Genomic DNA, 72,089 nt, shown 5'->3' with positions numbered 1-72,089 from the left:
ATTAAATAGAATGGTGAGAAGCTAGTTAGAGGGTTCCTTATCCACACATGAACATATGCATACAACTCAATCTCCAATTACTCTTTCAACAAATCATGAATGACAATGCCCCAAATTAACTAGATTGCACCAATTAATTCTCAGATTTCCCTAGATTCATTGAATTGAATGGAATACGCATTACAACCAAATTATTCTTATCAAGGACCCTAACTATGGAATACGCATGATAGAGACACATATCAAAGATCATTAAGTTCAATGGACATCATAAGCATTGACGAGGCATTCATAACTATGGGATACACATGTTACTCTTGCCTAGGATTTACTTAACACAATCGTGACTAGCGACTTTCACTACTTATGAATACAAGTTAATAACGATTAGGTGAAATTCCCTTATATCCTAGCATCAAGTTTAGGCATGCAAATTAAGTGTCGACCCTCAACCCACATACATAAACAAGTTATCAATCAAATAGATAAGTAAATAACATTCACAATTTCTGAAATCATAATTGGAAGAAATCAAATCATATAAAACATATGTCCATGGCTTCAAATTCACCTCTAACTATAAAGAAATTAGTTCCACATGTCTAACATAATTGAACAACAATTTAAATTAAACATGAAAACAGAAACAAAGGAAGAAAGAACTCCAAACACTCCACTAATGGCAGATTGCATGTGCAAGGTGTCTTCCTCCTTGGGACTGCACGGCACTCCTTCTTCCTCCTCCTTTGGTGGCTGCACAAGGTGAATGAATGGTGGTGGGAAGGCACGGCTGTGGTGGATGGATGGTTATGGAAGAGGGTAGAAGGGTTAAAAGGACTAGGGAGGCACGGCAAGGACTTAGTACTAGGGAGAATGGGATTGGTGGTTGCGGCAAGGGTTTAGAATGATTTTCTGGAGTGAATGGATGATATGGGAGGCGGTAGGTTCGGCCAAAGGGTTTAAAGGAGTATATATAGGCACTTCAAACCCTAGCAATCAGATTAGGGTTAGAGATGGGCCTTCTAGAATGCCTTGCAAGGCAAGGAAATCAGGTATTTTGGGGCCCTAGGTGCGGCAGAGATTAGGGAAATCAGATTTGGAAATGGGCTAGGGTTTAGGTGCGGCATTAAGTGAGGATCCAAGATGAATTGGGCTAGGAGGGTGCGGCCTTGTCCAAGAGGTAGGGATGGGTCGTCTAGAAGCCCAAAGCCAAGAATAGAAACTCTCGAAAATGGAAACCTCCAAGAATAGAAACTTCCAACTTTAGAAACTTTAGTTGCCAATTCCGACTTCTTTGTTCTTCACTTTCATTTCTTCATTTCTTACGCTCCCTTGACCTTCAAACTCGTCCATTCCTTGTGCTCCAAGCATGTACTTTTCAATCCAAGCTCACTTTTGCTCTAAAAACTCCAATTTGCCAACTTTTATGTATTATGCCCTTTGAACCTGAAAACGCATGAAAGTAGCTCAAAAGACTACTTTAACTAAGAAAACATAACGAAAATGCATAAGAACTAGCTAACTAAGGTGCATAAATATGCTCCTATCACTTAACTAAGCCTGCCCAAAACCATGGGACTGCTAATCCCATCTCCCATGTTGCAAATCTTATGAACGCTACAAGCCTGCAAGCATGCTTTTGGCCAACTCCGTTTGCCAACCTATGCCAATATCTGAAACCTAACCCCATCCACTGCCTAAATCTCAACACCAAAATTCGAAGAAAAAAAAAGGAAAATGATAACAACAACAGTCCCAATAGAAAAATTATCCCTTATCCTGAAAATTCCCAGAATTTTTTTCCCTTTTCTCAGAAAAATCCAGAGAGAAATGGACAGAGAAAGGAATAATGTAGCTTTGAGGAAGGATTTGCAGGAAAAATGATTTTAAAGATATTTTGCAGGAAAAAAATGGAGAAAATGAGTAAATGGGAATGAAACTAATGAGGAACTCTTTCTTTTTCCCTATCTTCATCATCCTCATTCCACCCCTTTGCCCAGATGCATCCTTAACCTTTTCTTTCCCAACTACCCTCTCACTTGTTTCAGATGCATAGACCCCACACCTACCCCTTTCATTATGATCACTTCTCTTTCTCGTCTTTTCTTTTCCAACAGCCCTCCCGCTTGCCCAGATCCATAAACCTTCACGACGTATCCTATCACCCTCATTCAATTATCGTTTTCACCAATAAGTTCTGCAGGCAACCAAGAGAACAAGGTCCATTGGCCTGAGCCCCGAGCATGAGTTATCCAATGAAAATTGGTGGGATTGGAGAAGACGGATTTAGGGTCTGCCTACTGGTGGTGAAGTTGTTGATTATTTTATAATAAGCAAAATTATAGAAGGGCAATTTAGGAAGAAAAGTTGTATTCCGGATGGCCTCCATTATTCGGAACTCAAATGCTAGCCTAATCTAAAGAATCCCACTTCGCCAATTTTAGGAATCCAATTCCAGAATTGGTGCGGGTCCCACACAGAACCTGATTCCTGCCCAACTAGTAAACACATGAATCCATCGAAGAGCGTGCAATTCCATTACCGTCCCCTCCATTCCTCTTTAGTAAACACGCCACAAGAGTCATGCTTGCATACTGCGGGGCCGAGACAGACCATTAGGCAGAAGTCGAGAAAAGTATCAAGCCCTCACCGCTTAAATTTCACCGAGGAGCTTATTGAGAGCAAGCATGTAATGTTTGCCCCCCATTTTCTTAACATCGGCTTGCATAGCCGTATGTTGAAGAAAATAATTTATTCATTATATATATATATATATTAGCAAACGAAAGGGACAGTGGCCTAATAATAATCAGGACGAGGCCAACGATGCTTTATTCCAAGTCGAAATCTTGTGATATCAAAATTCTCTATTTGATTTCGCTTTAGGCCAAACCAAGAATCATTTCCAAATACATTTGACTTGGTGAAATATTTTTCATCGGCTGCCGAATGTGTAGAACAATTACTATGCCCCCCAGGCATAATAATTTCGTCAATTTCGGCTTTTAACTTGAATAACTTAGCCGAATGGGATATCTCTATATCGGCTTTATCGCCAATAATCATATTGATCGGTGTGGTTTTTTTGGCTAGGCCCATGCCTCGGCCTTGTTCGTCATTAGAGCACTCTTCTGATGAATCATTTTCTAAATCGACTTTTGGCTCATAAACTTGAACTCTTTCTTCTAGGCCTACCACATTTTCAGTTTCAACCGAGACAACATGTGGCCTAGGTGTTTCTTCGGCCGCCTCGACAATCTTCTTAGGCTGAATGTTGGTTGTGGCTGGAGCGAAAAATTGCCCCCCAGCCTCTAACCTTTTTTCAAGAATTCTACAGTATTTCTCAAGGAGTTTTGTTTGCTTCTCGACACTTTCCTTTAATAGGCACCAAATCTCACCTTCACTGAGATCTTGATATATCATGTGAACTTCGTAGTTTTAGCACTGGGTCCCACCGGACGTGCCAAAATGTTGACCCTAAAAACTACCAAGCCTACGTGGCGCGTAGGCCGAGTAATTAATAAGCTAACTACGTCATTCGGTTGTATGCAGGTGTGCCAACTCGTCGGCCAAGCTCGGCCGAGGAGTAAAATATGTTGATGTTGCCTTGGGTATGCTGCTAACTTCTGAATCTCGCGACTGTGGCCGAGGAAGGAACACGTCTCGGCCTTTGGGTTCTAGAGCCTGAAGACAAGGCTGCTAGTTTTACAAAGTTCAATATCAAATTCCGCTTTCAATGTGCCGAATGTAATAACTTGTAACACCTCACTTCGTCGAAAAGGCTAATGAGATGACCTTTGCCAATAAGGATCCGAAAATCCTTCTCGACCGAGACTTGGATAGATAACCAGTCGGCCTCGACACAGTATTGTTTATCCAAACTGAAGGTGCTCCGCGGTCGGCTGATTCTACGGCAACAGTGTTTTTTATCCAAACTGAAGATGTTCGCCGGTTGCCTTCACAATGCTGTTTATCCAAACTGAAGTTGTGTTGGCGAAAAAGAAAATAAAAAATCCCAAGATGTTTGAGAGGTTTCACGTAGAGCGAGGGTTTGCGCAGGGCAGTTTGTATGTTGAGTTGGAGGTCTTCTTCTGCTGCCACTGCCTCTGTATTTATAGGAGCAAATGTTGTGTGGCGCGGCCTGATAATTTTGTAAAGTCCAACTGCAAATCTAATTTGTGAAACTGAACTTGATTCGCGTCAGAAAGCAAGGCATATTCTTCACATTGATCATTGGGATTCGTCTTTTGACTTGTCGAACCCGTTAGCTAGATAAGCAACAACCTGTTGATAACCTCAACGGTGCTGGAAACAAGGCATGCAAGTTTATCCCTCAGCCATGTATTTCAATTAGGATTCGGCAATAAAAGAGGCATTGTCTCTAGTAATTTGAATGCAAGTTTGACTCTTGATCTTTCCCCATAAACTGTCTAGGTACAATCATGCATTATCAAAGAAATCACATCTCCCATCCCTCCATGTTTTTACACGTTGACTCACCAACTTAATGTAATCACCATATTCCAAGAAACATCATGTGCAACAACCCCATCCATGAATTCCAAGTCAATTTGACTTGTACCACCCACTTTTGTATCAAAAATAGGACACGTAGGAGATTGCATGCATCTGGGAATTGATATGATGAGCTCATTCGAACTGAAGACGGACCAGATCAACTTTTCCAAAATAACCGACTAGATATATTAAATATTAGGTTTAAATATCCCAGTTAATATTAAGAGATAATATTATGATCACAACACTATTTCTCAATAATAACTAAAATTCATTTCAACCACTTTATCATCCAACGGTCTAATATCTGCTTATTTAACGGTTTCGATTGCTCGGGCTGAAAGTGTAATTTTGGGTCCAAACATTGCCCCCCAGTTTCCTTAAGTTTCGGCTCGTAAGCTGAATGGTTAAGGAAATTAATTGTTCGTAACCTACAAAATCTCGTCAAATCGCCGAAAAAGAAACTTTGTTCCTCGGCAATAACATGTATGTTCTGCTAACGCTGCGGCCTTCCTTGACGGCCACAACTCTAGACCAGGATCGGCAACTTTGCCAGAAGGTCGAGAAAATTTGGGTCAAGGGTAAAGCAGGCTTAGGCCGAGAAAAACTACACCGAGGTCGAGAAGAATTTTCCTGGCAGCTCTACATGCATACATATATATATATATATACACTGAGCCGAGGTCGAGAAGCTCAGAACGAAGGCAAGTAGAAACAGAGTGAACCCTATTGAGCTCGACAAACAGCCGAGACTATTCCACCAAATGGGTTATGATAATATCACCATATTTCAGTCATATCTCTACTTACCTGCCCCAAGAAAGGATGCAGCAACAATGGAAATCATGGTGCTGGATGACCACTAAAAAGTGGCCTACCATTTAGGATCTATACACACACGGCATCAGGCCACCATTTAGGAAATATATATATATATATATTTAATGATGATTCACACCACATCATCTCACAATGTCCCCCAGTTTCAAAAGTTATGCCAATAGAGTTTGTTGCATAACTTGGAAAGTGTATCTCGACTAGTTAGCCGAGCTCGGCCTAAAAAAACTTGTCATCCCAGTGGTATTATGACATAATTTGGAAGCAAATCATGATTCCTCACGCCATAACATGTCCATAGGCTAAAGCCTACTTTTTCTCTTGTCTAGATATAATCACCACATCACATCAGAATATGACCATTTCACCTTTATCCTGTAGAAGCTGCACAAAGCATCTTTTAGTATTGCACCAAGAGTCATGCTTGCATACTGCGGGGCCGAGACAAGCCATTAGGCCGAAATCGAGAAAAGTATCAAGCCCTCACCGCTTAAATTTCACCGAGGAGCTTATTGAGAGCAAGCATGTAATGTTTGCCCCCCGTTTTCTTTACATCAGCTTACATAGCCGTATGTTTAAGAAAATAATTTATTCATTATATATATATATATATATATATATATATTTTTTTTTTAGTAAACGAAAGGGAAAGTGGCCGAATAATAATCAGGAGGAGGCCAACGATGCTTTATTCCAAGTCGAGATCTTGTAATATCAAAATTCTCAATTTGATTTCGCTTTAGGCCGAACAAAGTATCATTTCCAAATACTTTTGACTTGTGAAATATTTTTCATCGGCTGCCGAATGTGTAGAACAATTACTATGCCCCCTAGGCATAATAATTTCTTCAATTTCGGCTTTTAACTTGAATAACTTAGCCGAATGGGATATCTCTATATCGGCTTTATCACCAATAATCATATCGATTGGCGTGATTTTTTCGGCTAGGCCCATGCCTCGGCCTTGTTCGTCATTAGAGCACTCTTCTGGCGAATCATTTTTAAAATTGACTTTTGGCTCATAAACTTGAACTCTTTCTTCTAGGCCTACCACATTTTCAGTCTCAACCGAGACAACATGTGGCCTAGGTGTTTCTTCGGCCTCCTCGACAATCTTCTTAGGCCGAATTTTGGTTGTGGTCGAAGCAAAAAATTGCCCCCCAGCCTCTAACCTTTTTTCAAGAATTCTACAATATATTTCTGAAGGAGTTTTGTTTGCTTATCGACACCTTCCTTTAATAGGTACCAAATCTCACCCTCACTGAGATCTTGATATATCATGTGAATTTCATAGTTTTAGCACTGGTTCGCACTGGGCGTGCCAAAATGTTGACCCTAAAAACTACCAAGCCTACGTGGCGCGCATGCCGAGTAATTAATGAGCTAACTATGTCATTCGGTTGTATACGGGCGTGCCAACTCGTTGGTTGAGCTCAGCCGAGGAGTAAAATATGTTGATGTTGCGTTGGTGCACTGCTAACTTCTGAATCTCACGACTATGGTCGAGGAAGGAACACATCTCGGATTTTGGGTTCTAGAGCCTGAAGACAAGGTTGCTAGTTCTGCAAAGTTCAATATCAAATTCGGCTTTCAATGTGCCGAATGTAATAACTTGTAAAACCTCACTTTGTTGAAAAGGCTAATGAGATGACCTCTACCAATAAGGATCCGAAAATCCTTCTCGACCGAGACTTGGATAGATAACCAATCGGCCTCAACGCAGTGCTGTTTATCCAAACTGAAGGTGCTCTGCGGTCGGCTGATTCTACGGCAACAATGTTGTTCATCCAAACTGAATATGTTCATCGGTGGCCTTCACAATGCTGTTTATCCAAATTGAAGATGTGTTGGCGAAAAAGAAAATAAAAAATCTCAAGATGTTTAAGAGGTTTCGCGTAGAGCGAGGGTTTGCACAGGGTAGTTTGTGTGTTAAGTTAAAGGTCCTATTCTGTTGCCACTGCCTCTGTATTTATATGAGGAAATGTTGTGTGGCGTGGCCAGATAATTTCGTAGAGTCCAATTGCAAATGTAATTTGTGAAACTAAACTTGATTCGCGTAAGAAACAAAGGCATATTCTTCAAATTGATCCGTGGGATTCGTCCTTAGACTTTTCAAACCCGTCAGCTAGATAAGCAACAACAGGTCTGATGACCTCAACAGTGCTGGAAACAAGGCATGCAAGTTTATCCCTCAGCAGGACTCGGCAATAAAATGGGCATTGTCTCTAGTAATTTGAATACAAGTTTGACTCTTGATCTTTCCCCATAAAATGTCATGGTACAATCATGCATTATCAAAGAAATCACATCTTCCATCCCTCCACGTTTTTACATGTTGACTCGCCAACTTAATGTAATCACCATATTCCAAGAAACATCACGTGCACCAACCCCATCCATGAATTCCAAGTCAATTTGACTTGTACCACCCACTTTTGTATCAAAAATAGGACACGTAGGAGATTGCATGCAGCTAGGAATTGATATGACAAGCTCATTCGAACTTGCATGCACCTGGGAATTGATATGATGAGCTCACTCGAACTGAAGACGGACCAGATCAACTTTTCCAAAATAATCGACTAGATATATTAAATATTAGGTTTAAATATCTCAGTTAATATTAAGAGATAATATTATGATCACAATACTATTTCTCAATAATAACTAAAATTCATTTCAACCATTTTATCATCCAACGGTCTAATATCCACTTATTCAACGGTCTCGATTGCTCGGGCTGAAAGTGTAATTTTGGGTCCAAATAGATTCTTAGTTTAATATGTTTTTTATGTAAATTATTTCTTTCCTTATTGATAAAACTGTAACACCTTATACACCCCTTCTTGACAGATGAATAGAACACACAATTATTCCAAAAGAGCATTCTCTTCTTATTGGTGAGAAAAAGCTATGATAAGAAAGGATATGAGGACTTGGGGTTAAAGATTTGTAATGCTATGTTGCTTGATATATAAGGATATGTTGTAAAATCAACAGTGGGTGCAGTGAAATAAATGAAACAGGACACAAAATTTACAAGGATCCTCTACAGTCAGTGTGACTGAAGTATGTCCTCGGGGCAGCAGTGGTGCTTTCATTATAATTTGGAATAATAGGAGTACAAAGATAACTCTCTCTATTATCTCCCTTCATCTACCTCTTTTTTCTCTCTTCCACTCTTTTTCTTTTCTCTCTTCCTCTTTCTTTCTTTTCCTTCCTCTCTCCCGTGAACCCTCACTTCTTCACATCTCATTCATTTTATAAACAAAGAGAATACTATCTACTTTACAAATTTTCCACAAATGAATGTGAAAATAATGTGAATAAATAGTAACAAATTATTCATGTGGGCCATCCACATATTATTCACAACACTCTTCCTTGGATGGCCACAAGTCTTCGATTGAATCTTTAAAATCTTGATCTGTTTTGAATGCTCCCCCTGATGAGTATCTCCCCCTGATTTGAAATCATTTAGGCTGATCACTGATCATTCTGCTTTAGTCTTTTAGCGGGGAGAGTTGTCGAAAGAGGTGCTTTACTTGTTGTTAGCTTTCCACAAGCTTTTTTTTTAACTGAGCTGTAGGACTTTCTGCTAGACTTGCATCAAAGATCTGAATTTACTCCTTTTATCTGGATCAGATTTGATTCAAGGGTGGTGGACACTTGATCTTGAATCAGACTTATGATTTCTTCAAGGACTTTCGAGGCTTGATCTTGAATGAAATTAGACCATGAGGAGCTTCACGTAGTAAGTGATCTTCAGTTTTATCGGGGATGAATTAACATGTGTTTGTTGTGCTTGTCTCCACATGCTTTAATGTATCATTTTCACTTGCCTTACTTGCTCCCCTTACTTAAGTAGTATTTTCCCTGGTTTTCCCCCATGTATGTGTGGCATATTCTCTTGCAGTATTTGCCCTCTGATATAGGAGTGGAATGTAACCCTTGCATTTGGATGGTTCAACACTTTTTGGTGACTGGAGACCCAACTCCAACAACAGTTGAAGATGACTACTCGAGAGCTAGGTAAGCAATCAGGAAAAGTTCCAGGCAGTCGGTTCCTTACTGGGATTTTGAGTGGAGGCTCTGACATGTTACTTTCTTTATCCTTGTTTTTGCAGGTAAGAACAAGGACAAAGGAAAGGACAGGGAGATTGCATGATATGAGATACTCTTGCTCTCGTCCCTAACGATATGAGATAATCTTGCTCTGGTGTGACTTGTTTGAACAGGTATTCTCGGAGAGGAAGAAAACTGAGTATTTCAAGATGCTTTGTTGAAGATGCATTCTCGGAGATGAGGAAGAGTTAGGTATTCTTGCAGAGTTGCAGGTCTGCCTTGTTATGGAGAACAGAGGTCGACATAAATAGATATTTCCCAATAGCAAGTAGGGGTGCTTTGTCTTTACTCTTGTCAGCAACTGTGGTGTAATTAGAACAGTAAGATTTACACGTTTTCAACTTTGTTAGAGATCTTTGACAAAGTTGCACGCGATATCCAAAAAAGATGAGATTGAGTCTGAAAAATGCCAACAAACTTTATTCAGGAAAATCTGGCTTTTGAAATTCAGAGAGTGGTGCCTCTTCGATCTCTGAACAAGTGGCTATATTGCCTCTTCTTTTCTAAAGACATCAATTGTGTTCAAGAGTATGTTCAGAAAGTTGCTGCCTGTAGAAATTTCCCCCATCTTGCACTTCTGAAATTTTATTTGACCTCTTTTTTCCTTCATCATTTTTGAAAATGACTTGCCCATCTAACATTTGCTTAGATTTGAGTCTTAGGAGTGATACAGACGAGCAGCGTCAGGATAACATATGGCGCCCATCATTTTTATCTTCTAATGGTCTTCTTACGGTTGGGTACTCTGTGATGAAGAATAACATAACCGCTACTGTGGTAGCTAGGAATCTTTTCACTCCAAAGGATAACATAATCGTTTCAAAATGGTCTGATGATTTGGCAGTTCAAGACTCATTGGCTCTCAGTGTTCAATGTGTGGGCTCTATTTCCAATATGGGCCAATGCCTACTTGCTCAAACTCGCCAAGTTGAATCATTGATGGCTGAGGTGGCAAGTCTTAAATAAGAGATCAGAGAGCTCAAGCATGAGAATAGAGTGTTACATGTGCTTGCAAATAATTACTCGACGAGTATGAAAAGAAAGCTCGACCAACTGCATGAATCCGAAAGTCAGATTCAAAGTGATCACCAGAGGTTCGTTGCTAGATTCCGAAAGCAACTGATGCCTCATTTCAGTACATTGTGGCAGTGCAATAGGCACATAGATAACATAACCAAAAACTCGTAAAAGTATAATACTTGGCTGGTTCCCAAACACGAGTTGTACTGAGAAGTATTGATGGTTGGTAATAGGTCTCAACCGAACTAATAATGCATCATGTAAAGTTTATATGTCCCCATGTAGAAAACTGGCAATTTCGTTTTCATGAGCAGAGCGCGGATAATCAATTTCATTCACTTAATAAAGGCTACCATTTTGAGTATGGACATAAGGAACTTCTGGTCCTTATTTAATAGTCTGTAAACTGAGACTCTTATGGCTTTTATTACAATTAAGTTGAGGCACTGTGGCACTTCAAACTTACGATATTCATCAAGGAATTTCATGTCTTGATCTTCAAGATCAAGGGACTTCAAGCTTGATCCTTCTGCATGATGGAACTTCAGGTCCAATCATTTTTATATGATGAAGATCAAGAAACTTCAGGTTATGATCTGATCAATGAACTTTAGGTCCTATATATACTCATTGTAACAAAAGATAAGTGCAATAAATAAATTAAAGCAATACGCGGTAATTCCAGCCATAATGAATAAATTGCATTTAAGTAATAAAGCTTGTGGCAAGGGCATTAATTCAGCACCATCAAAACTTAAAGCAATAGGCGGTAAAACCGTTCATGGTAAATAAATTGCTTTAAAGTAAATAAAACTTGTGACAAGGGCTTTGATTCAGCACCATTCACATAAATATCAAAGCTTTAAAGCAAAGGGTAATAATTCTACTCACTGTAAATAAATTGCTTTAAATAAATAGAACTTGTGACATGGGCTTTAAACCAACACCATGCACATAAATATGCCAAAACATAAAGTGCAATGATTAAGTCCTCATCTTTTGATTTTTCTTTTTCTTGGTCTGCCACTTCTTTTGTTTGATTCCTTTTATTTTTATTTTTATTTCACAGTTCTGAAGTCATTTGGGTTAGTTAGGAAATAATAGTAATAATAGGTTCCAATTGGTGTTCATCCTCCGGTGAGTTTCGAAAAAATCGAAACGGTTCCCATAAGTTTTGGAGTCAAGAGTGTCTGCAACTTATGAGAAGATCAAACCGTTAGATTTAGTTCAAATTTTAGTATGATATGGATAAGAGGATACCAAACAACTTTCGTAAAGAAACAATTTCGATTCCAGCTACAGAAATGGAGTTGTGGTACTCATAAGGTGGCTGTCCAGTTTTCTGCGGAAATTGGAAACTGGTTTGGTATTTCAAACATTTGCGACCATCGCACCGTTAAAGTTTTCTGAAATTTTGTTATGTTGTAGATACTGAGCGGACGAACAACTTTCAAGAAGAAAGTATTTCAATTCGATGTCTGCAAGTTGGAGTTCCGAGGTTTACATGGCTATCAGATTCTCTACGAATTTTGACTCAGTACTCTTTTGCTTCTACAAATGATGATATACAGTCATGCAACAACATATATATATTTGCTTCAGCAAAATCAGTAGTACAAAGATTTTAAGATGAAATGAAAAGATTTTCTTATCTGTGAGATTCCAGGCGACAAAGGTGAACAGGATTTATGGCGTTATGCTTTCCACTGACATGAAAGCTTCTCGTGCTGATAACGTGTTGTAAAATCGACAGTGGGTGCAGTGGAATAAATGAAACAAGACACAAAATTTACGAGGTTCCTCTACAGTCAGTGAGACTGGAGTACGTCCGCGGGGCAGCAGTGGTGCTTTCATTATAATTTGGAATAATAGGAGTACAAAGATAACTTTCTCTATTATCTCATTTCCTCTTCCTCTTTTTTCTCTCTTCCTCTCTTTTTCTTTTCTCTCTTCCTCTTTCTTTCTTTTCCTTCCTCTCTCCCGTGAACCCTCACTTCTTCACCTCTCATTCACTTTATAAACAAAAAGAATACTATTCACTTTACAAATTTTCCACAAATGAATAGTGAAAATAATGTGAATAAATAGTAACAAATTATTTATGTAGGCCATTCACATATTATTCACAACAGGATGGAATTATACAGATGGAATAGTTAAGAGGGCGCATGCTTCTGTTCTCTACTGAAAAGAAAAAAGAAATATCATGTTTTGGCCCGAGATTATATCACCATGTTTTTGTCACATGGGGTGATAACTTTGTTCCTTGTTGGATTGATAAATTCGAAAAACCGGATCTTAAAGGAGATTTTCTGCTAGCTGGAAAATACCAACAGTTTGATTCACCCTATTAGAGCTAGTACCTGTATCCTCTAGGTTATGAGTTGTATTCAGCAGGTGGTACAAAGGAAATGCATTAAATTCTGCAACCATAATTTGTCATTTCTGGTAGGCCATGCTATAGTTGCGAAGCAGTATGAAACACGTGCCAAGTCTTATATCATTCGTTGGGAGACAAAGGCATGTGATTTCTCATGAAATATGTCCTAAACAATTTCAGGTTATATATGTGGGGATTCATACTGGTAGCCTAATGTTTAGTTTGTTTTCTTGGGAATTTAGGTGTTAATTACACTCAGGTATAGAACTTATCGTTTCAAACCCGACTTAAGAAATGGGTCCTGTATGCTCAAGGTACCGAGGAAGAAAGGAACTACGCTAACATTATGGACCCCTTGTTAATTTACCGGCCTTAAACTGGTATTCAAGCTCCAAATGACAGATGGGTGGGGGAATGAGCAAGGACGGAGCCAGAAAGTGAGGGCAACCGAAAACAACTAAGAAAATCTTATCATAGTATGGTTATATGCAATATTGTACTAAGGATGGGTTCAAATGATGATATATCACAGTTCCAATGTTACAAAAATTTCAATATAGTAGTAGAAAGTAGCAAAGTGATGAGAAAAATATAAGTACATGACAGGCAGGAGAGGGTTTTTTTGGTTTGAATGACAGAACAAGAGCACCATTGCTCATATAATATTTGATATGGAGTATAAATAGAATGAATGTACGTTGAATATTAGATAGATATATTTTCTTCAAAGATAACCCGTGTATATTATATAATTGTAGTCTGCAACTAAGCAAACGAAGTACTTAAGTGGGGGCATCTGCCCCTAGTGAGCCTTCATTGGCTCTGTCCATGGGGGTGATGTGCCTTATATGTACATGCCCACCTCCTATAGCATGAGGCCTTTTGGGAACTCACTAGCTTCGAGTTCCATTGGAACTCCGAAGTCAAGCGAGTTCAGGCGAGAGCATTCCCAGGATGGGTGACCCATTGGGAAGTTCTCGTTTGAGTTCCCAGAAAAAAAAATATGTGAGGGAATGGTAAGCTCATAGCAGACTCGAGTCTGGGATGTGACAAGCTAGGTCTTTCATGAGGTTGTAATGTAGGGCTTAGACTATGGGCTATGAAAGAAAGAATAGGAAATACTAGAGCTTGGGACATACCAAATTGTGTTTGTTATGAAATAAGCAGGCTCTTCACTTGAATTGGTCTTTGTTATTTGTTCTTGGCATCCAGGACCCATGCATGATAATGGGAAGATTTGGGAATTGCATCTTCTTTGATTTTTTTTCTGTAACTTTTATTATTTTTATTTGCAATTCCAGCACATGTTACTTCGGTACACGCCACGTTCTTGATCTAAAGCTCAATCTATATGTGTCTTCATCACTTTAGTATTCCCTAAACTATAAGGTATGGCTATAATGGGGTAAAATGGGTAGAGTTTGGTGTGGGTGATGAAAGAACTAGGCTAAAAGTGTTTGGCTGCAATAAGGGTGAATGGAGCACACAAAGGGATGGGAATTAGGCCTTTTAGTGGTTAAAACATGCATAGCCTAACATCATCTCAATGAGTTCATTCATAGGTGATAATAAACACATGGTATCTGCAACATAGGATTATTCTTAGCATTCAATCAAAGAGAAATAATGAGATCATTTAAAGTGAGTCTGAAAGAAAAAGATAGGAATAAAAACACTTTAAACCCTCTCACAGAAGCAAATAGGCTCAAAATAGCTCGCTAGGGTAGTCTCCACTATTCTTCTTCCAGAATTGGCGCATGTTACTTTTACCATCATAATTCCAAGAGTAACAACTTTGCAAAAGAAAATAAGATACGAAACTTTTTCATGACAACACTGTAGTTTTGTTTATAAACATAGCCCTCGTATACATTCACATTATTAAGCGAAAGTAAACTTAACCAAAACTAAAAACAAACGAAAATTTTCAATCCCACACCCCCAAACCTAGACTAAACATTGTCCTCAATGCTTAAAAATGAATGGAATGCATGCAGTGTAAATAGGCAGAGCGTGTGGTATGAAAATAAAATAAAACTAAAAGACACAAATAAAAGGAAAGAACACAAACCCAGCTAGGTTGCCTTCTAGCAAGCACTTTATTTAACATCTAGGCAAGATGCGGTGGGTATGATGGATGAATGCCTAGGGTGGCAGGAAGTCAAGGTACCTCCGAACCTTGGTCGGAAGAAGTAGTTTCTTTTGAGGGACTTTGAATACGGTGCATTGAATTTCCACAAGGACTTGATTGTGATGGCATTTTTGTCTCTCCTTGTGAATAAAATTCAAGACCATATCATCTTCCTTTGTTTGAGATGGCAGCAAGGTCTCATTATCGAACTTCAATTCTTTTCCCTCTTGAAATGGTAGGAAATCATCTTCCAAAGACTCCAAATATGGCACCTGAAAAGATGTAAAACAACATGGAGAATCCGACATAGATTTTGAGGAACATTCAATTAAATTAAAGGATAGAGGAAAAGCTTCAAACACTATGTCCGGCACAGTTTCACCAAGCATATCTATGGGTGACTCATCATGTTATTGTTTGACAAATCTCCCTGGAAAAGGAATTTGTTGAACATATGGCTTGGGAGGAATGAAAGGCACTTCATCTTCGTAAAGCTCAGGAACCTCATGAAAATATGCACAACAAGTTTCCTTTGGTTGTTCCTCCTTCTCTTCTTGATCATCACCACCAGATTGATGTTCATTTAACACTTGGACAATCTGCCCCAATTGAATTTCCAACTTGGTAAGTGCAATGGAGTGTTCTTGAATCATGCTACTCGTTGATTGTTGAAATTGTAAAGTGCTTTGAGCAAGTGGCTTCAAAGTGTCCACCAAAGTAGTGTCAAAGGATTCCTGCTGTGATGGAGGTGCAAATGCTTGATTTAGAGCTTCTATGTTATTCCAAGAGCCATGATCAGAGTTCCTCCAAGCAGGGCTATATGTGTTTGACAATGGTTGCAGTGGCTCTTGGTTAGAGAAACACATGTGGTGTGAGCACTCTCAGACAAACGTAGGAAACTCATCTCTCCTTGGGCAGAATTGAAAAGGATGGCTAGTTTTAGCACATAACGGACATTCGCCGTACATCTCTCCATACCACCTAAAATGTAAATTAAAGATCTAAACTAAGAAAAGAAAAACATATAGGGTTTATAAAGCAAGCAATTATAGGGGATTGAAATCAATCCCGACAACGACGCCAAAATTTTGTTGTGTTCCTTTTAAGTGCAAATATAAGGATAGTATAATAGCACAAGTATGGGTGTCAAACCACAACGGTTGATTAGAACTCTACAAATTACTAGCTTTATGAGAATCCTAACTAAGCAATGAAAATGAAAACTGAATTTAGATTTTTGTTTTGAAAGCTAAAGTAACTTTAAATGCAAGACAAGATAAAGATGAATGATAGATTGATTCAGAAACGATGGGAACAGAACTAGGGATACCGATTTCAACATTACAAGTCAATTCCATGAAAATTAAGTCAAAATGCGTTCAACTCTCCAATCTGCAACTAAGGTTCGTTTAACTTGTTTATGATCATCCATTTGATGTGTGGTTGTGACCAAGTACCCCTAATCTGCAACCTAGTTGTGATGTTCAACTTAGATTAGCAAGTAAGAATTCATCAAGAACAAGAAAACTTCAAAGAACCAAATAAATCACACGGTAGGATGTATGCATATTGGTTTCTTCATTCATTTACATGTCCACCAAGATTAAGATTAACAAACAAATTAAACTATAAAACCACTGAATGAAACAAGAACACAAATTGGTAGTTTGAATACTTTAACTTAGTAACATAGAGTAGTATAGCCTTATTATGCCTGAGATTTGTTGTATGAAGAATGCTAGGGTTACTTGCATTTGGACCATTCTTGCCTCATTATGCGTGAGATTATTCGTATGTAGAAGGCTAGGGTTACTCAACATGTACAGCTGTAATTGTCTACTATTTGTCTAGATCTTGTTGAGAATGAATCTCACATTATGAAATGAGAGACATTGCATGGGCATATACATAAGTTGGCTACCCCCCATATTATTAATTGGGAACCCTAACTTTTTAATGGTATCAGAGTAGGTTGCCTTACGTATGAAACCTAACGGCCACATGTATTCCATGTTACCTCGCTTGTGTTGTTCATGTGTTTGGTTTAAAAATTCGCCACACATGAGAGAGCTTGTTGAAAATGAATTCTACATTGAAGAGAGGAGGGACCTTAGACCTTATATGTGCTTATAAGTAATGTTGTACCCCTAGTATTTGGGCCTCATAACCTAGCCTATTATGTATGTAGGAGGTGAAGGTAACCCTTATTCTATAAAAAGGATCCTGCACCCGCACTAGAAATGGAGACATATAGTAAAAGGAACCACAAAGGGCAGCACACAGAGAGCTACCTTGCTTGTCCATTGTAACCCACACATTTACACAGTGAAACAGAATCGACACCAATGTGGATATAGCCCAACTTGGGTGAACCACGATATATCTTTGTGTTCTTGTGCGTTTGTATGATTCATGGTCGGATTTATGTTTGTCCAAGATCGACCCGATTTTGTGCATTAACAAGTAAGTTGGTTTTCTATTTAAATTTTCAATTCATTTTACTGTAGAATCCCAACTTTATTTTGATCTATGTCACTAAATATGTAATTGTATGTCTTATGTGTGTTCATATAAAATAATTTGTAGAAATAATATTGAACATAAAAACAGTTTGTTGCTCTTGCTATGCCTTAGGTTTTAAGAATCAGTCAACCAAGAAAGCCCGATGAACTTGTAATAATTGCGAGCAAATCAAAGATCGGATCGATTAAGAGGAATCCAAACTAAGAAATCGTGAATTGTTTTATATGAAAAATGATTATACGTAACTGTAATAGGTGACACTATCCATAATAGTCAAACATATTAACAGTAAGGTGTGAAATGCAGAAAGCTTAAAAGGAAAAGGAAGAATAATTGCAGAGGAATTAGAGAGAAAGTGACTAACTGAGAATTATATTTACTTGAATTGATTGTTTTATAGAGAGATAGAAGTTGCCTATTTATACAACTATATTTGCTTCTTTGATACGCTACTAACTAACTAACTTCCTTATATTTCTGCAATCTCCAGATACTAACTACCTTGCTGATGTGGCACCTAACTGCCTTGCTGATGTGTAAGCTAAGATGTATATATCAGTCAACATCCCCCCTCAATCTCAACTGGGTCTCCTAGTTTGAGATTGAAAGAATGCTTAAGGAATGATGGACTATACAGCCCCTTAGTTAAAAATATCAGCAGTTTGATCTTCAGTTGACAAATATTGAACTTGGAGATCGCCTTTTTGAACTTTCTCCCTTACAAAATGATAATCTGTGTCTAAGTGCTTAATCCTGGAGTGAAATACTGGATTTGAACTTAGAGCAATGGCAGATTTGTTGTCACAATAGATTACAGGAGAAGAATGCAATACTACAGCCATATCTTTCAACACACTTCTGATCCATGCGATATCAGTGATGCGAAAATTAACTAGCACTCAAATTAAACCCTCTTTTTGTCAAATTGTAGTAAAGATGTAAGTAGGGATCGTTCTAGACCGGGAATTAGGAGGGATTGCTAAACACTTGGAAACTGACTTAAAAACTCTAAAACAAGGTTTAAAACACTAAACTAGACTCAAAGAATGCAAAACTAAACTTTAAAACACTTAAACAAACCTAAAACTCAAAACAGCAACCTAATGACTCAAAACTGCCTAAAAATCACTTTTTGGGCAGTTTTGAGAACCTAACAAGAACTTGGACGAAATTGAGTGAAAACTTGAATCAAAACACTTAGAAACACAAATCAAAACACTTTCTAACTAATCTAAGACTTCAAAATAAAGGGGGATTTGTTTTGGACGAAAATTGAAAACAAAACAGAGACTTAAAACTAAACAGATTGTAAAACGTTTTTGGATGAAAAGGATGGATAAAAGGCTAGTTAGGAGGTTCTTCTCCACACATGTCACACTTGCACACAAAACGATTTTCAGTTGTTCTTCCAATAAATTATAAATACTCAATGCCCCAAATTAACCGTGAATTGCACTAATTAACCCTCAGTTTTTCCATAAGTTATCAAGTTGGATGATTGCATACGACAACCCAAAACATTCCCTACAAGTTCCCTACATGAATTGCATAATAGAGATACAAGCAAGAATCATTAAGTTCTATGAAAAACATAAGCATTGACGAAGCATTCGTTACTATGAATTGCATGAAACTTATGCTAAGAATTCATTCAACGCGATCGTTTTCAAGCGACCTTCACTACTTGTGATTATAAGATTGTAACTATTAGGTGAAACTCTCTCATAATCTAGCATCATATTCATGCATGAAAACTAAGCGTGCACTCTCAATCAACATACACAATTAAGTTATCAATCAAGTAGATGAACGAATTGAATTCACAACTTATGAAATAACAACTGAATGAAATCGAATCAAATTGCAAGCATGTACATGGTTTCGAATTAACCCCCAACTAAGGGGGTTTAGTTCCTCATACTCACAACATAATGTTTATTGAATTGAAACATCGAAGACATAAGAAAGATTACACCTAAAACGCCCAAGAATTCCACTTTGAATTTCTGCACGTCAAGCTCCTCTTCTTCTTCTCCTTGCTGCGGCAGAGATGGTTAAGGGGACTTTTGGATGTGATTTTGGTTTAGGAAGGGAATTAGGATGGTATGGTGGTGCGGCAAGAGGTGTGGATGGTGTATGGAGATGGAGAATGGTGGCTGGAGTAGAGGGATGGCTGGGGCAAGGTGTATGGGTGTGGCTGGAATGGATGAAGGCTGCGGCAAGGTATGGGAATAGGGTTTAGACGATTTCTGATTTGTAGAGTGGGAGATCTTCGGCCAAAGGAGTAAAACACATATATATAGGTACCTAAAACCCTAATGAAATCAGATTGAAACAATGGGCTAGGGTTAAGGTTTGTAAAATAGGGCTTCTAGGATGGAAAGGTGCGGCATGGGCTTAGGGTAAATAATCAGATTTTTTTTTGCATGTGAACAAGGCCTAGGTACGACTGATTAAGTGGCTAGGGTTAGGGTTTAGGTGCGACATAGGTCCAAGAAGTAAGGATGGGTCATCCAAAAGCCCAAAGCCGAGAATAGAAACTCACGAAAATGGAAACCTCCAAGAATAGAAACTTCCAACTTTAGAAACTTTAGTTGCCAATTCCGATTTAGGAAAGATCAACCCAAAATGGAAACTTTTAGGCTTAGCTTTCCTACTTCAAGTAGGAAACCTCAAATCTTCAACTCTTCAATTCCATCCCAACCTTGTGTTCCAAGCATGTCCTTTTCAATCCAAGCTCATATTTTGCTCCAAAAGCTCCAACTTGCATCATTTCATGTAATATGTCCTTTAAACCTGAAAACACATGAAAGTAGCTTAAAAGACTACTTTAACAAAGAAAACATAACGAAAATGCATAAGAACTAGCTAACTAAGGCGCATAAATATGCTCATATTAATCAGCAGTTGTATGAGCTAAGGCCTTATATTCAGCCCAAGGAGAACTTCTGGACACAGAGTCCTATTTCTTTGAATGCCAAGAAACTGGATTGCAACCAATATATACAACATATCCAGTGACAGACCTTCTTGTATTCAAATCTGCAGCCCAATCTGCATCACTAAATGCGTGAATCCTCACTTCTGTATTACCTAAGAATGTGCTACCATGTTGCATAGTTCCTTTTAAAAACCTTAATATCCTTTTAATTGCCCTAAAATGAACTTCAGTTGGTTTAGCCATAAACTGACAGACAATATTGACTGTATATGCAATATCTAGCCTTGTGAATGTGAGGTATTGCAATGAACCAACAATACTTCTATATAAAATGGGATCTGATAATGGCTTTCCTTCAGTAAGGAGTAAAGGATTATGAGGTTTGCATGGTGTTAATGCTGATTTACAAGAGTCCATACCAGCTTTGTGGAGAAGATCTTTGACATACTTAGACTGATTAACACAGATATCTCCATTAGACTTGTAATTGATCTGCAAGCAAAAAAACTATGTCAATTTGCCCATATCTTTGAGTTCGAACACCTCAGACAATTCTGTTATTATCATTTGAACTGTACTGGAATTGGAACCTGTAATGATAATATCATCTACATAGAGAAGTAGTATGACAATATCATTCTCACACTATTTGACAAATAAACTAGAGTCTGATGTTGAAGGTTTAAACCCCATTGCAAGTAAATAGCTTGTGAACTTAAAGTTCCAAGCTCTTAGAGTTTGTTTGAGTCCAAAGAGAGATTTTAACAGTTTGCAGACATGTGTTGGCTTAGTTATATCCATAAATCCCTAAGGTTGTTTCATGTATATATTTTCTTGCAATTCACCATGTAGAAATGCATTTTTGATATCAAGTTGTCTCAAATCCCAATGATTAATGGCAGCCAATGCAAGTACAATTCGAACTGTGGTATGTCTTACCACTGGACTAAAGGTTTCAAAATAACCCACACCTTGCTCCTGGGAAAAACCTTGTGCCACCAGCCTTGCTTTGTACCTTGAGACTGTGCCATCGGGATTCTTTTTTATTTTATATACCCATTGGCTGCCAATAATAGACCTATCACCAGGTGGTGGTACTAATTCCCAATTTCCTTGAGCCCTAAAAGAGTCATACTTTTCTTGCATTGCATTTTGCCACTGTGGCATTGTAGCAACTTTTCAGAATGTTGATGGTTCATCAGCATCACTGTTAACCACCAAAAAAAAAAAAACCTCCACCAAAGTATGTATCATCAGCTAATTGAAGTGACTGAAGTTCAGGCAATGTAGGTAAATATCCCTTATAACTTCTCTGTGGTATTGTACCACTCTTCAACCTAGTGACCATTAGATGAACAGAAACATTACTAGATTCACCAAGATGAGATGATATGGGAGATGAAAAGGGTAGAATTACCTCAAGTTGTGTATCATTATGGACAGGCAACATTTGTGATACATCATGAGATCTAGGAGTGATGGGATGAGGATCTTGAGTTGATGAAGCACCTTGTGACAATGATAAATGATCTGAAGTAGATGCTGAATCCAATGAGTTCAATCGACCCACATAATGAGAATGATTGTCAGATAAAGACAATGACATATCATGTGTAGCCTCACCATGATTATCTCTTTGAATACCTGAAGTTTCTGCAACATTCTGAATAGGAACCTGAATCACAATAGGTCTCTGAGTTGTAGATGAAAACTGTGAATCTTCAATGAACTTGGTGTTAACCAGAACTCTATATGGAAACACTGATTCATCATGAATGACATGCCTTGATAGAATCATTTTTCTTTTTTCAATATTGTAACATATAACTCCCTTATACCCCAGAGCATAACTAAGAAAAACACACTGGACAAATCTTGCTTGTTGCTTATTTGCATTATAGGGCTTGAGACATGGATAAACAGTTGTCCCAAACACTTTCAAATTATGAATATCAAGGATCTTACCAAACAACATCTGATATGGAGACTGCATTTGTAACACTTTACTTGGCATTCTATTAATAAAAAAAGTTGCATATGAACAACCATGAAACCAGAAAGATGGATCCAAGTTTGCTTTAGACATTAAAGTTAATGCAGTTTCTATCAAATGTCTGTGTTTCCTCTCAGAGATGCCATTCTGTTGAGGAGTATATGGACATGATATTCTATGAACAATCCCTTTTAATTCCAAAAAATTGACAAACACTTTACTCATATACTCTCCTCCTCCATCAGTTTGCAAACACTTAATCTCAGTGTTAAATTGATTTAATACAAAGGCATGAAACTTTATAAAAGGAGAGACTGCTTCAGATTTGTTCACCAAAGGAAATATCCACAAGAACCTTGAATACTCATCAATAAAACTGATGTCATATCTGTATCCTTCAATTGATATCTTTGGAGAAGGCCCCCATACATCTGAATGTACTATTTCAAACAGAAAGGTAGCACTACTTTGTTTTACAGGAAAAGATTGCCTACACATTTTACTTGAAATACATGAAGTACATATGGACTAAGAAGAGTCTATACTAACTAATACTTTTGCTGCTTTCAACATAACTGTCAATACTTCTTCAGAATGATGGCCTAGCCTCTTATGCCAGATTGCAGTCTTTATCTTCTTTCCTATAAAGCCAAATTTCACATCTTTAATCTTCTCATTTGCAGAAAAAGATCTTGAGAACACTATCACAGGTATTGTAAAAAGATCCCCATCACTCCTTCCTTGGTAGAGTATCACATTGGTTGCCTTGTCCTGTATGAAAAACACATTATCATCACATATAAACCAGCAACTATTATCATAGCATAATTTCTTAATTGACAAAAGATTCACAGTGATATGTGGTACATGCAAAACATTTTGCAAGAATAAGCAATGATCTGGTGTAAATAGTTTAGTAGACCCAATATGTTTTACATCCAAGCCTTGACCATTTCCAATGATTATATTCTCATCACCATGGTATGCAGTGACTTGATTCATATTATTGACATTAGTTGTCATATGATGTGTAGCATCAGTATCTAGAACCCAAGTATCAGCAGTAGAAAACCCATGTGGTTGAGACTCATTTGGTGTTTGAGAATAATTTTGTGAACCTTGTGCCGACATAGCAGTGAATGTTGAAGGTGGTAGAGCCCCTTGATAAGCATAGTTGTTCCTATGAAAGCAATCCAGGGCATTGTGACCCTTCTTTCCACATATCTGACTTACCAATAGTTGATATGGAGTGCTATTAGTTGTACTCTTAAAATGACAGTTGGGTGCAATGTGACCTCTTCTGGAACATATTTGACATTCAGGAGTAATGGATGATCTGAAGGTAGTATTCCCATTCCAACTTGCCAATTTGAACCATTCTTTGATCCACCATTAGATGACTGACCATTGAAACTTGATTGTGAGTTCTTGCCTTGATCAGAAAAACCGCCATTTAATCCCCTACTTTTGTTGCCAAAGTAAGGTTTTGAAGCATTTTGTCCATAGGAATTCCTGTTAGAATTGAATGTCCCTCGATTTTGATTATTGAAAGGCCTTTGGTTGCTACCAATAAAACCATATCCTCCTTGATAACCATTTGCCCTACCATTTGAACTTTCACCTCCTTGATAACCATTTGCCCCCACGGTTGAACTTTCACCTTGATACCTACCATTATCTTGATAAGAACCAGTATGACCATTACCATTAGCAACATTCATATACATTGCAGACATTAAACCTGTTAAAGCTGTGACTCTGGAATCTATGGTAAGTTCAGCATTGAGAAGTTGTGCACGGAAGTCTTTCAACAAGATTGGTGTGTCCCTTGCCAATATCACAGTTCTGACCATATCAAATTCCTGTGGTTATCCAGTTAAAACAGCAATAACCAGATCATTTTTAAATGCCCTTTCTCCAGCAGAAATCAATTGGTCTCGTATAGCCTTTAGCTTTAACAGAAACTTGTCAATTGAATCCCCTCCATTTTGAGCAGTATGGAACTCAGTCTTCAAGTGATTAATCCTGGACACTGAGACAGAAGCAAAACGATCTTGTAGAGCATTCCATGCTTCCTGTGAAGTTTTACATCCAAGAACATGCTCCATAGCATCATCAGATAAGGTAGCAATAAGCAAACTAAGTAAAGCCATATCATTTTTCACCCAATTCTTATAAGTAGTAGTTAACTCTCTTGTCACACCTGTCTCAGTATGAATTACATATTTGGGTGGACATGGATTATCCCCCGTAAAGAAATCCAAGAGGTCATAACCACGCAAGACTGATTGAAACTGAAAATTCCATTTAACAAAGTTATCATCTTGCAATTTCACAGTAAGCATTCCCAAAAGATTTTCAATCTTCACAGATTTTGTAATATTCTCATACATGATGACAATCAACCCAAGAATTCGACTATTCTTAACGAACTTCAAGAAACTAGCAATCAAGATTTGTATACAGCTTTCATTTAAGAGCAACGCACAAACCCTCTTTGGCAATTGGCCTTTAGCAAAGATGATATAGCAGAAAGACTTCAAGATTCAACACTCCGACAATTGGCCTTCAATTAGTAGAAAACAATATACAATTCAAGAGGAAATGGCAATTGGCCTTCTTAATCCTCCAACCCTTCAACAGAAAACTGGCTATCGGCCTTGTACATGAACAAATTGTAAAGAAAATTTACTGACACAATTCATCGAACACGTGGAGTGCACCAAGTTGATTTCTCCAGAAACACCCATGAACTCGTACAGAAAACTCCAACCAAAGTTGCAAATCTTCATCAAGAACAGATACCATTGCAACGGAAAAACGAACGGTCACCAGCCATCGACCACCAGCGACGATACCATATTTCTACAATCTCCATATACTAACTACCTTACTGATGTGGCACCTAACTGCCTTGCTGATGTGTAAGCTAACATGTATATATCAGTCAACAAAACAAACCAGACAACGAATTATGTGTCCCAACAGTAACCATAAACCTCAAACTCTCTCTATACCACGACATTCATTTTTCACATCTCCCATTTTATTCATCAAACCTGATAGGACCTAACTTCATGTCTTGCTCGATGCATTGATACAATGTAATACTACAATGTACTTTTCATTCAACAACCCTCTATCCTTTTTACAATTTCCTCATATAGTAACTAGGCACTTAGCTACTAAGAAACTGACTAACAACCTTATCTCTTACTATAACCAACTAACCAACTGACCAACTAACCAATTAAACCATTCGATAGTGCTGACACATCATCCTAGTCAACATCCTATCAAAACCACATGGTCCATAATTAAGTAATCAAAATATCTTATATGTAACAAAAGTTGGTTCTTTCATTGTCCTTTTTTCTTCGCTGAATCAAACTTCAACGAGTAATGCTAAAATAATCAACTATTTAAATTATATTTTATAAATCATATAATGTAACAGTTGATAAGTTGATTATTAATTAAATTTGTTAACTTGTTTATTCTTATTGATAACACATCATATGATTTATAAATTTAATAAAAAAAAGTGATTAATCTAAGATTAGTAAACCATTTCTAATCATAGCTACTTTTTCCTCTTCATGCAGTACAGATCCGTACATATTTTCCTAAATTACTATATGGAGAGACGATCAGATTTGAGTCCGAAATGATATGGCATTTCTCACAACATTAGTTTCAAGTTGACAATTAACCTAACAATACTTATTCAGAAGTGAAAACAAAACCTTTAAAAAATATATTTTGATATAGTCCAAAACTTGTTAGTTTACAACACCCACCACCACCTAAACTTCCATATATGCCGCCACGTACCACTCCGGCACGGTGGGAACTGGGAGTCATCTATCTTTATCATTTTATGGATTTCATTGCGAGGATATGCCAATTACTAACTTATGATATATTAACACTACCATGTAAACTAGGGGTGGGCACTTGGAACCGAAAATCGAAACCAAAACATGAACCAAATCGGACTACACCGAACGGTTCGGTTTTGAGGTTTTGAAACCAAACCGCAATGTAGTGAAACGGTTTGGTTTCGGTTTTGGCTTTTGAAAACCGTACCGAAACCGAAACTGAAACCACACCTAAAATTAAATGTTATGTTTTAATTGGTTGTTTGTTAGAGTCCATACATTTAGTATGGACTCAACCACACTAAAATGTCATCCTTTTCCACCCCTAAGATACAAAATGCTTAACTATTATCAATACATCAGCTTTCTGGAGAGACATAGAAAGGGTTTGTATCGATAGAAAATGTATTGATACAATAACAGGTAGTGGGAACCTCAATTTGTATTGGTACAAAATGCTTAATTATATCAGTGCCAATACATTGCTGATTCGTTTATTACGAGAGGGAGATAGAGAGTACAATCACTTTCACTTTTCTCTATGAAAACCTCTAGAACTTTGAAATCTCTCACACTGAAGTTGGGAAGGGGGCAAACTGCCATGAATTCTTGTTAAAAAATGAATGTTAGGTCATTCCCACTTTTAAGGTCTTCTCTTTTCTTATAATAGATTCGTATAATCTTAAAAAAATGTTGTTGTTCTTGTTATATTCTTACCGCAGTTGGGTGCAAGTATTCTGCAGCTTACTGCAAGTTCATTAATTAATGTTTCATGAGAAAATAAGACCGTTTTATTCATAGATAGATGTAAATTTTAAATTGTAATTATTTTTTTTAAAACCAAACCGAAACTATTTGAAACCGCACCGAACCAAATCAAACGGTTTGGTTTCATTTCGGTTTTGGTTTCAAAATCGCACCGCACCGAACCGTAAAAAAATTTTATTTCGGTTTCACTCAAAATCGCACTGAACCAAACCGTCCCCACCCCTAATGTAAATCCTACCTCCCCCCATATATATATATATATATATATATATACACACACACTCACATTTATGTATAAATACATATACAATATATGTATGTATGAATTCTCCAGCATATTCGTGTACAACGGCTCATCCTCTATCAAAATTAAAGCAACATATCCATATTCTTATAATGTCGGCAATATCTTTTGCAAACTTGGTACCAATATGGTCTTTCTTGGCAACCTATCAGAATGGTAGGTCCGTTGTGAATGGCAACCATTATTTTCTGTAGCACGCAATACACGTTAATGAGTACCAAGTAGAGATTGACAAATACCCATCGATTATGGGTAACCGCGGTTATCCGTCTATTTAAATTTCACGGTTATGGTTATGGGTAACCGTTTAGATAAATAAACGGTTATGGGTATAATCGTTTACCCGCGAAATTTAAATGGGCGGTTATGGGTATTAACCGCGGTTATAAACGGGTAACCATTTACCAATTTATTTTATATATGTAAAATTAACACAAATCATATTCCTTATCGGACAAAACTTAGATCAATGCTATTGACTATAGTGCATGATTTATATAGCTAATATAATATAGTTTTCCTTAACCACTTTAAATTTCATGGTCCATTATATATATTATGTTAATACTTTACATTCCGAGTTAAATAACCCAAGAATACGTAGCAAATTTTATATTACCTTTATTGTTAACAGTAAAAAATATCGTCCATAAACTATTATTTCAATTATTGGAATGGTATAAGGACTTAAAAAATTAAAATGCAGAAATATATGATGAATGTACCTATAACGGTGTTTAATTGTTAGAAAAATAAAATTATGACAAATTTTTCTTTTTTAATTTTCCAGTAGTTAAAAAAACACGTAGAGGGGTGAAAAAGGAGTAAATGGTAAAAAAGAAAGGATAACAACAACAACAACAACAAAGCCTTTTCCCACTAAGTGGGGTCGGCTATATGAATCCTAGAACGCCATTGCGCTCGGTTTTGTGTCATGTCCTCCGTTAGATCCAAGTACTCTAAGTCTTTTCTTAGACTCTCTTCCAAAGTTGTCCTAGGTCTTCCTCTACCCCTTCGGCCCTGAACCTCTGTCCCGTAGTCACATCTTCGAACCGGAACGTCAGTCGGCCTTCTTTGCACATGTTCAAAATCACCGGAGCCGATTTTCTCTCATATTTCCTACAATTTCGGCTACTCCTACTTTACCTCGGATATCCTCATTCCCAATCTTATCCTTTCTCGTGTGCCCACACATCCCACGAAGCATCCTCATCTCTGCTACACCCATTTTGTGTACGTGTTGATGCTTCACCACCCAACATTCTGTGCCATACAACATCGCTAGCCTTATTGCCGTCCTATAAAATTTTCCCTTGAGCTTCAGTGGCCTACGACGGTCACACAACACGCCGGATGCACTCTTTCCATCCAGCTCGTATTCTATGGTTGAGATCTCCATCTAATTCTCCGTTCTCTTGCAAGATAGATCCTAGGTAGCGAAAACGATCGCTTTTTGTGATCTTCGCTAGATTGCTCCGGTCATTAGTGTGGATAAGTATATAAATGGATAGAGATAGGAAAGCAAACACAAGATGTACGTGGTTCACCCAGATTGGCTACGTCCACGGAATAGAAGAGTTCTCATTAATTGTGAAGGGTTTACACAAGTACATAGGTTCAAGCTCTCATTTAGTGAGTACAAGTGAATGATTTAGTACAAATGACATTAGGAAATATTGTGGGAGAATGATCTCGTAATCACGAAACTTCTAAGTATCGGAGTGTGGTGTCGTCTTGACTTGCCTTATCTGTCTCATAGGTAGATGTGGCATCTTCTCTGGAAGTACTCTTCCTCCATCCAGGGGGGGTATCTTTAACTGGTGGAGATGCACAAGGTAATGTATCAATTTCACTTGAAGCTTACTTGTAGTTTCAGGCTTGGTCAAGCGCGATACAAACCATGTAGTAGGAGTCCCCCAAGTCGCCAAGCTAGGGGGTTTGCTGAAAGAGGTGACAGACAAGGTAAGCAATCAGAGCTCCGACTGATTGTTCACCTTCTCCCCATCTTGCAGCAGCATGAAGGATAAAGAGAAGAAAAATGAGAAGAGATGATATGAGATACTTTTGCTTTTGAAGAAGTAACTTTCCACAGGCTTATTCTTGAACTGAGCTGGAGGGTTTTCTGGTTTCCTCCAGAGTATAAGGCCGACTGAAGAATTTGAGGGTCAAAACAAGTCCATCAAATCTAGAGTACGTTCCACCCTGCTGATATGGGATACTTTTGCTTTTGACAGAGTAATGAATGTATCGGCACGTGTACTGTTACGCTTGTCTCCACATGCTTCCTTGTATCCTTCGCACTTGCCCTATCTGTTCCTCAAGCAGATGCGGAATCTTCCCTGGAAACATAAGATGTTGAAGATGAGTACTCGAGAGCAATGCCAGGTAAGTAATCAGGTAAGGGGTTCCAGGCAGTCAGTTCCTGGCTGGAAGCTTGATTCCAAGTGCTGACTGATTGCTCTCTTTCTCCTTGTCTTGCAGGTAAAAACAAGGCCAAAAGAAAAGACAGGGAAAAAGCATGATATGGGATACTCTTGCTTTTAACCCTGATGATATGAGATATTCTTGCTCTAGTATAGCTTGTTTGCAGAGGTATTATCGGGGGGAAAGAAAGCTGAATATTTCGAAAGGCTTCGTTGGGAGTGCCCTCTCAGATATGATGAAGGGTTGAGCATTTTTGCAGGTCTGCCTGTCCGTTGGGGATGGAGGTCGACATATATAGGAGTCTCCCTAACAACAAGTAGTAATGCTATTCCTTTACCCTGCTTGGTCATAGCACGGTAGTGGGAGCTGCCAGTTTCACATGTTTTAACTCTGTCAGAGCACTTTGAAAAAGTGGTCTGTGGTATCTGGCTCTCGAGATTCGGAGAACGATGCCTCTTCGATTTTTGAGAAAGCAATCATGCTGGGGGTATGACTCTCGAGATTCGGAGAGCAGTGTCTCTTCGATTTTTGAGGAAGTAATCATGTTGGGAGTCTGGCTCTCGAGATTCGGAGGGCGGTGCCTCTTCGATTTTGGAGCAAGCAATCTTGTTGGGAGTGTTGTCTCGAATGTGAGTAAAGGTTGGGCATGTTTGCTAGTCTACCTTGCCACGAAGCACAAAGGTTGACACACAGGGACTTTCCAATTATCCAGCAATGGTACTGTTCCTTTACCCTCTCTTCGATTTTGAGAAAGTAGTCATGTTGGGAGTCTGGCTCTCGAGATTCGGAGGACGGTGCCTCTTCGATTTTGGAGCAAGCAATCTTATTGGGAGTGTTTTCTCGAATGTGAGTAAAGGTTGGGCATGTTTGCTAGTCTACCTTGCCACGAAGCACAGAGGTTGACACACAGGGACTTTCCAATTATCCAGCAGTGGTACTGTTCCTTTACAGTTGTGGGTAATAATATGGTAGCTAGACCTTCAAAATTTATGTGTCTAAACTTTTGTTAGTGCTGTTTCTTTGCTATTCTTTTACCTTTCTTGGTCAGAGCGATGTAGTGGGAGCTGCAAGCTTCACGTGCTCAACTTTGGCAGAGAACTTTGGCAAAGTTATTTGTGGTACCCATGAGCTATTGTTGCGTGTGGGAAGTGGGTGATTGAACAGTAAGATTCATGTGCTTTCTACTTCACCAGAAGTCTTCGACAGAATGCCCATAATTTCTGCAAAGCTGAGTGTGCGTGTGACAGGTGCTGACACGGTTATGGGTATGGTTAACCGTTTATAAACGGTTATGGGTATGGGCATAACCAACCGTTTAGACAACTACCCAATGGGTAAACGGTTATACGGATATGAGAATAAACGGTTATGGATAAATAACCGCGATTACCCACCCGCCATAACCGTTGCCCATCCCTAGTATCAAGGTATGGGTGTTCATTAATATATAGGGTTTTTATCACAATGGTCTTTGAAATTGACACATCCAATCAGATGGTCCCTGAAATTGAAAATCGATCAATGTAGTCCCTGAAATTGGGTGTCGCAAACCAATGTAGTCCTTCTGTTACAACTCCGTTAAAAATTATGTTATGTATTGATATGACACATAATTGGGTTCCGCAATATAATATTATATTGCCATGTGGAATAAAAGTGTTTAAATAATAATTAAAAAACTATTTTATATAATTAAAAACAAAAAAAAAAAAAGAGAAAAAGAAGAAGAAGATGACTCTTCATCATCTTCTTCCCCTCCTACCCAGCGACCCACCATTCTCCTCCCCTTGAAACGTCATCTTGCCTGTCATTTTTATGGGTTTTGCTTCTTTTCGTTTTAGCTTTATGGGTTTGTTGTTTCTATATGTAATGTTGGGAAGAGCATTACGCGGATGGAACACAACCACCCAAAATAAATACGTAACGATAAGAGTATATAGGAAAAGGCTGCTGTATATACACAACAAGTCCACTTTGTGTAGGTGTGTGTATGTATGTACTGTGGATCATTGTCATTTAATTTGTCATCAATCTATCCCTCTTAGTATACTCGCACAACATATTTATCTTCTCTATAGTAATACACAAACTTAAAAAGAACTTTGTTTGAGTGGGAAAAGTAAATTAGAAGAGAGCAAAATATGGGATCTCAAACTCCTCTCCCTCATATTTTTCTTGTGTGTTTTCCAGCACAAGGACACATAAACCCTATGCTCAGGTTAGGCAAACGCCTAGCTTCAAAGGGCATGTTGGTAAGTTTCTCCACCACAGAAAACTATGGCAAAGAGATGAGAAAGGCCAATGATGGTATCAGTGACCAACCTACACCCGTCGGCAATGGTTTCATCAGGTTTGAGTTTTTTGACGACGGGCTAGCGGAAGATGATCCGAAATTCTCGAAGTTGGACGAATATATGCCTCTGCTTGAACTTGTGGGCATGGATCTGGTAACACAGATGATCAAACGACATGCCAATGAAGGTCGTCCAGTTTCATGCCTGGTGAACAATCCGTTCATTCCTTGGGTTTGTGATGTTGCCGCCGAGCTTGGGATCCCTCGTGCCACGCTTTGGATTCAGTCTTGTGCTGTGTTCTCGGCCTATTACCATTGCCACAACAAGATGGTGCCGTTTCCGACAGAGGCTGAGCCGATTATCGATATTCAGCTTCCTGGTATGCCTGTTCTGAAGCATGATGAGATTCCCAGCTTCTTACTCCCTTCTGATCCATTTCAGGTGAATAACATATACTTACCAAAAAAGTCATCCTGCTATAATTATTGGTCTAGTTGTATTTCTTTATAAAAAAATAAAATAAAAATAAATAATAATAATAATAATAAGAAATAGAAAGAAATTCTGTGCGAATCCATTTTTCATCCGAAAGAAAAATCATGGGTGATGTATTCAAAAAAAGCATTCTGCACTCAAGATATGTCTGTTTGCATAAATATTAGAGAAAAATGAACAAGAAAGGACGGCAAAATAATTTTTTGAAGTACTAATAACAACCATCAAAATAATAATAAGATTACAACACTTTTGGTTTCACATTTGGAGAAGGCTTCGTTTTTCACATTTGGAGAAGGCTTCGTTACTTTTTAGTAAGTAAAGGTTTAAAACCGTGGCATTAATTGGTAATTAAAACTTAACAAACATATTAGGGCCACTTAGTACTACGGTCTAGTAGTATTATTCTTCACTTGTAAGTAAGAGGTTTTAGATTCGATTATCACCAAAGACGAATTTGAACCATACTATTGCTAGCCGTCTACCCCCTCCCCTTAGTGTAGATAATAGCATTTGTTAAAAAAAAAAAGCCCATATCAGGGATATAACAGTACTTTATATTGGTGTTTCTCTCTAATTATTTTACTGGAAGACATTTTATGTTTGAATACAAACCTCCACCGTTAAAATATAAATTAACCCTAATTATGACATTATTGACTAATTAATTTGTTTCAGGTTTTGGGGAGGGCAATATTAGGACAGTTCAAGAAGTTATCCAAATCACTCTATGTGTTGATGGACACATTCCAGGAGTTGGAGCCAGAAATAATTGAGCACATGTCCCAGGTGTGCATAGTGAAGCCCGTTGGCCCCTTATTCAAAAACCCTAAAGCTCCAAAAACAAGCATCGGAGGTGACTTAATGAAAGCCGATGATTGCTTTGAGTGGCTTGACTCAAAGCCCCCAACATCTGTCGTGTACATATCTTTTGGTAGCATTGTGCACTTAAAGCAAGAGCAAGTTGACGAGATTGCTCATGGCCTACTGAGTTCTGGGGTCTCGTTTTTATGGGCTATGAAGCCACCTGGCAAAGCATTCGGAACGGAAAAACATGTTTTGCCAGATGGGTTTTTGGAAAATGTTGGTGACAAGGGAAAAGTGGTGCAGTGGAGTCCACAAGAGCAAGTTCTAGCTCACCCATCGGTTGCATGTTTTCTTACTCACTGTGGCTGGAACTCTTCAGTCGAAGCACTAACTTCCGGCGTGCCACTTGTGACATTTCCTCAATGGGGCGACCAAGTCACCAATTCAAAGTTCTTGGTGGATGTGTTTGGTGTGGGGCTCAGATTGTGTCGTGGAAGAGCTGAAAATCGATTGATCACGAGAGACGAGGTTGCGAAGTGTTTGTTGGAGGCAACCGTGGGAGAGAAGGCAAATGAACTGAAGCAAAACGCTTTGAAATGGAAGAAGGCGGCAGAGGAAGCGGTGGCTGAGGGTGGCTCCTCTGACCGGAGTCTTGAAGATTTTATAGACGAGATTAGCAAGATCACGTATGTTTCCTAGAATAACTTGTTCGTTATCTTTTCGAATTGTAAGTTATGATCGTTGATTATATCGCACTGCTTATTTCAATAGGAAGCCAATTAATCAAATAAAAATATGAATTTAAGTTCAATGATGTACTTTGTTTGAGTGATATATGTATGATTATATTGAATATTATTGAATATTCTTTAAACCCTAATAGCTGTAAAGCTGTGTTAAGCTAGGGTTTAGTGAGCTGTGTTATTCCCTCTTCGGTGTAAAGCTTGTTAATAGCTGTAAAGCTTGTGTTAGAGAGTGTGGAGGTCATCATACTCTCATGCTTGCTTAGCTGCCATTGTCCCCTACTCTCCTCTCTCTCTTTCCCGATTATTCTTCTATTTATGCTTAATCTTGTAACTATATTTCATACAATGAAATATACATTAAGGTTTTCTATATGGTATCAGAGCCGTGATCCCTCGTGGACCTGCATCTGTGTTCTTCCGAAATCCTACCAAATTCAAACCAGTTAAAGCCATTATGGCAACATTATCAGAGAAAGTTTCAAAAAACGAAACTATGGATACCAACCCAATTCAACGTTTGAGCTCAGTGCTCCTAAACGAATTCAACTATCTGCCTTGGTCACGAGCTATTTCTCTCGCTCTTGGAGGACGTGGAAAGCTCCAGTTCATTCAAAAGGATGATATCATGCCCGAAACAACTTCACAAGATTATGCAGCATGGGTGTCCCAAGATCAACTTATCATGTCTTGGCTGTTGAATTCTATGGAACCAAAGATGGCTGAGATTTTCAGTTATTCAGTATCATCTCACCACCTTTGGATTTCTGTACGAGACATGTATGGAGATCTAAACAATGCTGCGCGAGTCTTGCAACTGAAGAAAGATCTTACAGAATTACAACAGGGAAATCTCTCTTTTGTTCAACATCTTGGCAACTTGAAGGCCAAATGGAATGAATTGGATCTCTACAGACCTCATACCACGGACACAACCATTCTTTTAAAGCGTGCTGAAGAAGACAAAGTGTTCCAGTTGCTTGCCAGTATCGGACCAGAATATGAGGACCTTAAAAGTCATCTCTTGATGACACCTGAACTTCCCACCTTCCAGATAGTCTGCAACGTTATTCAACGCGAAGAAATAAGGAAGAAGGTCATGAATGCAGTCGTTGTCGTTGGAGAATCAGATCTTAGGCCATCAGAAGCAAGAGCCTTCACCTCTTCCAGACCATACAAGGGAAAACGACCAGACTTAAAGTGTTCTCACTGTGTGAAAATAGGTCGTCCAGGCATTGGACACATAAAAGAAAAGTGCTGGATTCTTCATCCAGAACTTAAACCCAAGTTCAATAATGATGGAAGAGCACCAAGAAACCAAATGAAGCCTGCCTACACTCCTCAAGGAAACCTTGTTTGCGACAATGTCTCCAAAAATGTGATGAACTCTTCTTCTAGTCCCATTACTCTCATAAATGAATTTGCTAACTTCTTGCAACAGAAACAAGGAACAACAAATCATGAAAATCCTGCAGCCATGCTCGGCAAGTTTGCTGGCTTCCTCGAACAATCAAGCTCAGTGTCACAAAATGATGTGCCAGGTATTGTTGCAACTATTTCCACTGCATTGGATCTTAGTAGTAGCCGTGGTTTTTGGATAGTCGACTCAGGAGCTTCTGATCACATGACTAACGATGCATCTTTACTAAATGATTTTCAAAACTTCTCCACTCCTTCTTTTGTCTCCGTAGCTAATGGCACCAAAGTTCGTATAGTAGGCATAGGAAAACTCAAAATCTTCTCAAGTAAAAAGGAATCCCTTGTCATGCATGTCCCTTCATTTCCCAGTAGGAAGAATAACACAATTGCTAAATTGTCTTGCAATTTTTTCCACTCACTGTGTGATTTTCCAGGACCGAGTTTCGAAGGAAACGATTGGTAAAGGTTTCTTCCTCAATGGACTGTACTATGTCAACTTCTCTTCAAGTTTTCCAAAAGGTTTCTACGTAAACTCAAACACAGTAAACAAGGAGCAGCTGTGGCACATGAGATTAGCTCATCCTTCTTCCCATGTTATGTCTTTTATTTTTCCTAGTTTCTGTAAAGAGATTTCAGATTGTGAAGTTTGTCAAAAATCTAAGTCCACCAGGTTACCCTTTCCCCATTCTCTCTCTAGAGCTACCAAAGTTTTTGAAATTGTCCATTCCGACATTTGGGGACCTGCAACCTTAGAGTCTTTTGATGGCTACAGATTCTTTATATCTTTCATTGATGATTTCTCTAGAACTACCTTTGTGTATTTACTTAAATTCAAGCACGAAGCTTTCCAGTGTTTCAAAAATTTTCATAACTTAGTTCAAAATCATTTTAACTCTAATATTGGCATCTTAAGGTCTGATAATGGCTCTGAGTATACTTCCAAAATCATGACAACTTACTTAATTGAGCATGGAATCTTGCAACAAACTAGTTGTGTAGGAACACCACAACAAAATGGCATTTCAGAAAGGAAGAACCGTGATTTGCTTGAGAAAACACGATCACTAATGTTACAAGCAAATCTTCCAAAGAAATTCTGGTCTCAAGCTATACAAACCGCTGCATACATCATAAATCGACTTCCTAGCAGAATCTTGAAGTTTAAATCTCCTTGTCAAATTCTCAAAGGGAGAGATATTGACATAAGTCATCTCCGTGTGTTTGGATGTGTGTGCTATGTACATATTCAAACTATTCACCGAGATAAACTTGATCCAAGGGCTATCAAGTGTGCATTTGTAGGCTACTCAACTTCCCAAAAGGGATACAAATGCTATGATTCTAAGACCAGAAAGGTGTTTGTATCCAGGGATGTACGGTTTGATGAGACACACTTCTTCTTTCAGAAGCATGATGATGAACCTCAGGGGGAGCTCTCATATGAAGTGTTTCCCACTCCTCTCGTCCTTGATGATCCAAGGCTGTCAACACCGCACAATGAAGCAATTGAGATAGAGCCAGCCCATGAAAATATGGAAGCAAATAATGAAGAAGTCCTCCACGAAAGGAGAGACCCCCTTGAACAACCTACTCAACAACCTACTCAACCTACTCCTCCACGAAGGAATCCTTCTCGAAACAGACAACCTCCAGCCAGGCTTGATGATTTTGAAATCTACATGCCTAGATATCCTATTGGACAAATGGTTTACCATAGCAAGACCTCCCCATCTCATGCAGCATTTGTCACTAAGTTATCTCAACACTCGGAGCCTCGATCCTTCGAAGAGGCAAACCAATCTCCTTTATGGAGATGTGCTATGCTTGAGGAACTGAAGGCACTCGAAGAAACTAAAACTTGGAGCATTGTTTCTCTACCAAAAGATCAACGTGTGGTTGGGGCAAGATCGATTTACAAGACAAAATTTAACTCAGATGGAACCATCCAGCGACACAAGGCAAGGTTAGTTGCAAGGGGCTTCACGCAAACCTACGGGGTAGATTACAAAGAAACCCTTGCCCCGGTGGCAAAGATGAACACAGTTAGAGTTCTTCTTTCGGTGGCTATCAATTCACAATGGTCTCTACATCAAATGGATGTAAAAAACGCTTTTCTTCATGGAGAGTTGGAAGAAGAAGTGTACATGCGCCTACCACCTGGTCATGAACGAGAGAAGGAACAAGGAGTAGTATGCAAGCTTCACAAGGCCATCTACGGTCTCAAGTAATCTCCAAGGGCTTGGTACTCAAAACTAAGCTCTGTCCTTATGTCATCCGGTTTTAAACGAAGGAATGCAGATTCTTCAATGTTCACTAGGCTTGGCACACATGGAAGATTGGTGGTACTTGTTTATGTTGATGATCTCATTGTCACCGGAGATAATCCGGAAGAAATCAATGCTCTCAAAGCCACCTTACATTCAACATTCTCAATCAAAGATCTCGGCAGACTTAGATACTTTCTCGGAATCGAAATGGATCAATCTCCAACGGGGTTGTTTCTAAATCAACAAAAGTACGTTCTCGATCTTTTAGAAGAAGCCAATATGATGCATTGCAAACCTGCTAAAACACATCTACCAACAAATTTCAAGCATGAAACCTCAGGCATCCAGCTTGAAAATGCATCGGAGTATCAAAGGTTGGTAGGAAAACTTATCTATTTGACTATAACTAGACCTGACATTGCTTATGCTGTTAGCTTTGTCAGCCAGTTCATGCATTCTCCCACATCTCATCATCTGCAACTAGTTAAAAGGATCCTTCGATACTTAAAAAGCTCAATGTCTACCGGGATTTTCATGCAAAACAACGGACACTTCACCATTGAAGGATACACAGACTCTGATTGGGCAGGCAACGTCCTCGATCGCAAGTCCACAACTGGTTACTGCACTCTTGTAGGTGGTAACCTTGTCACGTGGAGGAGCAAAAAGCAATCCGTTGTCGCTCGGTCCAGCGCAGAAGCTGAGTACCGTGCAATGGCATCTACTGCATGCGAACTAATTTGGCTAAAGGGTTTGCTACATGATCTTGACATCATCTCTTCCAAGCCAATTCTCCTCCACTGTGACAATCAAGCAGCAATGCATATTGCTGCCAACCCCGTCTTTAATGAACGAACAAAGCATATCGAGGTTGACTGTCATTTTGTCCGCAACCAAGTCCAGTCCAAGCTGTTACAAACTGTATTTGTTCGCTCCAGTGATCAACTAGCCGATGTGTTCACCAAGCCCCTTCCTTCTTCTCAACTTGATCGTATTCTCTTCAAGCTTGGATCCAGAAAATCTCTCGATCCAGCTTGAGGGGGAGTATTGAATATTATTGAATATTCTTTAAACCCTAATAGCTGTAAAGCTGTGTTAAGCTAGGGTTTAGTGAGCTGTGTTATTCCCTCTTCGGTGTAAAGCTTGTTAATAGCTGTAAAGCTTGTGTTAGAGAGTGTGGAGGTCATCATACTCTCATGCTTGCTTAGCTGACTTGCTTAGCTGCCATTGTCCCCTACTCTGCTCTCTCTCTTTCCCGATTATTCTTCTATTTATGCTTAATCTTGTAACTGTTTTCATACAATGAAATATACATTAAGGTTTTCTATAGATTAAGCTGTGACATTCATGTGTGTTTCCCTCTCCCTTTATCTTTCTAACTTTATAGGGAAGAATTTGCTGCAAAATGTTATTGATATTTTAGGGTTATTCACTACTAGAAATCACCAGTTGCAAGATAAAAGTTTGCTCGACGAAAAAAACTTGGTTCGGCAAACTTGGTCAACGTTTAGGATTTTGTCGAAGACTTTTGATCGGATCATATTTATATATATTTTTACTTCGAATTCACTCGTCTTTTCTTAGTTAGTTCCTTATATTTTTGAGCTATTTACGTTATTTTTGTGTTTATAGGATTTGTTATGCAAAGAAAATAAAAATAGAACAAGTGAAATTTTATGTAATAAATTCGTCAAAAGAAAATTTAAATTACAATATTGCCAACCCATTGTGACGCTAAATGATAAACCAATATTTAAACTATATATTTCATCTTTTTATATTTCTTTTCTTGTCTTGTCTAATTTAGTTAAAGCTTTAAGTATTTATGATACTTTTAATTTATTGTGTTTGTAGGAGAAGAAAGTGGAGAGACAGCGTGAGCAATAGAGAAAAGCAGAAAGCGTGAAAGGGATCCAAGAGAGAGAGCTGCTTTGCAGCTGGACGCGGAGAAGGAATCCAAGGAGTCAAAAGCAGAGAACAAGAGGAAAGAAAAAAATAAAAAACTAAAGCTTTGCAGCTGGAAAAAAAAAGATGGAATAAAAAAAATAAAGATAGAGGGCAGGTTAGGGAGAGTACACACGGGGACGGTGAAAGAATAAAAGGGAAAGAAAAGCTGCTTTGGCAGCTGGGGGGGGGGGAGCTGCCTTTGGGCAGCGTGAGGAGGTTAGGCGTGGAGACAGAGAAGACGGAAGGCGCAGAAATAAGAAGAAAAGAAGGGAGGTCAGCACGAAGGGAGGTCACAAGCTGCCTTTGGTAGCGTGACTGGCAGAACACGGGAAGAGACTGGGGAGCTGCCTTTGGGCAGCTCGCAGAGAGCGCAGGAGGCAGAGAGGAGACGGGAGTGAGAAACCAGGAGGTCAGAGAGCAAAAATCTGCCTCTTGGCAGCAAAGGCATCAGCACGGAGAACCAAGAAAAGAATTGTGCAGTGCGGGAAATAGAGAGCAGAACCTGTGGAGCGCCAATTCACTCTTTCTCGGTTAAATCTTTCCAAACTTCTATTTTAATTTTGGTTTAATAATGTGTAATTAAATTTATTTTGGCTAGAGGTTAATTCAAAGCCATGAATATATTTGTAATATAAATTGATTACCTTCGGTTGTGATTTCATAAGTTGTGATTTCAATTTACTTATCCGTTCGTATAAAAACTTATTTGTGTATGTTGGTTGAGAGTGCACGCTTAATTTACATGCATGAATTTGATGCTAGAATATAAGTGAATTTCACCTAATCGTTATGAACTTATTTTCACAAGTAGTAAAGGTTGCTAGTCACAATCACGTTAAGTAAATTCTTGGCAAGAGTATCATGCTTTTCATAGTTACGAATGCCTCGTCAATGCTTATAGTTTTCACAAAGTTTAATGATCTTTGATTGTATCTCTATTGTGCTTTTCACGTAGGGGACTTTTGAAGAATGTTTTGAATTGTTGTATGCGTTTTCCCGTCCAATTCAATAACTTAAGGAAAACTTGAAGATTAAAAAAGTGCTGTTCACGGTTAATCTGGAGTATTGAGATTCACAATTTATTGAAAGAACAACTGAAAATTAATTTAGGTTGCATATGTGTCATGTGTGGAGAAGAACCCTCTAGCTAGTCTGTCATTTATCATTTTACCTTAATTTTATGTTTTTATCAATTCTGTAATTTAATTAAGTTTAATTTACTTTTCATCAAAACCAAACACCCATCCATTATTAATTTATATTATTTAGTTAGTTTTCTTTATTGTTAGTCTTTTAATTTAATTTCCGTCCATTTCAGTTCCTAGTGTTTAATTTAATTGTTTTCATTGTTTTGAGTCATTTTAAGCGTGTTTCGAGTTATTAGAGTTTTTAGCCTAATTTTGTGTCCTTGAATCTTATTTAATATTTTTAAATTAATTTAGAATAGATTAGCAATCCCTCCTAATCCCCGGCCTAGAACGATACCCTACTTACATCTATACTACAATTGTCAAAAAGAGGGTTTAATTTGTGTGTCAAGTAATTTTCACATCAACTTTGCGCGATGAAAATATTTTGTAGGGCAAAATATGTTTTGTTGGGCAATGTTTTGGCGCCAAAAGGAAAAATTGGCACGCATTGTGTCATTTTGCCCGACGAAATTCTAGTTTGTCGGCTTATGGAACTTCTCCCGACGAACCATTTCATCGGGCAACATGTAATAGCTGTTGAGAAAAGGTTCACAATGACTTGTAAAATAAAAACCCATCGACACTTTTTTTTACTCGACAACATTCTTAATTTTGCTTGACAAACTTTTTTGTTGTGCAAAACCCCATTAAACGGGTCCGTGCCTTCTCTTTCTCCTTCTCCTTTCTTTTCTTCTTCTCCCTCGTGCTGCGCTGCCCTCTCCCTACCTACAAGAATTTATCTCTCTTTTGTAAGACATATTCTGAAATCACAACAAGACATTAAGATCATGAATATCACAAATCGAATCAATATAAAATAGGAATTTAGGAATTACATGACTTAGTTCAATATAATTAGTTCATGAATTTAGGAATTACATAGGTATATCAAAAAAATATCACAAACAGACTATGTCTGCAGAATTCTAGCAACATGGTATCACTTTTAACATTTTACCATAAATCCATTTCTTGTCCAAAAAAAGGTGAAAAAAATACCAGCTGTGTATACAATATATTCTATATTACAACATGACCAAATTTCATACAATTTGGAATTGTGAAAGTCTATCAAAAATAGGATGTGTATCAGGCGCAGATTCTTGACATGAATGGTTTCCTTATCAAAATTAGATCAGTTAAAAAACGAACTATCGATTTCAAAAGGATTTTACAACATAGTTTAAAAAGAAAACCAAGAACCAATGATTTGTTCTTATAATCCATTGCACTAAATTACGAAGAGGAATCGAATGAAACGAAATTAAATACCACTTGGGTAAAACCCCAGAAACCCCAATTATAGAATTACCTTAAACTAATGATATAAACACATCAATTCAAATCAAAACATAAAAGGAATTCATTAAATTGCAATACAAACACTACAAACTCATAACCATATTAATCCACATAATGATTTTTATTTGAGAGTTCTAAACTATGCAATATATGTAACAGCCCATCCCTGAAAATTATGGTTTTATAATTTTAATACGTGAAATTACGAAAATGCCCTAGGTGCAAAGTGTGATTTTTCGAGGACGAAGGTGATTTTCATATATTTTGTCATATTTTTGGACATATTTTGATAGAGCTCGATCTTACGGACGGGTAGGCACAAGTAGAAGTGAATTGGGAGTTATGGTTAGAGTTTTGTTGAGTTACAAGCCCGAAAGCATTTGGAATGAATCACTATTTTAATTATTATTACAAAAATGATTTTTTAGGATATAGGAGGGGAGTGTGGCTAGTGGAAAAAGAGGGAAAGAAGAGATGGGGCATAGCTGCCCAATCAAAGGAGAGAAGTGGAAAGGGCTGCTGCTCTATCTGGAAGAAGAAGATGAGGATTGGACCAATGGGAGAGGTGAGCAAGGAGGGGAAAGGAGGGAGAGTGAGGTACGTCGGATCCCCTGACCCGTTTATTCTCTCCGCGCGACCCAAATGCCCGTCAACATTTCGGCGGTCTTTCGCCATTTTCTTTGCAAATTTCACCAAATTATCACTTGGAAACTCCTCACCGGCCTTCTCTCTCCATCCTACACCCAAGATTGATGGGGTTTTGGCTTCGTATCATGAAAAACAGAACAGTTGGTTTCGGGGGTACCACGGTGGAAATCCACCGCTTGTGAAAGAACCGTTAACCACCACCATCACCAAAACACTTATCTGGAGGTTAGGAACAAAGCCCAAACAGTTTTAGGGACGAGGTGTTGAGAATTGATCGAATTGAAGAACACCAAAATTCTAGGGTTCCGGTAGGTTCGTGACGATTTGAAGCTTTTCCCGGCCAAATTGGGCTTGGCCGCAGGTATAAAGTTTGCTCTACTATTTGAGATTTTCATTTCTAGAATTTTTGAGAATTTTTAAAAATAGTTGAATTTTCCGACAAGTCAGGGCCACCGACCGCCACTTGCGGCGGCGCGTGGGCCAAGGTACCCCTTGACGTTTCTGAGTTAAATGTTATACTCCAATTCCATATGTGAAGTTCGATTGACAAAATTTCAGTCATTTGAACCTAGTTCCGTTAAGGTCCACCACTTGAATATTATAGCAACTGACGATCTGATCGTTGGATCGTCACCAAACTTTATTTCATTATAGTACATAATATTTGAGGACCATAGAAATTTACGGATAGGGAATCTGACGTACAGATTTCCCCGAATTGGAATTGTAAGTTTATAAAATAAAATGTTGACCGCCATTTGGTTTTGGCAATTGGCGGAGATCCGACCGTTGGATCGTAATGAAACCTTAGGACGTTGTTATAGAAACATAATATGGATCTATAGAAGTAACGGATTAGAAATCCGTGATGCATATCTTCCGAATTGAATTACGTAGTGATGTGTTTTATGTAAATTATGTATTCTATCGGTAAGAACTCTGAGATGTGATTTGATAATTGTTCTACGTGGCGATGGTTCGTGATGTCTCTATATGCGTGCTAGGGAGTCGTAGCACGGACCTCAGGTGAGTGGGTCTTTTCCTTTTATTTTGTGTGTGTGTGTGTGATTCATAATGCTTCAAATGCTTTTAATTTGATTTATGCATGTGTATACCATGTCACACATATGTTTATATAGTCTAAGATACTATGATATGGTTGAGTGTTAGATTGCATTATGGCATATCTATATGCATATTACCTACATATGTTGACTATGAATGCTTTGACGTGCTAGGGTGAACTACGAATGACTTGATCCCTGTTTAGGGTATGTAGGCAGTCTAACGAGAAGTTAGATGCAGCCATACAATATTGAGACAAAAGCCTTGTTTGGGAAATCGAGCAATGTGAAGGAAATTGGTGAAAATATGATTTAACCTTATGATTTAGTGATTGGATGTTGGTCATATATCATTGTGTGAGGGATCAATAAATTGAAGTAAAGAATCGTCGTATTGATAGTTAGTTAAACTAGTGTTTAGTTGAGTTTGTTATCAATAATTATTCCCGAAAATAAATAGTTCGGGAGTAGGGCGTTATAGATTGTGAATTTTACGCCACGTTATTGATATAGAGATATATCTATAGATATATATCTGTACAGATATATAGATATATCTATATATATATATATATATATATATATATATATTTTGGAAGCACTACGATATGGTTAAGATTTGGTTATATCAAGGCATATCCATAAGTATATTATTGCGCATAATTATTGTGAATGCTTTCAAGTACGAAGATGAACGCAGGATGCACAGATAAGTTCAGGTGAGTATACGTTAGGAAATGTGGGATGCATGGCTATGATTACATCTTAATTGGAACGATTGAGTGATGGCATGACTATATTTATGTTTTAAGCAACTTCGACACTGTCGTACAAGTTGTAATAGAGGCAACTCTAACATTGTCGTACAGGTGGTCTATGAGTCGTACATGCCATATGATATTCATTTAGAGCTTATAAACCTACTCTCCGGTGTTAGTGCTCTCGCCCGAGGACAGGGCCTAGCCTTCACGTGATCGTTCACCTCCCACACCACACGCTTACCTTGGATTCAAGGTAGGTGCCAGACTGTCGTACAGACCACATTAGGTGGTTCTGACTCATAGGTGACTTGCGATACTTTGCACAGCCTATCGTACAGACCACTAGAGATGGTTCCGACTTGTGTACAGGGATATGTGATGAGATATGGATGAGTCGTACAGGTCACTATAGGTGACTCCGACTTATGCGCTAGCGTTGATTGACGAGATATGGATAAGTCATACAGGTCACTATAGGTGACTCCGACTTATGTGCTAACGTTGATTGATGAGATATGGGTGCAGTCGTACAGGTCACATTAGGTGACTCCGACTTGCGTGCTAATATAGATTGTTGAGCACATGATTATTTATATTAATGATGAGTTGCTGTATCATGGTATATTTATGGAATTACTGTTGATATATTGTTGATTTCACATTGATACGTGATATGATTTTCTAGAACTATAAGGGTGTTGCATCGAGGGGTTATAACGTTTTAGAAGGCTTCTATTAAAAAATTTATTTCTAGGGCCACTCACCCTTGTTTTATTTTCACCCTCCAGGTTTTTTTTTAGCTAAGCTTTCTTATCATTGAGGATTCATTGCAAATCTTAGTATTGGGGATTTCTTTCGAGGGTATGATTCTTAATCCACCTTACTGTACTTACTTATGCTCTAACGTCATGTGTGAAGTGGGTTCATTCCTGCTAACCAGTGCACTTTGGTTTTGTAGGCACTCCTAGGTTTAAATTATTCACATTTTTCCACATTATCATACTTTATGGCTTTGTCACCTTACAGGTGTTGGCTAGCACAGCTCCATTCGGAGTCCTAGTGGACATCATGGGTCGGGGTGTGTCAATATATACAAAAGCATAATTCAAATTAAATATCACCCAAGTTACCTCATGATTGCGAGCTATTCATCGGAAGATGCTAGAAAGAAAAATTGGAAGAATTGTAGGAGAAAAGTGAGTATTGTGTGGATGTTTGAACAAATACATAGGTATTTATAGAGTTTTTGGGTGAATTTTGAGTTAAATAACTGTTTTAATTATTTTAGCCATTGAATTTAAATTTGGACCATTAGATCTTTTTTTTATCGTTAGATTTGATTATATTTGATCTCAACCGTTGGATTCAATTCAATAAATATATAAGTATAAGACAAAAAAAAAGTTTGAATGTCGACCATTGGATGAACCAACGGCCCAACTGATTGGGGCCGCCAGATCATAAAAGAGCTGTTGGGCTCAGTTACCCATTAGACATCAAGGCAGACAACCCCACATGGGTGGGCCATATACTCTGAGAGAGCGTGCAAGCCGTGGTGCACGTCTGGGTTGGCAAGACCACTTCAGTTCCCTTTATCCACTATCACATCTGGGCTCCACCAAGTTTTTTGGGCTAAATCTTGGGGGGAATTTGAGTTTTTTAACAAAAAACCACATTAGAAGTTTACTTAATGGTTAGTACAATGCCCATTTTTATATCAACACAAATAAAATAGCCCAAACAAAATAACATGGTGATTTGTCAAATTTACCCCTAACAGATTCGGTTAACTAACTTAACTATTCTGTTAGATTACTTAGCCAAACCTATAAACTAATTGAATTTTAATTTTTGCATAACATTTTCAGAGAGTTCTTCAATTTTTTTCCGAATCTGGTTGAGTGGTTTGAGTAATGCTTGCTGACAAATGTTGAGAGCACATTTTGAAATCGTGATCGCCGTTGTTCTTCGTCCCTATTAAAAGGATTTTTCCAAAATAAACCTTTGTTTCAGAACAGATTCGCAGTGGTTACATATTTTGAGATTTTATCGAATTGTTGTCATCAGTGTTGTTCGTTGTGCTTGAATATTTTCATTGGATTGATTGTCTTTCACATTTGGTTAGATTTTCGTTTGGAGGTAATCGACATTGTTTTTGCAGTTTTGAATTCTATTTTTTTTAATTCGAATTCGATTTTGAATTCGTTTTTGCATGTAATATGCTTATCTTTTTATTTGACTTATATATTGTTGTTGATTTGTCTTCAGATTAGCAGATTGATTCCGATTTGTGAAATTTTCAGTTAGGAGTTTCTTATTTCGAAGAATCTTAGGTAAGTTTTGATTTGTTTTGTTTTTTATTTTTTTTATATTGTATGTTGTTCATCTTGATTTTGTTTTCATTTTTCAGATATTTATTATGAACTAATTCGTGTTCATCACATTTGATGTTTTTAACATTTTTCAGAAATAGTGTTCTTTTTTTATGAAACAATGGATATTTCAGTTTACTTTTTGTTTTTGTGATTGTTGTGTTTTATAATTAGTGTAATTTTTGTTCACTTTATATGTATATTGTTTAAGCAATAGGTGTTCATCAAATTTGATGTTTTTAACATTTTTCAGAAATAGTGTTCTTTTTGTACGAAACAGTGGATATTTCAGTTTACTTTTTGTTTTTGTAATTGTTGTGTTTTATAAATAGTGTTATTTTTGTTCTCTTTATACGCATATTGTTTAATTAATAGGTACTTATTTGTTTTACAAAGATTGGAATTTAGATTTGCAACAGATTAACAAACAGTTATTGTTGCTTTTACATTTTGTTGTTGTTTATTGTTATGTGCATAAAAGATTGTATATTGATTTGAATTGTTTTGTTTTGTTTTTTTTTGTTTAATAGTTATGGAGAATGGTAAACTAGCTCGGTTTACATATGGTGGTTTGTGTTGTTAATTCTATTTCATCAACTTCTACCTTCAGTCAGATTTGCATTGATCTTTGTTCTAGGTTTAAGGGTTTGAGAGTTGGTTGTTTTGAGTTGCGATATGTGATAGATATTTTACGACTACAAAAGTAGGGATAAATCACACAAAATACTTGCAAGAGAACAAGGTTGTTCTAGTATAAACGGCTCAAGCAAGGTTGTTTTCCACTGGGATTATTTAAAACAATTTATGAGAAACCCTAATCCTAGTTAACTATTTAAAAACAAAGATTGGAAAATGGTGATGTAATGACCTAAATTAAGAAAAACAAAATTAATTAAAAATGCTAATTAAAATCTGCAATTTCTAAAGAAAAGAAAGGAAATAATTTTTTTTTAGATTTCAAAATTAGAAAATACTAGGGTTCTGCCGTCACCATAACATTCCTACGTAGTTCTTCTAATTCCTTATGAATTACACATGCATATTTTGAAGGTTAGGTTTTCCTAAAGTATGCCCTACTTGGAACCCCCAACATAGAACGTATATCTAATCATGCAACCCGTCCGTGGCGTTCAAATTGAATATGAACATGTAAGACTCATTAAGTTTTGTGAAAACCTTTTGAAGAACCATATAACTCCTAAGACTTGTCGTCCATCCTAAATAGTTACACATGTTAACCACAAGAAGCTTTAGTCAATATTAGGGACAACCCTCCACCAAAATTGCATCAAATTACTTTTCTAATTATCCTAATGGTCGCAAATCACTAAGACAAAGAGATAGGTTAGAGCACAGTGATTAACAATCCAAAATTTACATGCACAAATTCATAAGAAAATTAAAAAGAGACTACATATTCTTGCTAAGGATCATAGCCTCACCCTAGCAATAGAAAATTAGCTACGCATATTCATAATTAAAATCAACATAATTATATTAAATTAGAAAAAGAATGGAAACACCTAAAAGTATAAGTCTTGAATTCTCTATGTTTTTCCCAAAATCTTCTTCTCAAATCTTGCGTATGTTCTCCCCCGAGAAACCCTAGGTCTGCCAAAAGGCTTATTTATACTACTCTAAATAAAATCCTCCTAGTCAAAGTTCTTAGAACAAGACTAGGAAACTAAATAAATTGAAATAAAATAGGAAACATAAACCTAAATTAACTTCGTAAATTCGCCTAGAAATTTGCACAGCTACATTCTGGCCCCATATCAACTCTAAAACTGGCCCAAAATAGCTGAATTTAGAGCTTGGACTATTCTGACACTTCTCCAAAAGGCCACGAACCCATATAAGGTCATCTTGGGCTCCAAAAATGCAGTTTAGTCCAGAAACATCACTTTTCAACAACGCGCACTGCTCCTTCATTTAATCGCCAGAACAAATAATCGCTTGGTAGGAAAATTCCAAATTTTGACACGAACAAGCTAAGAAACACACAATCATCTTCCAATTTGAATTGCTCCAAAATTCATCTGTTTCATCATCTTTTGCTCTAGAAGAAGTCGAATATCCTATATTGAAAATATAAAGCTAAGTATCAAAATTCAACCAAAATAATTACCAAATTATACTAAGAATAGGGTAAAATATGTACGGTAATATTAACTCATCAATATGCTTTGAATGAAGATCCCAATTGCGTGTTAGATTGTGATGCCAATGCTCTGAACATGTTGATGGTTCTTGATGTTGTTGGGAAATCCATTGTAGAAGTATTGGTTATGGATAAATGTGATGGTTCCATGGTTCAGTTACCTACATAAAGCACATCTTCTTGCTGTACATCATACTCTATGATTGTTGCTAGTGAAAAAGATCATTTAGGGAAGTATGGCTCTCATGGTGTGCACAATTATATGTCATGTGAATGGGATAGTTACATAGAATCTGAGGGGCAAGTCTTTAAGGGAGGTTGTGTTGATTTCCGAGATAAGTTGAAGAAGTTTTCTGTTGAATGTGGATTTGAATTGAAGTATATGAAGAATGATACCAAACGCATTAATGTGGAGTGTTCTGGGAAGGAATCTGATGGTTGTCTTTGGCGTGTGTATGCATCCAAGTGTGATATTAATGACTTTTTTGTTATTCGGAAGTTCCATAATATGCATACATACAAGGGTATGATTCCAAAGAAGAAAAACAAAGTTGTTGGACAACATTTGTTGCTTCTCTCATCAAGGATATGGTTCAGTCAAATCCTCATATTAAACCGAAGGAGATCATTTCAAACTTAAAACAGTTTTATGGATTAGATATTGATTATTCTACTACATACTTTGGCAAACAGCGGGCAGTTTTTGAGTTAAATGGTGATGATGTTGATGTTTACAAGTTCTTGCCTTGGTATGTTAAATCTGCCCATTCAAGCACTCTTGGATCTGTTGTTGAGCTTGAAGTTGTACTGAAGAGCAATAGATTTCTTCGTTTGTTTATTGCTTATGATGGATGGATAAAAGGTTTCATGTTTTGTCGCCCGATGTTATTCGTTAATGGTACTTTTATCAAAAGCAAATACAAGGGAACACTTCTATCTTGCTATGCAAAATATGGCAACGATGGTGAGTTAATAATTTCAGACTTTTATATTGGATATTTTTTGTTTCTGTTTTCTTACTATGCAAAAGAAACATATCCAGAACTAGTTGAAGAACAATTTAAGAAATAGTTCAATCAGTCTCATAAATAGGTGATACGTGACTGTATCTGTTTCTTTTTGTTGTGCATTGGTCTTTGATTTTATGTTCGAATAAAGGAAAAAAGTTGTAGAAGTAGTTCAAACAGAGTTTAATAAATAGTTTAATTACAATTTCAGAAGTAGTTGACATTTGACAGTGCATTTTCACTTATGTTGTGCAAAGATTTTTGAGGTTGCTTATGCTATTGTTGATTCATAAATGATGGCAAATTAGAGATGGTTATTTGCAATATTATCTGTATTTTGAGGCCTTAAGGAAGGGTGATCACATTTATGTTGGATAGACATGATAGTATTTTGAAAAGCATTCAAGACTTCTCTCCCGAGTGTCCACATTCATTTTGTATTGTTCATTTAAAACAGAATGTGAGTACTTTATTTCCAAAGGCTGTTGGTGAAGAACTAAGGAAGAAAATGATGAATCTGTTGGCAAATTATGCGTACGCATGTACTCCATCTGACTTTGATGATTGCATGGCGGAATTCAAGGATAATGTGCAAGGGCATGTGAAGAATATTTTGTGTGATTTGCCAAAACAGAACTATGCTATTGCCATTTTCCTGGTAAGAGATGGGGATTGATGAGCAATGCACTTTCAGAATCTTTTAACTCCATGGTGTCAAATAGTCATTGTATGCCACTTTTGGATCTTCTTGAAGACATTAGAGTTCGGTTTATGCGTAGTATGCTGAGAAGAGAATATTTGGTCAGAATATTCATATGATTTTGTGTCCAAAGAAAGAAAATGAGATGAAGTTGATGTTGAAGCAGGGCATGCATTGGAAGATTGGTCGTTCTGATACGGTTGTTTTTGAAGTTAGGACGGAGTGGAATCGGTTTGTTGTTTGTCTAGATGATAGGACATGTTCTTGTGTGCAATGACAGCATAATTGTTTTCCATCTTCTCATGCTTTGCAGGTGTTGCAACATGATAATCATGATGTTTTTTATTACGTTGATGATTACTGGAAAGCAAGCTTTTATCTGAAAACATATCAGTTTGTCATGCATCCATTTTCAGATTTGGAAATGCCGAATGTAGATACTATCATAAATGGTGTGAGGCCTCCAATTACAAAGATTTCGTCAAGAAGACCAAAGAAAACTAGGATCAAATCTGCCGGGGAAATCAGTGGGAGTAAGAAGACTGTCACTTGTAGTAGGTGTGGATGTTCGGGATATAACAAGGTTTCATGTAAAGTTGTTATACAAGACGGTTGATTTTTTTTTTTTTTTTTTTTTAGGGATGAGAGTTTTTGGTGATATGTAACAAATTTTCATTTTGAATAATTTTTATTTTGTTTCAATTGGTGTTTGATTTGGAATTATGTTCGAGTAATAAATATGAATTTAATGTTTTAGTATTTCTAGTTTTACAAAACAGTATGTTGAGTTTGATAATCAGTGAATACATATGTAAGTTTATGGCTTTATGGTTTCAATATCTATTTTGTAGGTTGTATGTAAGTATATGTGTTGCATTTAAAGTTTTAATGTGAATGCAAGGCCTTTTGTAGGAGGCTAGTATGTTGGTTTTCATTCTTGATCTAGTTAATATTCCATTTTAGGTAAGAGAAAATGAAAAAAAAACCACACTATTTATCAATGTGAACTAGAAAACCACACTTTTTTACTAAAGCAAACTGTACTATTTATCAAACTGAACTATTTATCAAAGTAAACTAGAAAACCACACCACAGCAAACTGAACTATTTATCAAAGTGAACTAGAAAGCAAACTGAACTATTTATCAAAGTGAACTATTTATCAAAATAGTTTAAAATTTAGATTAAGTCATGAAACATGTATATATATATATATGTGTGTGTGTGTGTGTGTGTGTGTGTGTGTGTGTAGAGTTGTGTCAAACATGTTTGACAATGACATTTGTAAATCATAGCAAAAGTTAGTTTGAACCTTCAAAAGTACATCCGCATCAAAATTACATATAATGCGTATTTTTTATTGTTGATTCTAATGTCTAATGCTTGTCAGTTGTTGTGAGATTTTGATATATGCTTCTTGTTCCCTTGTCCAACTGAAATCGTGGTTCATCAAATCCATGAGGATATCTTTCCTTGCTTTTATTACTTGGTAATCTTTGATACGTTCTTGAACCTTCCGGTTGGTTGAAAGTTAGTTAATGAAGCTCATCATGTATAAGCAGCAATCTAATCTGATTCACAAAGAAATTCAAGTGAATGATTATGAGTATTAAAATGAAATGAAGTGTGTGGTATAGACTATAGAGTAGTTGTTTAATAAACAAACTATTTCTATAACTGTATCAAATTATTCATAGTGTTTCTGAAACTGCAATAAGCACAAAGTGTGTATATATATATATATATATATATATATATAACTAAAATGCTTTTAATTTTTTTAACGTACGATGTTGGTTTCTGTTGCACACAGGTTCTATCTTCTTTGACTTGGAATTCAAATTCACTTTTGATGGAATTGATTTTCTTCATTGTGGCTTGAGTTGAATCCATAACATTTGAATTACTTGTTGATTTTCTTGCTTTATCGAGCCAATATTGAACAAAGTAGCCCTGCAAAAAATTATAATGTAATAATAAGATGCTTGTTTTCTATAAATATGACAGAGTTTTTGGTTGTGCATTTTTGCTTACAATTATTGTTTCATTTGCCCAGTAGCAATCAAAGTCCAGATCTTCATCTGTTGTGTTTTATCGAAGAGAATTGTAATGAATCATTTCCACATTTTTTGTGTCCAAAAATACCAAGGAGAAATGGTTGTAATGAAACAATGGGAAGAAAATCTTTGATACTTTTCCATATTGGTCCATCAATTGGTTGTAGAGGCTTTCCTTTTTTCACACAATTGTTTCAATGCTTTGTTCATTGATGTTGTGCTGTTGAAAATGAAAATCATCTAAAATCATAATTACATATTAATTGTTCTAATATTTATATGTATATGTAAATATTTTTTTGCAGAATATTAGTTGTTTTGTTTACTCACAAAGATTGTTGTGGAGACATAGAAGTTCATTTGTTTCGTGATGTTCTCTTTTTTTTTTTTTTTTTTTTTTTTTTTTCAGGTAGCAGAAAGAATCAACAATCTGAGTTGATGTAGGTCCATTTGCCATCAAACTGTGCATGTCTTCTTTCAACACCATTATTCTGTAATAGTTGAAATCTGTAGTTTCAGCCGTCCAGTATTCATCGCTGCATGATAGTATAAAAGTTTTAGTTATACAATAATTCGTTAGTGCTTGTAAAGTTATGGGAGTGTGTAAAAAAACTTTAGTCAAGAGTTTTGTTTTGTATTAGTTACCTGCTGTCTGTTAACCATATTTGAGTTATTCTTCTTCTATCATCCGATTTCAGCATTTTGTACACTTGAAGTTGTGTCCAATTCATGCTGCTGCCTATGTGATTTGTTGCTGGAAGGTCATCCGGTTGTGAAGAAGGCTCATCTTTTAAATCCAAGTTGAATGACAGTATTTCACCCAAGACTTTCTTTTTGTTTTTTGTCATTGGCTTTGTTGCTTTTTGACTGAATGTTTGCTTTTTGACTTGTAGATCATTCTTGTTGAGAGCATTGTTGCTTTTTAGAACATCAGTATCTGTTTCTTGCTCTCTTTATTTTGCCATTGCGGAAACATTTTTGTCCAGCAATGTGTCAATTCTGTCACCATGCTCATTTGTTTGTTGTATTGCCTCTTTTTGCACTATTCCTTCTTCAATTTATTGCTTGCTTGATTCTGAAACTGGTTTGGCATTTTCTTTTTTCTTTCTCTTAATTGCCGTTAGTGGTTGTAGTGTTTGGCATATTTTCTTCTGCCTTTTTGATTCACAATTGTTCTGTTCTTCAGGTTGTGTCTCCCTTTTCCTCTGCCTTTGTAGTGGTTGTTTTTTTTGCACTTATTTCTTTGCACTTTGCATTGGTTCTCAAACTTCTTCTTCAGTACTGGTGTCAATCTGTAGATGAATCGTCTCATTCTTCGTATGTGATATGTTTTCTATTTCTCCAAGCATTTTCCTTTGTTGCGTCCTCTTTGTTGTTTTCGATATCATTTTGACATTGGGTTTAGTTGAGTTTGACATTTGTACAATTATTCTAACTGAAACCATCTGTCAATATAGTTTTTATTACAATGTAACTTGATTGTTGTTGATGCACAAAATCGACGAGGACTTTGGTACAACATAAAGTGTCAAGTTTATGACCTTCACTAGATTGCTCCAGTCACTAGTGTGGATAACTATGTAAATGGATAGAGACGGGGATGCAAACACAAGATGTACGTGGTTCACCCAGATTGGCTACGACCACGGAGTAGAAGAGTTCTTATTAATTGAGAAGGGTTTACACGAGTACATAGGTTCAAGCTCTCTTTTAGTGAGTACTAGTGAATGATTTAGTACAAATGACATCAGGGATTATTATGGGAGAATGATCTTCTTTTACAGAAGAGAGTTTCTAGATTTGTTCTAGCCTTGACACGTGTCATGCTGCGATTGGCCTTTAATGTTGACATGTGTCGCCCTGTGATTGGCCTCCTGGTTGGAAGGAAACTCTTCTGGGTCCTTGATGGTATAATGTTGACCGGTGCTTGGTAGTTTCAGAATTGGTCAAGTATGGTACAAATAGTGCTCCCCTAAGTTCCCGAGTGAGGGAAGCTCCTCGGTTGAGGACTTGCAAGATCCAAGCAGCTGAGTAATCACGAAACTTCTAAATACCAAAGTGTGGTATCGTTTTCACTTGCCTTATTTATCTCATAAGTAGATGTGGCATCTTCTCTGTAAGTACTTTTCCTCCATCCAGGGGTGGTATCTTTAACCGATAGAGATGCACAAGGTAATGTATCAATTTCAATTGAAGCTTACTTGTAGTTTCAGGCTTGGTCAAGCGCGATACAAACCCTATAGTAGGAATCCCCCAAGTCTCTGAGTGAGGAGATCTACCAAAAAAGGTGACAGAGAAAGTAAGCAATCAAAGTTCCAAACAGTCAGTCTCAGATCGAAAGTTTGATCTCGTGTTCCAGCTTATTGTTCTCATTCTCCTTGTTCTGTAGACATCAACAAGGACAAAGAAAAGGACATGGAGAAGATATGATATGCGATACTATTACTTTTGAAGAAGTAACTTTCCATATGCTTATTATTGAACTGGGCTGGAGGGTTTTCTTGTTTTTTCCAGAGTATAATGTCGACTCCAGAATTTAAGGGTCAAAACATCCATCAAATCAAAAGTGTGTTCGACCTTGATGATATGGGATACTTTTTCTGTTGACAAAGTAATAGATGAATCGGCATATGTTCTGTTGTGCTTGTTTCCACATGCTTCCTTGTATCCTTCTCACTTACCCTATCTGTTCCTCAGGCAGATGTGGTATCTTTTCTGGAAGCACAAAATGTTGAAGATGAGTACTCAAGAGCAATGTCAGGTAAGTAATCAAGCAAGGGGTTCTAGACAATCAGTTCCTAACTGGAAGCTTGATTCCAAGTGTTGACTGATTGCTCTCTTTCTCCTTGTCTTGCAGGTAAGAACAAGGGCAAAAGAAAAGATAGGGAAAAAGTATGATATGGGATACTCTTGCTTTTGACCTTGATGATAGGAGATACTCTTGCTCTGGTGTGGCTGGTTTGCTGAGGTATTATTGGGGGGAAGAAAGCTGAGTATTTAGAGAGGCTTCGTTGGGAGTGCCCTCTCAGATATGAGGAAGGGTTGAGCATTTTTGCAGGTCTGCTTATCCGTGGAGGATGGAGGTCGACATATATAAGAGTTTCCCCAACAACAAGTAGTAATGTTATTCCTTGACTCTTCTTGGTCATAGCAATGTAGTGGGAGCTGTAAGCTTCACGTGTTTTAACTTTGTTATAGCACTTTGAAAAAGTGGTCTATGATATCTGGAAAGCTGATGTTGCATGTGAAGATTGCAGATAAATTTTATCTAAGGAAATCTGGCTCTCGAAGTTCGGAGAGCGGTGCCTCTTCGATTTTTGAACAAGCAATCCTATTGGGGACCTAGCTACTAAACTAATTCATAGTCTAAGCATGATACCATATGCATGACATTTCAAAACATAAATTTCATTTAAACTCATTTTCCGAGAAAAATACCAAGTATATAAGTATATACTGAAAACCAAAAGGCCACTCACTGATATGTGGAAGGGTCGTAACCCCTGAGCCTTGCTTGACTGCGCTCGTCCTCAGCTTAGGTCTCACTTGTATGCGAAAAAACTCTATAAACGTTATTTAAAACCAAAACTAGGTAAAAAATTCTTATACATTGCTCAATTGGGGTATTTAAATATACTACCGAGACCTACTCAACCCCAGGAACATCCCTATATTTTTAGAAAAAATTTCCGAGTACCCACAGGCCCTCACGCACCTGCAAGGGCATGGCCAGACGTGCCCCCACGAGCTACCATTTGGAATATTTCGTTAAAACCCTAACATAAATTAACAACATTACCTGACGCTGTTAGAATATTCTGTCAGACTTGACGGAATATTCTTCTTCATCTTCCTTGGTTTGCCGGAGACCGTCGCCGGCGCCGCTGTGATTGCGGGTTTCTGGAAAAACTTTAAAACTTCATATCTTCTTCATTTCTTAACCAAACTTCATGAAATTTGTCTCAAAATGAAGCTTAGAGTGATTAGAACACATTATTACCACTTTCAAGCCTTGAAATCCATGGGATTTCACCGGAGAAACCTCGATAGTCCGGCCAAAATTTGAAACTCGTCAAACTAAGCTTCCCGACGTCCAAAACACTCCAACTTTCTTCCCCGAGCTTCGTGAAGATCCTAAAACTCCCTAGAACCTTCAAACTTGAAGAAAAGTCCACGATCATGACTGCATGAACAGTAACCCAAATCGAGAATTCTGGTTTCAAAGGTTTCCAAGGTTTTCACGTCCAACCACCATCACCATTCGACTCTTAAGCTTGCAAGGAGTCCAAAAACACCATTCACGACCTCGATCCGTGATGTTTGAAAGGTTTTTGAGGGTTGTCCATACAGGTTGTACGGAAATGGCAAGAAAATCTGAGAGAGGGTACACGAGAGTGGTGTGTGTGTGTAAGGGTGTGGTCCAGCTTGTCACCAACAAAAACCAACAAAAGTTTAACTTCTAATTAAGTCTAAAAACTTAGGAACTTAACATATTGGTCCACCTCTAAAAGCATGTCACACACAACACATTTCAACGTCCAAGGGCAAAATAGACATGTCACATTGTTTGATAAAAAATAATTCGGGACGGGCTGTCACAACCTACCCCCTTAAGAAAATTTTGTCCTCGAAATTCACACAATAAATACAATCCACTAATAATCATAAAACAACCTTGGGTACATATCCTTCATCCGGTCCTCTGTCTCCCAGGTGGCTTCCTCTACCGAGTGATTTCTCCACAAAACTTTCACCAGACACACAGTTTTATTCCTCAAAACTTTATCTTTCCAATCCAAAATCGTCACTGGCTCCTCATCATAAGTCAAATTTGGATTAATCTCTCATGGTTGATCTTAGCATATCTTCCAGTGTAAGAATAGTCCTCTCTGGTTGTCCGTCTATCTAAGGATGATATGTTGTACTATAAAGTAATCTCGAGCCAAAAGCCTCCTGAAATGCCACCCAGAATTTATAAGTCAATCTAGGATCCCGATCCGAGATAATACTAACTGGAATCCCATGGTACTTCACAATCTTCGATATGAATAATTTAGCTAATCGATTTAAAGAATATTTCTCCCTTGCTGGAATAAAATGCGCTGACTTAGTAAGCAGATCAACTATCACCCAAATTCCGTCATAACCATTTTTTGTACGAGGAAGCTTGTACACAAAGTCCATGGTAATGTTTTCCCATTTCCACTGTGGAATGGGAAGTGGCTACTTCAATCCAAATGGCTTTTTCCTTTCAGATTTGACCTGCTGACAAATAGCACACCTACTCACATACTCCGCAATTTCTCTTTTAATACCTTGCCAATAGTAAAATGGTCGAATGATATGATACATTTTAGTACCTCCAAGATGCATTGCATAAGCCGAACAGTGCGCTTCATCCAAAATTTCTTTCTTTAATACCACATTATTCAGCACGTACATTCTGTTCTCTTGCATAAGCATGCCATCAGTCTCCCGAATTCTGAGATCATTCTTTTTCCCATCATTCCTTGCCTGAATTAATTCCTGGGTTTCCTAATCATTTATTTGAGCCTTGAGCACTCGATCAATTAAAATTGGCCTGACCTAAAAATTAGCAAGTAAGGCTTCCTCACATTCTTCCACTCCTAACTTCACTCCAGTGGACCTCAAATCTACAAGAAGAGGAACATGACAAGTGTACAAAGCATTAATTCTCGCTTGAGGCTTCCTACTAAGAGCATCTACCACCACATTTGCACAACCAGAGTGATACTCAATCATGCAATCATAATCACTGAGCAATTCAGTCCACCTTCGTTGTCGAAGATTAAGATCCCACTAAGTAAAAAGATATTGAAGACTTTTATGATTTGTAAAGATCTTACATTTTTCGCCATAAAGATAATGTCTCAAAATCTTCAAAGCAAAGACGATAGCTGCTACTCAAGATCATGAGTAGGATAATTCATCTCATAAGGTTTTAATAGTCGTGACGCATAAGCAATCACCTTACCATGTTGCATCAATACACATCCTAGACCATTCAAGGAAGCATCGTTGTAGATATCAAAATTACCACTATCATCAGGAAGTGCCAAAACAGGTGCATGAGTGAGACAATATTTCAGCTGCTGAAAACTCTGTTCACAATTATTATCCCACTCAAACTTAACATCTTTCCTGGTTAACTTCATTAATGGTAAAGCAATGACTGAAAAATCCTTAACAAACCGTTTATAATAGCTTGCTAGGCCAAGAAAACTCCGTACCTCAGTGATTGTTTGTGGTTGTTCCCAATTCTCCACAGTTGCTACTTTCTGAGAATCCACCTGAATACCTTAAGTAGATATGACATGTCCCAAAAATGTCACTTGATCCAGCCAAAATTGGCATTTGCTAAACTTAGCATACAACTGATGTTCCCTTAATTTCTTCAATACCAAAGTAAGATGTCGAACATGCTTCGATTTAGACTTAGAGTATACCAGAATATCATCAATGAAAACAATAACAAACTTGTCTAGATATTGCTGGAATACTCGATTCATCAAATCCATAAAAGCTACAGTGCATTAATTAACCCGAATGACATCACTAGAAACTCATAATGATCATAACAAGTCCTGAAAGCTATCTTAGGAACATCTTCACTTTTAATCTTCAATTGATAGTAACCAGACCTTAAATCAATCTTAGAAAACACACAGACGCCTCGAAGCTGATCAAATAAATCATCTATACGCGGCAATGGATAACGAATTTTTAATCGTTACCCGATTCAATTGCCTATAATCAATGCATAACCTCAAAGTTCCGTCTTTCTTCCTCATAAATAACACAAGAGCTCCCCCGGGTGAAGTACTAGGCTGAATAAAACCCTTATCTACTAATTCCTGCAATTGAATCTTTAATTCCCTCAATTCAGCATGAGCCATTCAATAAGGAGTTAAAGATATAGGATCTGTACCTGGAAGCAAATCAATAGTGAACTCCACATCTCGGTCTGGCGACAATCCGGGTAAATCATCAGGAAACACATCAGGAAATGCCTGACCACTCGAACATTCTCCACACTGCTAGGAACATTATCATTCAGCACTACATGAACCAAATACTCCTGACAACCTTTCTCTAACAACTTCTTAGCTCTTATGGCAGAAATAACACCATGCTTCACCCCACTACGCTCGCCCACAAAAATAACCTCGGGCAATCCAAGACGATGGAAAGTAATTGTTTTCCCGTAGCAATCTATATTGGCACGATTATAATGCAACCAATCTATGCCTAAAATCACATCAAAATCAACAATATCTAACGGGATAAGATTAGCTGGCATAGCTACCTCCTCCACCATCACTGAACATCCTGGATATACATAATCAACATAACATCTCTCCCCTCTAGGCTTAGCAAATTCTAAATCATACCCTAGAGGTGTAGGATAAGGTTGCGTCACTTGAGCAAATGTATGAGAAACAACAGAATGCGTAGCACCACAATCAATTAATATGCTAGCAAAATGACCAAGAATATTCAACTTACCCATGATCAAATCAAGATTATTTTGAGTATCCTGCAATGTCATATGGTGAATATGTCCCTGGGTCAGCTGACGACCTCCACGACCTCCGCTAGCTTGATTACTTCACACCTGCACACCTCGCCCCTAACTTGGCTGACCAGGTTGCCTTAAAGATCCCGCACTACTGGAAACAACCTCTACGTGCTGGGACTGTCCTCCAGGATACCACTGAGATCCACCAGCTGAATAAGGCGGATATGGCTTATTACCTCCAAGATACTGAGGATAACCGCTCTGCTAATATGGGACCTGTGGATACTGATACTGCCTTGCAGAATAAGGAGCTACATAGCCCTAGTAATGATAAGTACCTCCACGACCCGTCTGACCATAACCACTAGATCCTTGAACTTGCTGGGTCGGCACTGGTAGTGGTACGGAAGGATGTTGGGGCCTCTGCTGATTCCGAGGACAATGCATAGCCATATGCCCTATTTGGCCACAAGTATAACATCCGCTACTACCTCACCTACACTCCTCAAAATGCCGATTATTACACCTATGACATAAAGGTGCACCTGTGCCACCATAGTCTCTCTGCCTTTGAAAAATAGAGCCTCCAGAAAATCTACCACCTTTCCTCTAACCAATAGAACTCATACCTCCACTAAAAGAACTGAAACTAGCTCCACATCTCTTAAAGCTCTGAGTCTTGTGAGGTCCCAAAGATGATTGACCTTTACCTTTATCATCTCTCCTCTGAATCTTCAATTCACAGCATAACCTTATAAAACTCTTGGTAAGTAGCACAGGAAGCTGTGGTCGCCATAGAACGCCTTTTCTTTTTAGTATCCAATCTGAAGCGACGAAGCATCTCAACTGAATTAGCAACAACCTCCGGGTGAAATCGAGATAAATCATTAAACCTCATGTAGTAGTCATTAGCTATCATCTTCCTCTGCTTCGAATTTGTAAACTTTTGTTTCTTGCGATCTATATACTCGGGAGGAATAAATCTCTTATGAAATAACTGCTTAAAAACTTCCCAATCAGTAGCTTCTTCTGGTGATAACTAATAAGACTCTTGTTTCTACCAGGACGCATGCTGCTCACCTAAAAACCAGGTAGTCATCTCAACCCACTTATCCTCCGGAAGATTTCCCTGCCTATGCATTAAACAGAAAGTCTTCTCAAGATGATTAATCTATTTCTCGGTTCCTTCAGACCCTTCATTACCCATGAAATGATTCAACTTCAGATTATACACAGTCTCCATAGAAGTCCTTTGGGGAGGACGAAATGAAAACTGAATAACATTAGCTATAGCTTCTCCTAATTGAGTTATATCAGGGAAACCAGATTTAGCTGAAGGACGTGGCTCTCTACGAGACAGCATAATTCTTGACCGAAGACACCAAAATAATTAGAATATTCACAAGATACGCAGGACTACCAAACCTAGGCTTTGATACCAAACTGACACACCCTGACCTAGATCATGGCATGCTGGCCGTCACGTGAGAGTGACGTAACCATGTGCACAGTGTGAAAGCAATATTGATAAAAGGAAATGCGAATAAAGCACTAGATAAGGTAAGGTGCAAATTCACAATCAGAGCATAAATAGCCTAAGTGCAGTCCAGTTGGACGAATACTAACTATACAACAACAAAGATAATCCTACATTGGCAATAATCTATCAGAGCTGCCGTGAATTGCTTATAAGCCATCGACAAGCACACCTAACTAGAACCTGGAGGGGTGCAAAACAGAAAGTGTGAGTGGGCAAAAATAAAGCTTTTCAAAACCATTTCATTTAACAAAAGTTCTAACCCCTCGCTGTAAAACCTGTATAATTTCCCAGAAGATAGAATGCATATATATATATATATATGCACATTTCTCAAAACCATGCTCAGAATAGTAATATTCAAAAGTATGCCATGCCAAATATCTCAAAATAACAGAATAAGTAACTCATGTGAAATAACATATCAGCCGGATCCACCTAAAGTGGCCTGTACGGCTAAATCTATAGCTCAACAAGTATGCCTGCACACGAGTTGGAACCACCTAAAGTGGTCTGTACGATAAGAATGGGTGTAAATAAATACGCTCTAGTGCTACGATCACGTGAAGACTATGCAAATAATCGCTAATCACCTACGAGTCGGAACCACCTAAAGTGGTATGTACGACAGAACTGTGCACCTAACTTGGATCCAAGGTGAGTGTATGGTGCTGGAGGTGAACATCATGTGGATGACTATGTTCCTAACCACCGGCGAAAGCACTAACACCGAGGTGCAGGTTATGAGCTCTCAACACATCTCACATAATCATCAATTCATATAAACAATCTACAACTTACCCGGTACTTACCTGAGCGCCCACAACATCAAATCACATTTATGCATACTAAACTAATTCATAGTCTAAGCATGATAGCATATGCATGACATTTCAAAACATAAATTTCATTTAAACTCATTTTCTAGAAAAAATACCAAGTTTATAAGTATATACTGAAAACCAAAACCCCACTCACTGATATGTGGAAGGGTCGTAACCCCCGAGCCTTGCTTGACTGCACTGTCCTCAGGATAGGTCTCACCTGTATGCGAAACAACTATATAAACGTTATTTAAAGCACATACACAAAACTAGGTAAAAACTTCTCATACATTGCTCAATTGGGTTATTTGAATATACCACCGAGACATACTCAACCCCAGGAACATCCCCATATTTTTAGAAAAAAATTCCGAGCACCCACGAGCCCTCACACCTTGGCAAGGGCACTACCAGACTAACCCTCACATGCGGCCAACCTTGATGGAAACTTAACTGCCGTTTGGAATATCCTGTTAAAACCCTAACGGAAATTAACGACGTTACCTGACGTCGTTAGAATATTCCGTCAGACTTGACAGAATATTCTCATTCATCTTCCTTGGTTCGTCGGAGACTGTCGTAGGTGCCGCTACGATATCCGGTTTCTAGAAAAACTTTAAGACTTCATATCTTCTTCATTTTTTAACAAAAATTCATGAAATTTGTCTCAAAATGAAGCTTAGAGTGAGTATAACACATTCTTACCACTTTGAAGCCTTGAAATCCACGAGGTTTCGCCGGAGAAACCTCGATAGTGTGGCCAAAATTTGAAACTCGTCAAACTAAGCTTCCCGACGTCCAAAACACTCCAACTTTCTTCCCCCCAAGCTTCGTGAAGACGTCCTAAAACTCCCTAGAACCTTCATACTCGAAGAAAAGTCCACGATCACGACTGCATGAACAGTAACCCAAACCAGGAATTCTGGTTTCAAAGGTTTCCGAGGTTTTCATGTCCTACCACCACCACCATTACACTCCTAAGCTTGCAAGGAGTCCAAAAACACCATTCACGACCTCGATTCATGATGTTTAAAAGGGTTTTAAGGGTTGTTCGTATAGGTTGTACGGAAATGGCGAGAAAATCTGAGAGAGGGAGAAGAGAAAAGGTACACGAGAGTGGTGTGTGTGTGTGTAAGGGTGTGGTCCAGCTTGTCACCAACAAAAACAAACAAAAGTCTAACTTCTAATTGAGTCCAAAAACTTAGGAACTTAACATATTGGTCTACCTCTAAAAGTATGTCACACACAACACATCTCAACATCCAAGGGCAAAATAGAAATTTCACACTGTCGATAAAAAATAATTCGGGACGGGCTGTCACAGCTAGTATGTTCCAAGCCTGCTTCCATATAAATGCTTAATAAAGAAACACACTTATTTTGAACACACTAACAATGTTTGATATTATTGTATCTCATTAATATGCTTGTCCAAGAATGATGATGCTTTGCTATTCAGTGAGATCAGCATTTCATTCACTCTTCTTTCAGACATTTTATCAAACAGTTGAAGGGCATGTATGAACCCAACTCTATTATTCAAAAGGGCAACACCCAAAGTATCTATGGACATTCACCAAAGTTCGGAGGGTCAGCATCCAAAGTATCCATAGACGTTCATTCAAGTTCCGGGAGGGGGGTCAACTCACCCCCTATCCCTCAATGCATCTGCCACTGGAAACTCTTTTTCAATTTCACTCAATTCATGTACTTCTATTTATATATATTTTTTTTTTGAACAAAACTGTAGGAATCATTTAGAAAATAGGGCTAATCAAAATGAATAAGGGTTATCGATCATAAAAAGAGACATGGCTTCAATGTTGCATAGTACTTAGTATGACAGATGGAGTTCATGAAAAACATACCAAAGAATAACAAATCGGAATTTGATTTGTTAGTCCTTTAATTAACCCTAAAACGTATCATACGTACGATATTCACATGTCTCTTGATTTCTTGAAAGGTAAGTTTGGTCGATGGAAAATATCGATCGATGGGAAAAGGGAGCGGAAAAATGATGATGTTGTTGAAGAGACGACAAGCGAGGAGAGCCCAATAAGTGGAATCCTTGCAAGGACCAAACAAAGAAGAACGATAATGCCATTCAACAAATCGTTCCTTAAAGTAGACAAAGACACCAAAACCCTGTATGACAAAAAACAGCCTCACAAAGTCGTGAAAACCTGTAAATTTGCATATCTGCATTATTTAAAAAGATCCCATCGTCCCTTCTTCTCGACATGCAAAGGGGAGGGGACCCATTTGGCCATTTTCTGATAAGAAAAAAATATATATGAGAAGGGAGGGATGACTAATGAGATGAGAGCCAAAAGATACCCTAATGATCGAGGAGGTCTCACCTCAAAGAAAAAGCCATGGATTGAGCGCATGAGCTTGTCATCACGTGAAAGATGCGTTTAGGGTTTGATAAGGACTTTTGAATGCATTTTAAATAAGATATCTTACTATCTTATTGTGTGTGTTTTGATTGACCCAAGTTGCTTTGTAAGTATGTATACGTTGAAAGAGAGGGAATTGGCTCATGCACTGAATCTTGTGGAAATTTTGAGACACACTTCGCAAGGTGTGCAAGGTGTGTGTGTATATGGAAACTAAATTTGCAAAATAAATTATGTGTCACCAATAGGAATGAACTTGTTTATCAACGCTTAAGTAATAAACTAATTATCAACTTATATGTCCTTTAGTTTTCAAAATTTAATCTCCCTAAAATTACTCTCTATATATATATATATAACTTTTATCATCATAATTGTATGTAATTGCGCATGCTTGCTTCAGTGTTTGATAGTCATAGAAAATTAAGAGGTTTTACAGCTCAAACAAAACCATTTATAATTCGTATGGAAATATTTGTGAGTTTTACTGCTCAAACAAAGCTATTTATATACGTTTATAGTAAAATTTGACCTTTTCATTGCAATTAGATTACATAGCGAAAGCAACTTAATTAATTTCTATTAGTGCACATGCATATGCATGACTTTGAAGCCCAGTCATTCATGTCTCACGACACCCTAAACCCAACCTTATTTTCGAAAAACTTACACTTTGACACGCGCCTGAACTTGTTTACGATCCCATAAATGGTTTCGCGGATTTTATAGAATTGAAAATCTGTAAGTGTATTTGAGACGGAGATAATATATATAGAGATGCATATGATTTTGTCAAGGATGATGATAAGGAACCATCTACTTGAACTATATTTTGTAGATCACATGATGTGGCGGTTAATGGTTGAATTTTTTTTTCTTTAATACATAAGATATTATGTATACAGAGGGGTTGAAAGGATGAGCTAAGCCTCACAGTATGCTAGCTATAATAATTTAACTCGAATTCGCTTTTGGCGAGATTTAAACCTAAGAACTCTCACTTGTGCATGAAGGAATCCAACCATTAACAGCCACATTATGTGATCGATAAAATATAATTTAAAAATATGATATATCCCTAACATTTTCCTTTTCTGAATCCCACTGTTATATAAAATAAGAGTAATATAAAGGAGATACATATTTATACCATATTAGTATGCCATTTCATGTGGCAAAGTGATGCATTCAACCAACGTCCAATGATATATAATTATTAGTTGACGTGATATGTACACATCACTACATAAGATGAAACACGTGGTACAAAAATATGGTCTTCCTATTTTCCATAAAATAAAGGTTTTTTAGCCAAAATAGTCACTGAGACTGTCATATATCCCCACTTTCGTTCTTGAGATTTGGAATCGATAGAAGTGGTTCCTGAGTTTGTCCACCATCAATTATTTTGGCCCATTGTTTATTAGATTGAGGGTATTTTTGACATTTTGGTCATTATTTAACAGAATTTTACACGAAATGACCAAAATGATTGATGGTGGACAAATTAAGGAACCACTTCTATTGATTTCAAATCTTAGGACCATAGTGAGTAGTTATGCAAATCTTATAAACCATTTTGCCTAAAAAACCTAAAATAAATTAAAATCTACTTAGTCCAATGTTTAAATAGGTAATTTGACCATCTCTACTCTACATTGTTTTGTGCATATATATTGTTCACGTGATATTACCGTTAGATTGGATTGTGTATTTGTTTTTATTTAGTTTGAAATGTATTATGAGTTCAAATCTCGTGAATATATTTTCTATAACAATGTGTAACAAAGAAAAATCGTATAGTTGAATGAAATAAATTTGTTCACATGTGCATGGCATTGTGATCTTTAATTTGAAACAAATCAAGCACAAGAAACGGAGAACGAGGAAATATAAGTAGCTAGTTTTACCGATGTGTACTTCTTACCCCTGAATTCCAATCATCCCCCCTTCCTTGGTACAACTTGTTTCCCTTGATTCTAGTAGATGCGTGGCAGCTAATCAACAATAAGTCTTTATTATTCCAGCAGACCAGCAGGTGTGTAAGAAAATAGTTTTCATGTTGGGTGCATTTTTGCTTACGAGCATCACTACATTAGTTGTCGCTAAATAAGTGTGATTTAATTTATCGATTATACATATTCTTTAAATTTAAACTCGTTTAATAACAGTAGTGATGTTCAACACCGCTTAAGGGTGATGTGCAAAAATAAATATATTATTAATTATGTAGTCTTTCCTCTTTTGTGTGCTTGAGTTTAATAATGTTGATGATTATGGGTCAAAGGGCATAAGATTCTGCTTCTAATGAAAGCAAATGATGGCATGGAATTGAAGCCAGGTCTTTGGAGAGAGAGAGAGAGAGAGAGAAATGGCTTGGCTTCACCGCATGAAAGCCAACCAACTTGTGCTTTGAGGACCAAAACAAAGCAAGGCATCTCAATTCACATTGAATAATAAGAGATTTTAGTACTTTCTGGAATCCAAGAAATGGTATCTCCTCTACCACCCAACTGTTTGGTACTTATCTACCACATTACCGTCAAAGAAAGCAACTTCAAGAATCACCCATAATATAATAGGGGTGGGTGGGGACTCTATTCTTAATTAAAAACATATATAGTTATAACCATAAATTATAGAAGGGAAACTGTTTGAAATATCATATATATGAACTTATACAAAGTTTTAATTTGTCATATGAACTAAATTTTTCAGCGATTTGTCATATCAACTTTTCGAAATAATTAATTTGTCATCTTATGCTAACAATATTTTTCCATCCAAAATAATTACACATGATTTTTGTTTAGGGTTATATCAGAAATTTGACCTCATTTTCATTTCATTGTTTGCCACATTGGTAAAAGAAATGCTTGCACAATAAAACTTAAGGTGACAAAGAATATTTCATGCCCAAGATTACTTTGTGGAACAAAACAGGCAATTTGTCACGCTAAATGTTCACAGCCAAAAACTTTGCAGGATGGAGCATTTCGTTTCACAACAATTGTTTGACAACAACACAAACCATTCATAGCCAAATTCTGAAATTTTTGCAGTAAAATGAGGATTTGGCGCCATTTTTTGCGCGACAAACGAAATTCTCGTGTGATGAAATCCTTTATTGCCCTGGAAGAAGTGCGCAACAAACTACCATAAGGCTTCTTCATACAAAATACCAGAGTAAGGTGAGACAATAATGGAAAAAAAAAAGGGCAACGAAGATGAAAGTTTAGGAGCCATAGGTCTTCGTCGCGCAGCTATATCGAAATCCCCAGCTATGAACTTAATTACACAACATGATTACAGAATATATAAATATCAAGATTAACATGAGTGAAACTAAAGTTCATAGAAGAAACCCCTTTGAAGCAATTCTAATGTTGAACTCCTTCAAGAACAGCGCGGTTACATGGTTTCCTCGGTGGTAGCAGATGGCGAAGGGATATAGGGTTTTGTTTCTTGAAGAAATGCCAAAGAAAGAGAAGAGAGAGAGAGCTCTGGGTGACCCCAAAGGGGGGCTTGTGTAAAAGTGATCTGAAACCCCTAGTATTTATATGTTAAATGGGGCTGCAAGATATTCCAAAGTGATCCCAGCAACTTAGCCTTTATTTTGCACGTTTTTGCTTTATTTGGCACGTCCAAATCAGGCTAGATATCCCAATTCCTTCCTCATTCTGTTCCTGGTCTTCTAACAAGCCAGATTCATTTTGGATTCTTTATTTGGGCTTCAAAACAGGCCACTAAACTTCTTTCCATGTTTGAATAAGGGTCAACCCCAAAAATGGCATGTTTTCACTTCTTTTGCCTTCAAATTGATCCTAAAGTACATGTAACTGCATACTAACACAAAATAAAGTAAAATGCAACCAGTTTAACTCAGAAATATCACAAAGAGACTAGAAATGGATGGTATAAATGCATGAAATATATGAGTTATCACTGAAGCAAACACCAGCGAGGTCTGAGGAGAGGTTGAGCCAAAAGTGAGGGTTTGATGTTAGGGGCCAAAACTGACGTTAATGGTAAAATCGGAAGTTTGATAAATTACTTTGTTTGGGCCAATTTTATTAGGCTAATTTGATATTGGGTTGTGCCCTAACTATTAAATAAAGTTAGTATATGGTTTTTTGTTAAAATTCAAAGTATTGAAACCTTTTTCATTAGTTTTCCTATATATATATATATAATAACATTCTCTTTGTAAGTTTACAATACAAGAAATATGCAGATTCTCTTTTCTTCCTTTACAAGCTTTCTCTTTCTCTCTCGCTCTTTCTCTCTCTCTCTCTCTCTCTCTCTCTCTCTCTCTCTCACACACACACACACACACACACAATCTCCCTTCTCTGCACTCTGTAAATCTCTGCAACAATCTATGTTGCTTTCCATGGTATTAATCATCACATAAGCCACATAGCTTGCGGTTCTTCGATCTTGGATTTCTTCTGTTTCCGCTCAATTCAGTAAGTTCCATTGAACTTACTTTCTTGTTTTTCTTGGATCTCTATGATTCTAGGGTTTTTGTTCTTCCCCAATTCTATGAGGGTTATTTCATTTCAGTGTGCACACCAAGTGTTTTGTTGACATTTTGGTGACTATAGCTTAATTGCATATTGTGGAATCTCCAATAACCTCTTTGATTTCTACAGTTTCTTCATCCGTCACGGTTAAGCTCGATGATTCCAATTATCTTACATGAAATTTTCAGATGGAGTTACTACTCGAAGGTCATGGCATCTTAGGGTTTGTTGATGGCTCACATTCATGGCATCTTAGGGTTTGTTGATGGCTCACATTCATGCCCTGCTCGTTTTACAGCATCAAATTCTAGTGATTCTAAGGTTAATTATGGTAATTCTTCCTCCATGACTGACACTGATTAATATAATATTTGGAAACTCCATGACATGGCCTTGATGCAGCTAATTACTGCTACTTTGTATCCCTATATGGTGTCATATGCAATTGAGAGTAGAAGTACTCATGATCTCTGGATACCATTGAAGGAGTATTCTCCATTATTACTCGGACCACTATTTTCTAGATGAAGTCAGAATTGCAGAATATTAAGAAAGGTACTGACTTTATCTCTCAGTATCTTCAAAGAATCAAAGAAGCTCGAGATTACCTTTCTGCTGTTGAGTACAATTTGAGGATGATAAAATTGTTATCCTCACTTTGAATGGTCTGTCTATGGAGTACGACACAATTTGATCGATTATCTGAGGAAGGGAAAATGTTATTTTCATGAAAGACTTAAGGTCTCAATTACTTGGTGCGGAAGCCATGGTTGATAATGCTTCTACTACTCCATTTTTTGTCTGCAGTGGCTACTAAGAACAGTGGATCTAGTTCAAAAGGGTCTAACTTGGTGTCATCTAATTCTGGTCAACATTATTCTTCTGGGATTCTTCGCTGGGAATGTCATATGTGAATCAAAGAACTTACTTCAAGAACAATTACAACAAGAACAAAGGAAATGGCAAATATAATTACAACTCTAATTTTCGGTCTAGGAATTCAAGGCCCTCCTTCAACAATTCTTCTCTATAATTCTTGGCACTTCTCCACCAAGGTCTTCTGCATAACCATGTTAAATTTGTGGTAAATATGGTCATTATGCTGATACCTGCAGATAGAGAAACACTGATTCATCTTCAGTTGAAGGTTGTCAAATATGTGGCAAGAAGAATCACATTGCTCAATTTTGTCATTTTTGAAATGCCAACATTAACTTTGCATCTTCATCCATGTCTATTATGCATATTGCTCCTTCTGCACTGAAGGAAATTTTGTGAAAAACATGTTCATTTAAGCAACATCTATAGCATGCAATTAACAATTAAAAGGCGAAATCATGTTTGTATGCACTTAAAAACAAAACATTAACCATGAAATTCAAAGCCTAGTAGATTGGTGAACCAAGACTCAACTCAAAACAAAATGAGTTGAGAAATTTATACCTTTGTTGATTCCTCTTTGCATAAGCAAAGGATAATCACCCAAGAGATAGGGCCTTCATTCCTTGCTTCTTAGATCCATGGATTTGGATGGAAGAATAGGTTTCTCCAAGTTCCCAAAATTGAGAACCTCTAAGTCTCTTCACCAAGGTTAGATTGGAGAAGAAATGAGTGACCTTGGAGTAGTAGGATTGCTAGCTAAACCCTCCAAGGAGGCCGGCCACTTTAGAGAGAAAGGAGAGCTTATGTTCTCATCCTTTCCCCAAAAGAAAACCCTAAATGAATTTTGGCTATAAAGTCATATTTATACCTTTATTCATTGGAGTGGCAAACTTGTAATTAAAGCAAGTTCACTACCCTTCCTCTAAATGGCCGGCCTTAGGGTATTATTGGGCTAATTGGGCCTTTGTGAATCATTATTCATTAAGTTGTCATACAACTTAAGTCAATGGGCTTGATGTTCGAAGCCCATTGGGCCTTCAGGTCCAAAACTATCCCGAGGTCTTTAACGAACTTATTCTTTTGATTAATTAACATATTAATTAATCATTGCCATAAATAATTAAACCATTTAATTATTCTTACTCATCTTCATTGTTTCTTCAATCTCCACCTTACACGGTGTACGATCCATTAGGTTTCTTTTAGCGAGGCAGTGGGCGATTAAAACCATTTCAAATCGATTGTGAATTGAAACTTACTTTCAATTCTCCCTTTAGCGATTATACACGTTTAGGGCT

At 37.5% G+C, this 72,089-nt stretch overlaps 3 protein-coding genes across 3 annotated transcripts; all 3 read left to right on the top strand.

Moving 5' to 3' along the window:
* The first annotated feature begins 31,616 nt into the window (after nt 1-31,616).
* LOC103410581 (putative UDP-glucose glucosyltransferase) lies at nt 31,617-34,252 on the top strand. The gene is made up of 2 exons (XM_008349265.4): nt 31,617-32,580; nt 33,313-34,252. Exons 1-2 carry the CDS (start codon nt 31,987-31,989, stop codon nt 34,138-34,140), a joined length of 1,422 nt encoding a protein of 473 aa, XP_008347487.2. The 5' UTR covers nt 31,617-31,986; the 3' UTR covers nt 34,141-34,252.
* A 428-nt stretch (nt 34,253-34,680) lies between these two features.
* LOC139188605 (uncharacterized) lies at nt 34,681-36,410 on the top strand. Its single transcript, XM_070806222.1, has 2 exons — nt 34,681-35,725; nt 36,038-36,410. The coding sequence occupies exons 1-2, from the start codon at nt 34,681-34,683 to the stop codon at nt 36,064-36,066; spliced, it is 1,074 nt and encodes a 357-aa protein (XP_070662323.1). The 3' UTR covers nt 36,067-36,410.
* A 1,499-nt stretch (nt 36,411-37,909) lies between these two features.
* On the top strand, nt 37,910-38,908 carry LOC139188604 (uncharacterized mitochondrial protein AtMg00810-like). The gene has a single exon (XM_070806221.1). It carries the CDS (start codon nt 37,910-37,912, stop codon nt 38,906-38,908), a length of 999 nt encoding a protein of 332 aa, XP_070662322.1.
* The last annotated feature ends 33,181 nt before the right edge of the window (nt 38,909-72,089 follow it).

The sequence above is a fragment of the Malus domestica genome, chromosome 10 (assembly GCF_042453785.1).
Source record: "Malus domestica chromosome 10, GDT2T_hap1".
Classification (NCBI taxonomy): domain Eukaryota; kingdom Viridiplantae; phylum Streptophyta; class Magnoliopsida; order Rosales; family Rosaceae; genus Malus; species Malus domestica.
The sequence above is the reverse complement of the archived record's forward strand: the minus strand, read 5'-3'. Positions and strand labels throughout refer to the sequence as shown.

Excerpts from the sequence above, each read along its gene's own strand:
- LOC139188605 (XM_070806222.1), top strand. The coding sequence starts at position 34,681 with ATGGATACCAACCCAATTCAACGTTTGAGCTCAGTGCTCCTAAACGAA. Across the intron at positions 35,726-36,037 it reads GTCACAAAATGATGTGCCAG|GACCGAGTTTCGAAGGAAAC; the intron begins GTATTGTTGCAA and ends GTGATTTTCCAG.
- LOC103410581 (XM_008349265.4), top strand. The coding sequence starts at position 31,987 with ATGGGATCTCAAACTCCTCTCCCTCATATTTTTCTTGTGTGTTTTCCA. Across the intron at positions 32,581-33,312 it reads TCCCTTCTGATCCATTTCAG|GTTTTGGGGAGGGCAATATT; the intron begins GTGAATAACATA and ends AATTTGTTTCAG.
- LOC139188604 (XM_070806221.1), top strand. The coding sequence starts at position 37,910 with ATGTTCACTAGGCTTGGCACACATGGAAGATTGGTGGTACTTGTTTAT.